This window comes from Pantherophis guttatus, chromosome 5, assembly GCF_059756535.1.
Source record: "Pantherophis guttatus breed Tessera chromosome 5, ASM5975653v1, whole genome shotgun sequence".
NCBI lineage: Eukaryota > Metazoa > Chordata > Lepidosauria > Squamata > Colubridae > Pantherophis > Pantherophis guttatus.
This window is the reverse complement of record NC_142067.1, coordinates 77,509,753-77,568,869: the sequence shown is the minus strand read 5'-3', so window position 1 is coordinate 77,568,869 and position 59,117 is coordinate 77,509,753. Positions and strand designations below refer to the sequence as shown.

Genomic DNA, 59,117 nt, shown 5'->3' with positions numbered 1-59,117 from the left:
AAGCGAGCCGGTGGAGATGTCTCATGATGTGACCAAAAAGGGAGGAATGCTCTCATCGTCTTCTGTGCAGCGGAATAGACATTGATAGCCAGTCAAGATCAACTGTTCTGCCATACCAGATGGATGGGGCCATCTGAAGATGCATCTCACATGACACCATGGGGGGCTGGGGATTGGACATTCAGCCAGGTTCCTTGGGGAGAGGGATTTGGGAATACTTTCAATATGTAATTTTCATGCCTTTAGCCTCAGATCTTGCTTTCTTTCATTGCTATCAGTTCATACTCAGTAAAGGTACCTTTCTCTACAAACATGGAGTTGGGTTTTTTCTTTCTTGAGTTTTGAATGGAGGCATACCTGACACACACTTTTTAGCATAAAAATATTTCTTCACATGCCTCTATTATCCCCATTTTATAACAATTTAATAAAAATTACTCAGTATATTTCTATAATTCCTAGGTCTCTATATTTAAAAACTCCTGCTTAATAAAATTTCATCTGTTATGTATTGATACTTTTCAGCAGGAGATTCAAACCTGCTTAAGTTTCTGATTGGCTGACAGTCCCTCCAGGATTGTATATAAGGAGGGCTGCAGCCTCTGAGTTTTTGCTGAAGTCTCACTGTATATTAAAGAGCTGTTGTCACTAGCCTGCTTGTGCCTCTCATTATTCCCGAACCACTTCATTGGCGATGAAGGTGGGATAGAGGCCACAAGAGGTGAACCAGTGAGACCCCGAGCTTCAGCTAGGCGACGAGGCGAACTACAGGAGGCATACCGAACATGTCTGCCTATGTTCTGCCCAAGCCTTTTGATCTGACCCACGAAAAATGGGTCTCGTACCTAGCGAGGTTTGAGTGCTCGCTGAACATGCAGGGACTCTCCGCTAATCGGAAGAGAGCCCTCTTCCTAAGCCACTGTGGACCGGACGTGTTCGAGATGGCAGAGTCACTTTGTGAGCCAACACTGGTCCAGACCGTCTCCTGGGACACCCTGATGGCAACTCTCCGGGCTCACTACGCTCCCGTGCCCTCCAAGTTCGTGCAACGATACCAACTCAGACAGCGCGTACAGCGAGAGGGAGAACTGGTCAGCGCTTACATGGCGAGCCTGCATAAAGCCGCAACTCATTGCGACTATAGGGACTTGGATGATGCGTTGCTTGAGCAACTAATCTGTGGTGTTCGGGACATTAGGCTACAACGGCGCCTGCTCGCCAAGCCTGACTTAACGCTTGCTGGAGCCCTAGACGAGGCCAGGGCTCATGAAGCTTCCACAAAAGCTGCAGAAACGCTGCAGCATCCGCTGACCAGCAAAGACAGTCCTAAGTCTGCACCAGTGCACAGGGAAGACGCCGGATCCAGCTCGGAGTCCGAGTCAGATGAGGACGTCTTCCGAACAGAGCACCAGAGAAAAGACGCAGGCAGCCCCCGGCGAAACTGCCCCAGCTGTGGCGGACACCATGATAGACTGTCCTGCAAATACAGAGAGGCTATTTGCAGGCGTTGCGAGAAAAAAGGGCACTTGGCGCGAGTCTGTAGAGCCATTCTGCCCAGAAAACATCAACCACATGAGTGCCGCAGCCAACCAGAATCAACGCGACAGAAGCATCCAATGAGAGAAGGAGGCGTGAAGAAACAGTGTGAATTTGAACCACGAGATGGCCGCAGCATACACATAGACCAGGCCAGCACGGCGATTGAGGACAAAGTCAGCGCGGTGGTCGAAATCAATGGCAAGCCATGCTCGATGGAGATCGACACCAGATCAGCTCTCTCCATAATGTCTGGGCGACCCTGAAGACCATCCTGCCGTCATTCCGGAAGGACCAGCTATCCAAGCAAAGACTGCGCATCCTAGACTACCAGGGGAACCGGGTCCCCCTCAAAGGCGTGGGCACGTTCTGAGTCACCTACGGAGACTTCGAAAAAGACCTCCCGCTGACCATTGTCACCAAGCAGCTGCCTAGCCTTCTGGGCATGGGGTGGTTCCGAGCCCTGAGCATGGGCTTCACCGGCGTCCACCGAATGTCCGAGCCGTCACTGAAGGACAGCCTCCTGAACGAGTTCCAAGACGTCTTCAGGGACACGTTGGGCAAGTATGTGGGGACCCCTATCTCCCTAAACCTAGACCCCAATGTAGCCCAAATAAGACTTAAAGCCAGACGGGTGCCCTTCGCATTGAAACCAAAGATCGATGCGGAACTGGACAAATTAATTAAACAAGGGGTGTTGGTCCCCGTTGACCATGCGAAATGGGAGACCCCCATAGTGACCCCAGTTAAATCTGACGGCTCAATCAGAATTTGCGCCGACTACAAGTGCACGATCAACAAGGCTTTGCAGCCGAGCGCCTATCCGGTGCCAATCGTGCATCATCTACTACACTCCCTGGGGCCCGGCAAAATTTTTGCCAAATTAGACCTAGCTCAGGCCTACCAACAATTACCAGTCGACGACGCCACAGCAGAGGCACAGACAATTGTAACTCATAGGGGTGCATTCAAATGCACCAGGCTCCAGTTTGGGGTGAGCGTCGCACCCGGCCTATTTCAAAGTACCATGGAGTGCCTTTTGCAAGGGCTCCCGGGGGTGGTGCCCTACTTTGACGACATTTTAATCAGCGCTCAGGATGAACGCCAGCTGGGGGACAGAGTGAGAAACGTCCTTTCCAGATTTAGGGAAGCGGGACTTAAATTAAAGAAAAATAAGTGCAGTCGAATTTTTAGGGTACAGGGTGGATGGCACAGGCATCCACCCTACCGAAAGCAAAGTGAGAGCTATCAAGAACGCACCAGCCCCCAAGACCAAAGGGGAGCTCCAAGCCTTCCTTGGACTGCTCAATTTCTATTCGATGTTCTTAAAGGACAAGGCTACCGTCGCAGATCCCCTACACAAACTATTGGGGAAGAATGTACCATGGGTTTGGGGGAAACCACAAGCAGCCGCTTTTGAGGCGGTAAAGAGACTTCTATCTGAGGACAGTTTCCTAATCCAATACAACTCAGTGCTACCGCTCATATTGGTTTGTGACGCCTCCCCCGTAGGAGTTGGTGCCATCCTAGGCCATAGACTGCCAAATGGCCTAGAGGCGCCCATTGCGTTTTACTCTCGCACCCTGTCAAGCGCAGAGCAGAACTATAGTCAGTTGGACAGAGAGATTCTGGCTGCAATTGCGGGGGTTAAAAAGTTCCATGAATACCTCTATGGCCGTCAATTTGAACTTGTGACTGACCACCGGCCCCTGCTGGGACTTTTGGCCGGCGACAAACCCACCCCCGCTGCCCTGTCCCCACGGTTGACCAGATGGGCCATTTTCCTATCGGCCTACTCATACCAGCTTGTCCATCGACCCGGATGGACCTTGGGCCACGCGGATGCCCTCAGCCGCTGCCCCCTCCCCGATTTGCTGGTCAACCCCACGCCAGAGACCCCCGTTCTGTTGATCGACGCTATGACTCTGGGACCTATTTCCTCTTGCGAGGTGGCGAAAGCCTCTGCTAGGGACCCTGTAATTCGTACTGTAATGGGTTGGGTTCTTAAAGGGTGGCCGGTCAAGGCAGTCGGTGGGGAGTACCAGGGTTATGTTAACAAACGTAACGAATTATTTATGCAAGGGGGTTGTTTGTTGTGGGGTGATAGGGTGGTAATACCAACGAGACTGAGAACGAGGGTCTTGGAGTTACTGCACGAGGGGCACCCAGGGATTGTCCGAATGAAAAGTTTAGCCCGCAGTTACATCTGGTGGCCCAACATGGACCAGGTCATATCCGAGTGGGTGGGGAAGTGCAGACCCTGTCAGGAGTCCTGGCCCGATCCCCGATAGCGCCCATCCGAGAGTGGGAGAAACCAAAAGGGCCATGGGGGAGGATCCATATTGACTTTGCCAGCCCCTTCCATGGGCAAACATTTTTAATCGTAGTCGATGCCTTTTCAAAATGGCTCGAAATAATACTAATGCCCTCAACTACAGCCGAGGCAGTCATCAAAGTCCTCCGCAAACTATTTGCCACCCATGGCCTACCGGATACTCTGGTATCTGACAACAGCCCTCAATTCACAGCGACTCTGTTTGAGGGCTACCTGGCCGGACTGGGCATCTGCCGTGCCCTATCGGCCCCGTTCCATCCGGCTTCTAATGGTTTGGCTGAACATTTCGTAAGAACGGCCAAAGAAGCATTGTCCAGACTAGATAACGGGGACTGGTAGGCCAGGATAGATCAATTTCTAGCTGTCCAGCATGCCACACCATGCACGGCCACAGGGAGAAGCCCAGCCGAACTCCTCATGGGCAGGAAGCTTCGGTGCGTGTTAGACAGGCTTCACCCCAATTATACACATGAGAATTTCAAGGGAGAGACCACCGGACTAAGACAGTTCCAGGTGGGGTCCCCGGTGTTTGCTCGCAATTATGCTAGCGGACCTCTATGGGTTGCAGGAACCATAGTGGGCATAACAGGCCCAAAATCATACACGGTAGACGTTGGGGTGGACAGACTCTGGAAACGCCACATAGACCAACTTAGAAAAAGAATAGTCGGCGAAGCAAATATCAATTTAGACATCTCCGAACCTAACTACAACAACTTTCCCAAAACAGCTAACTGAAGCCCGGGTTCGAGAGAATACTTAGCTGACAAGCCCTGGTTCCAGCGCTGCTCCAGCGAGTCGCCACTCTCAACCGGGGATAACCACGCCCCGGACAAAATCCAGGAGGTTCCATTGGCGGAGCCAGGAGAGACAGAAAGTCCCTCCGACCAGCTCGACGCCCCACCAAACACTGAACTGCGCAGGTCAACTAGAACGAGAACTCGGCCAGGGCACCTGCGAGATTTTGTGTGTACTTATGTAAATATTTGAGTATTAGTGCCTTCTGGGAAGGGAGGGGTGTTATGTATTGATACTTTTCAGCGGGAGATTCAAACCTGCTTAAGTTTCTGATTGGCTGACAGTCCCTCCAGGATTGTATATAAGGAGGGCTGCAGCCTCTGAGTTTTTGCTGAAGTCTCACTGTATATTAAAGAGCTGTTGTCACTAGCCTGCTTGTGCCTCTCATTATTCCCGAACCACTTCATCATCAATCCCATAATTATATCTTCAAACCCCCTAAATTTATGATCTTTAAAATTCTATAATAATTTACAATCTTATAGTTTTCCAATTATATATCTTCCCAGTTGTTCGAATGTTAAAGTCTTATTTAACTTTCCTTTTCTCTTTTCTTCTGTTGCCTTTCTTCTTTTGTCTCATAGAATGTCCTGTTAAATAACATTAATAGTCCAAATCCAAGTTAACCCACTAGATTCCTCCAATCTTTCAGATCCACAATCCAATAGCCAATTTTAATAAAGTTTAGGTATTTGCAGTTAGTTCCTTTTAAAAATCTTCAGAAGGGAAAAAAACTCATTAAATATTCTCAAATTATCCAAGTCGTCTTCTAACAGTAAAGTCAAGCTCAGGCCATCTTCCAGATGTTATTACTTCTATTCTTTTTTAAAAAACAAGTTTTATTGTTTTTTTCTTTCACATACATATTTTATGAACAGAGTATTGACCGAATCATGTCTTATACAATTTGTCACATCAAAATACAATTTACATATTTCAATTTCTGCCAAAGTATTCTTTTTCTCTATTTTTTAATCTTGTCTTAATACCTTCTATACTTATTATATAAATGGTATCACCATCTGCCCTTCCAATCCTAATTTCTTAACATTATTTCAATTAATTATTTTATCTTATCCATTGTTAATCATACATAATCTCTTTTAACTTTCATATTAGTTTATTCTTCATCCTAATAAGTTTGAGTATACTTGGGATTGCCCTTCTACCATTCCATCTCCCTTAATTTACAACAATCCTTCTTCTCCTTCTCCTCTCTTTCCTTTCTCTCCCTCCTTCTCTCCCTTTCTACTTTCTTCTTTCCTCCTCTCCTCTCCTCTCCTCTCCTCTCCTCTCCTCTCCTCTCCTCTCCTCTCCTCTCCTCTCCTCTCCTCTCCTTCCCCTTTCTTCTTCCCCTTTCTTTCCCCCACTCCCCCTCTCTTCCTCCCTTTCTAACTTTCTCTCCTACACTTATTTCCCCTCCCTTTCTTCCTCTCCTTTTCCCTTTCTTCTATTCCTCTCTCTCCTTACCCTCCTTTCAATCCCTCTAGTCTTCTTTCCATTCTCTCTCCACTGTTGTATTTTTCAATTCAATATTTTCTGAAATGGTATCCAAGCAACCCCGATTTTTCTCCATTTATTAAATATGTTTCTCAAAATCTCCATCATGTTTTGATTATTAACAACGTATTTCATCTTATTCCATTCTTACATTGAAACCTTTTAGTTTAATTAACTTTCCACCTCTTATTTTCCTTAATTCCTAACTTCTTATTCTAACAATTATTTTATTTCATCATTTACATTTTTTCAAAGTCCCATCACGCTTTTTAACATTTCAATTTTATATTTTAATTTCAGTTATTTTCATAGTTAAACCAGATTACATTTCATATTACATCTGCTGATCCATTTTATAATAAACAATATACTTCATCTTGTTTGCTTCTTACATATAATTTCTACTATTAACACAGTTCCCTTAAATCAACTAGTATGTGCTTTATTTCCCTTCCTACTTAACCATTTTCTTTTGGTCTCTCAAAAATTCCACTTTTTCCCATATTTTTCTACCTTTATCCCATTCTCTTTCTTCTTCTTCTTCTTCTTCTTCTTCTTCTTCTTCTTCTTCTTCTTCTTCTTCTTCTTCTTCTTCTTCTTCTTCTTCTTCTTCTTCTTCTTCTTCTTCTTCTTCTTCTTCTTCTTCTTCTTCTTCTTCTTCTTCTTCTCCTCCTCCTCCTCCTCCTCCTCCTCCTCCTCCTCCTCCTCCTCCTCCTCCTCCAACTTTTAAGACTGTTACTCTCATAATCCTCCCCCTGTTTTTACCCAGTCTTTTCCCATTTCCTTCTCTTCTCTTCTTTTTTGGGGGATATTCCCCCTATCCATTCTTTTTTGTCACTGTCAATCCCAGTGTAATTATCTATCTTTTTATCTTCAATTATTTTTCCCTTCCACATTGTATTTTTGCTTCTCATTTATATTCTCATTTTCCTTTTTTGTATGTTCTTACCAGGCTTCTGCTTCTTTATTACCCTTGAATGCTTCATGCACATTTTTAAACATCTCCATTATTTCCTCATACTCCCAATGCTCCATATTGTCAATTCAAATTTTAAAAAATTTTTTAATTTATGTCTAATTAAGATTGAAGTCCATGTAGTCTCTTTTTTTATTTCCAAATAATATCCCGTTCAAATATTTATCTAGTCCACTCCAATTTGAAGCTTTGTCATTTTTCACCTCCTTTCAAAGTCAAGACCCAGCTGTTTAAAAAGAAACAAATACTCCTTAAAGTCCCACGGTAATCAAGGTCATTGCTGTTCCTTCAATTTTCAAAGCAATCATTGTAGTGCTTCTTTCCACCAGCAGATGTCCCTCTCCAATCCACAAATCCCAACAAAGTAACACATTTAAAAATGTTTTAAATCCACATAAAATATACTTTCTCTTCAATTTCTTTTTCTTTTGGTTTTAATTTCTCCAAGTTCCATTTTAAATCCAATTGTAAAATTCCCTTTCTTGTACTTTGATGTTTTAGCTTCCTCTTTGTTCTTCCTTCCAATATCAAAACTATCACAAATAATTCCAATCTTCATTAAAGAGTGCTTTCCCTCAGTTTTCTTTTTCCTGTATTATTTTTAATTTCTCCAAGTCCAATTTAAGTCCAGGTAGAAAGTTCTCTTTTTGGGGCTTCAGTCCTTTAACTTCCTCTTTGTTCTTCTCCCTCCAATTAAAATTCCCAAGTGCCAATTAGCTGCTTATTTCCGTGCTGGGACCTCTTTTAAGATTTTTAAAAATTCCTTTTTTACCTGTAAGTTATTATTTCTATTATGTATATTAGACTTTGTGTGTATCGAGTTGACTTTCACTAAGTATGCTGCGGCTATAGTGCTGTAGTACTTCTCTTCTTTCAGTAAATGGCTCTCTTATTCCCAAATTCAACGTTAAACAGTCTGTCAAAAACAGCTGATTATATGATAAATCCAGGGGGTTTAGAAATACAAATAAACAAGACAGTTTCTCCTGAAAATCACCTTTCAAATTGTTAAGCTTTTTTCAAGCTTTCTGTGTTTTAAAGCTTCCCTTGGGCTTTTTTTGCCTCTTGATTTTCGGGGTTTTTTTTCCCTCCGTGTATTTAGTCACTGCTTTCTTAGGCTTAGGAGATTTTTTTTAAAATTCTTGTACTTAAATCAGGTCTTTAGAGTAAAAGTTGGTATTTATCTCATCCAGTTTCAATGCTCTGCCCACAAACTGCTCCAGCACAAATCTTATGGTCCCGGTTGTCCCAGCTTGCAACTGCCAAAAAAGGCCATTGTCCCTGCTGTCATTTGGGAGAGCAGACCTAACAAGGAAATTGCAAGCTCCTCGTGATCAGCAAAGTGCCTCTCCTTCCTTCACTGCCCCTACAAGGTAGCTATGACCCTGTAGATTCTCCCAACAGTGGTTACTGGCTGGATTTTGTGAGACTTGGCAGAGCCCACTATTTTCCAGCCGTTCTTGCTGTGATGTCAACCGGAAGTCTGGCCACCATGGCTCTTTTTAATATATTCATAAATGTTTCAGTTTCTTTAAACACCAAATCATCTGAAAAAGCTCTTAACTTACTAGTCTCTTTTTTAATAATTACTGCGACAATCATCTTCTTATGTCTCTATTCAGTATTTCAGGAACCAAAATAAACAGAAGATTGGGCAGAATACAGATTTGCAGTGGAAGCAGAGTTTGGTTTATAAATATTTATAAATTTCGTTTATAACTATCTAAGAGTAATTGGATTTAGATCAGCTATATATCTGATGTAGTTCTAGCAAAGCAGCACCAAGACTTTAGAAAGGCCTATTTCAATTAACAATTATGGGGGGGGGGAGGGAAATGAAGTTGTGCTTCATTATTATGTATATTTTTCCTATGGTTTCTTCTTTCTTTGCCTTATAATTATTCTGTTGCATTTGAACATATGATGCTTGCACTGAAAAATATTGTGTGTTTTGAGATAGATACAGGGCCGGATTTAGATGAAAAGAGGCCCTAGGCTATTCCACTTATGAGGCCCTTTCACCAGTGGTGGGATTCAATTTTTTTAACAACAGGTTCTGTGGGCGTGGCTTAGTTGGGGGTGTGGCTTGGCAATCATGTGACTGGGTGGGCGTGGCTAGCTGGTCACGTGACTGTGTAGGCGTGGCTAGCTCATCATGTGACCAGGTGGGCGTGGCTATGTGCATAGGGGCTACTCAGAGGGCTGAAAAAAGTCATTTCTGACTGGGCCTCGCACTTTTGACCGGTCCTCACACTTATGACCATCCTCACATTTATGCCCGTGCAGCTTTCTTAACAACCATGTCACTCATTTCACAACTGCTTCTCTTCACCATGGTGACAAGATAGGGCAAAAACGTAAAATGTGAGGACAGTCGTAAGTTCGAGGACTGGTCAAAAGTGCGAGGACCAGTCAGAAATAGCTTTTTCAGCCCTCTGAGTAGTCCATATGCATAAAAGGATACAGCAATAGAGAGGGATGAAGGAAGGGAAGGGAAATTAGAGTAGGAGGGAGGGTAAGAGAGGGAGGAAGAGAGGAGGAGAAGGAGAAAGGAAGAGGAAGTAGGGAGGAGAAGAAGAGGGGGAGGAAGAGAAAGTAAGAAGGAAAGAAAAGAGAGAGGTGGTAGGTTTGAGGAGAAAGATTGCTGTACAATAAAAAAGATGAAAGGGAAGAAAGCCAACCCCAAACAAATATAAAGATATTAAGATAAAGAATGAATTGTTAAACTTTAAAGAATAAAAGGGAACAAATATGAATAAATAACAATAATTAGAAACACACATACAAACATACAATGTATTTTCTTTGAACAGAGTATTTGGCCGGTTCACAAATTTAAACAGTGTTTAGTCATTTCAATTAAATTTACAATTTCTATATTTCCTTTTTGCCATATTTATTCCTCATCTATTTTTGTAAAAAACCAATATTACCCTTCATCCTCATCTCTAATCTTAATTAAATTCAATTTTCCCTTCTACTCTATATTATACCCCTTCCCATTGTCATCTATTTTTATATCCATCCTCACATTGGTTAATTATGTAATATTAGTTGTTTAATATAAATTCAACATTTTAATATAAATCAATTAGTTATATAACTACCTTTTTTGTATATTAATCAATATGAACATGAATATTCCAATTATTTCCATGCAATCCAATTTCTTACAAATCAATTAATTATATTTACCAATAATAATAAACCAAATAATTTCCCCCATATATTCCTCCAAACCACAACTTAACCATTTCTGCTTTCAGAAATATACAATTAATAGTATCTCAATTATTACAATTCCCTAGTTAAATAGAGCTTTTTTTCTTTTGTGTTTTAAAATCCTGAACTCTCCTCTTTTTCCCTAAATTTCCCATCGTTTTCACCTACCTTTTTTGGTGAGGAAAAAGAAAAGAATTCTGCCTGCCTAATTTTCCAACCTTGCAGCAACAGCAAAGCAGTTTCAGTTTCGTTTCTCAGCAAAGCTAGGGGAAAAAAAATCAGCACTCTTTGCAAGAAAGCAGAAGAGCCCTGAGCAAAACAGCTGAGACAAATCAGCTGAGAGCCGGGAGGCCAATTAGCCTATGCTGAAGCTCCGTGGGCCAATAAAATTACAAAAAAAAGCACCGAAACCTTTGTTAAATTGCTGGCTCCCCCGCCCCTCGCCCACCACTATTTATTGGCAATAAATAGTGGTGCGGAGGGGCGGGGCAAGCCAGCAATTTAACAAAGGGTTCGGCTGCACCATTGGCTCTAGGGCGGCCCTTTGAAGCCCCGCGGCAAGAATTTGAAGTTTTTTTTTCCTCTAGCCATCGAAGGCAGCAATAGATGGGGAGTGGGCGGGGTAAGCGAACGGCTGGCGATCCAACAGAGCAGAAAGTGAGGGTGAGTGAAGGCGTGGAAGCTGCTTTCTCCATCCTGCTCTCTTGCGTCCGGAGCCGGTGGGGAACCACGTGGCAGCCCACGTGGATCCCAGGCAGCGGAACTCAGGCTAGGGAAGGGGTGGGCAATTGTGGCTCTTTTACAACCTGTGGCCTTCAACTCCCAGAATTCCTGAGACAGCCAAGCTGTCTCAGGAATTCTGGAAGTTGAAGTCCACAGGTTGTAAAAGAGTCACAATTGCTACCCCTGGCTACGGTAGGCTGGCGCCGCGCGGGTGGGAGGCGAGGGGCGGGCGAGCCAGCAATTTAACAAAGGGTTCGGCCGAACCCTCTAGAACCCCCAGAATCCCACCACTGTGTAGGCCCCTCTTGATCTTGAGGCCCTAGGCTGAAGCTTAGTTAGCCTATAGGAAAATCCGGCCCTGGATAGATATTTTTTCTTTTTCTTTTGGAGATATGATTGATTATAGACTTTAAGTAAAATTAATTAGCATCAAGGCAATCAAAATTAAACACTAAGAACAAATTCTTGCCCGGGGACTCGCCATTTCCAAACTTCATGTCTGCATGCCCTGTATCTCAGGGTCTTCTGGCAACTGAGATGCCTATGGATAGCCCGTGGGACTCCATTCTTGAAATGGTGTTTTCAACCCTATCCCATCTCAGGACACTGTGTCTCAACTTTGCAACTTTTACCTCAATGTTGCAACTCATCCAAAAAGAGCAAGATGTATCCCTCCTGGTTTCCCATTGCTTCTTCCATCATTTTCTTATACCGAATATCTGTCAAAGAGCTCAAGATGGAATACCAATTAGTACAGAAAAAAAAAAAACTCTAAAATTTCATGCATTGATCTTTTTTAAAAAATAGATAATACTGGGAATCATATTCCCATGATTTTTTTTCTTGACAAGTGGCCTGAAGATTTGCATGAGGTCTGTTCACTGCAAAAAGTTATATGTTAAGAGGAGGAGGAGGAGGAGGATGTTTAATACTATTTATTCAAAACTATTAAAAAAAACTTCTGACATTTCTACATTGAGAAAATGGCAGCAACATATTACCTGGAACTGAGCACTCATATATTTTTGCTTGACACTTGAGAGCCATAGTTTCAAGACAGAATGAAGTTACAGGATGAATCTTATTCTATATTTAGGAAGAACAACTGCAAGCTATGACAGGAATTCTCTATTACACTTGGCTTCTGAAGATTGCTCTATTCCAGTCCCAGAGGTCCTTTCCCTTGAGAGTATCCACTGCACAAAAACTTAATCTATTTCACATGAAAGGTATCAGCTGACCTAAGGTGCCTCAGTCAGCAGCAAAGGGAGGTGTAGCATTCACTCTTCTGACAGGCTGGAACTTTTCTGATATAAATAATCAGGTACTTAATGGGAGTTGAAGAGGGAGGGGGCAGCTTTAAAAAATAAAAGGTTGACTTGGGAAATACATTTATAGCTAGGGAACAAGGACAAGGGCTATGTTGCTGTGAATGTGATTCTCTTTATACCAGGTCATTAATGTTTTTCATTAACTATTACTGCAACTACTGAATACACAGGCAAAAAATTTTAAATTAAAGTATGTTCTGAGATTTTGCAGTTTCCTAAATGTATGTGCTCTTGTATGATTTTCATAAAAGCCTACTGGGCACAGTTGGTGACAACTAACCAAATGCATGTTTATTTTTTCTCTCTGTGGCTTTGTGTAGAGAGTCATGTTCAAATAAGCAAAATTATAATACTCAATGTTTGAACCCATAAATATTAATTTCTTTCTCATTGCTAAAATGCTTATCATTAACTCTGGAGTCACAGTGACCTTTCACGAAATGAATTGCACTTGAGCAATCATTTCAACATAGAGTTGTATTCTCCCTCCTTTCAGAGTAAGCTTGCTATTCAGCATAATTTCTATCTAGGCCTTAAAAAAGAATAATACAGATGCATTTCATAATACCCATGCCAGTTTTATACATGTTATAGATGGGGAGGTCAGCATGAGAACAATGTCATATCCAGCTTCTTTTCAATTGCATCTGGGTTGCAGGAGTAGGAAAGATGGATATTAGAGAAGCACCTCGTGCAGACCTCCACTTTATCCAAGCAAATTGAAATAGTTTGGTGCTGAATAACTGCATGTCCCTCAGCACTCCCCACAGGGCTTATTTTTAGACAAGGCAGAGCAGTTAAGAACTTTTCCCTCCTGTGTTTATTTCTTCCTGTGCCTCATGCTGGATCACAAATCCTAGGGATCTTGGCATGTAAAGTCCAGTACTTACTAAATTACTTAGTCATGAAATCAAAGTCTGTATGCCAGATAGGACTGGTTTTTTCAGTCATTTAGTTAAATTCTGTTCATATTATTTAAATTTGAAATTATTCAATTACTATCAGACTGCACTGTGACCTATAATTTGTGGATTTTCTCAACCTGTTTTTATGTCTTAAAAGATTTAAGAAAAACACTGAAAATTATCCTCTTAATTGTTAATTGTGCCCCAGAGTTCTTCAACAGATGGGAACAACCCAGTAACCCCAACAGTCTCAGCTGACCTAGAGCTCCCAAACATTATGTCATCAAAATCTGGTGGGAATTGCTAATAACAACTTGACAATTTCCTACTGATTTCAATGGAAAGGGTAGAAAATATATAATACTATATACAATGCATTCAGAAAGTATTCAAACCCCCTTCATTTTTGTCAATTTTGTTATGCTACAGCCTGATTCTACAGTTGTTGAAATTCATTTTTTTCTCATTAATCTACATTCAGTACTCCATAATGACAAAATGAAAACAGAATTTTAGAAATGTCTGTAAATTTATTAAAAAGAAAAAACTGAAATATCACATTGACATAACTATTCAGACCCTTTGCAACACCACCTGAAATTTAGCTTTAATGCCCTCCATTTGTCTTGATCATTGCTGACATGTTTCTACACCTTGATTGGAGTTCACCTAAATTGATTGGACATGATTTGGAAGGGCACACACCTCTCTATAGAAGGCCTCACAGCTGACAATGCATACTGTAGCAGAGCAAAAGCCATGAGGTCAAAGGAACTGCCTGCAGAGCTCAGAGATAGGATTATTGCAAGACACAGATCTGGAGAAGGCTACAATAAAATTTCTGCTGCACTGAAGGTTCCTAAGAGCACAGTGGCCTCCATAATTTTCAAACGGAGGACATTTGGAGCAACCAGGACTCTTCCAAGAGCTGGTCACCCAGTCAAACTGACCAATTGGGTGAGAAGGGCCTTAGTAAGAGAAGTGAACAAGAACCCGATGGTCACTCACCCGATGCACTGATCTGGGCTTTATGGAAGAGTGGCTAGATGGAAGCCTCTCCTCAGTACAAAACACATGAAAGTCCACTTGGAGTTTACAAGAAAGCACCCTGAAGGACTCTCAAATTGTGAGGAACAAATTCTAAGCAGGTTTATGTTCAGGACAGCAGAAATTAATTGTTAATGAGGAAAAAAAAAAGAATTTCAACAACTGTAGAATCAAGCTGCAGCCCACAAAATTGACAAAAGTGAACAGGGTCTTGCAGCTATCAGCAACTGAAAAAACTGTTGTTTATACCTGGTTGCAACTGTGGGAAGGAATGAGTATAGCATGTAAAATCACATTGTTTCAGGTAGGCTGCAATCCTATGTACTGTATAAGTACACAGGAGAAGAAGCTCCATTGAATTCAGGATAAATGCAAGTAGTAATATTAGGAAAGAAAAAAATAATTTATCCCATAACAGATCTTTTGGCTGACATTATAAGATGTTATGGCTGGTGCTACAGAATGTAGTCCAAAATGTCTTTAAGGCAACAAGGTAGGATTCTAAGCTCACTTCCTTACACTAATTTGATGGTTTAAAAAAGATGTGTAGAGACAAGGTCTGAACTAAAATTTCCAGCATCTCTTTATCACTGACCATGCCGGGAGGAAAGCAGGGAATTAAAACCCAAAGCAACTTGTGAGCTTCTACCATGTTTTCCCAAAACTAAGACCTCTCTGGACAATAAGCCCAATCGGGCTTTTCAGTGCATGAGTTAAAATACACCCTCCCCCAAATAAGCCCCCCACCAACTACTTATACGCATGTACAGCCGTTCCCGACATTTTCTCTGGTTGCTTGCCATGCAAACAACATGAGGTGAGGAGGCGAGGCCGGGGGGGGGGGGGAAAGGGGTGACATGCCCTCCCCTCCCTGTTCTTCACGCCAGCTGAGCAGTTGGCTGCCGCTGCCCTGCTGTGTCCTGCCGCTACCACTGCCTCATGGAGCAGGACTCTGCAAGGCTTGTTGTGTCATTGCATGCATGAACGGCAGCACTGCTGTGAGCTTCATCATACCGGCACCAGCTTGCATCCTGCCGCTCATGGCTGCGCTGATATGTCGAACCTTGTGACAGTGCTGCTGTTCGTGCGTGCAATGGCACAAGCCCTGCAAAGTCCTGCTCCACGAGGTGGTGGTGCGATGAGTCTCACAAAGACTCATTTCTGACAGGTGGGGTGGGGGAGAAGCGAGACGAGTGGAGTGAGACATGGCTCACCTTGCCATCTTTTCTCGCCACCTCATGGAGCAGGACTTTGCAAGGCTTGTGCTGTTGCACGCACGAACGGCAGCACTGCCGCGAGGTTCAACATACCAGTGCAGCCACAAGTGGCAGGATGCCAGCTGTGCTGGTATGATGAAGCTCGCAGCAGTGCTGCCTCCACCCCCAAAATAATAAGCCCCCCCCGATAATAAGGCCAAGTCCTTATTTCGGGGTTCAAAAGAAAATAAGACCCTGTCTTATTTTCAGGGAAACACGGTAATTGGGAATTTGTTTTGAGGGATAAACAGTATAAAGAGTCAATCTCAAAGTTCCTGTCTACTACACCCCTTATATAATTGTATTGACCAACTGCTGATAGTTGTAATTTGTCAACCTTAAAAGGAGCACAAGTTCTTCATCCCTAGTGCAAAATATTTGGTACCTCAGATAATTCACTTTCTTTCCCAACATTGCAATGCTTGTGCAATATTAATATATTTGGTGAGATTCCAAGAGTGTTTTTGGTGAAAGGGGAAAAATTTCCATGAAAATATAAAAGTACCATCTGTTTCTATTAACTATTAGCCTCTTTCCTGTTCATGCAATCAAATCTAAAGACATAATGCCTTTAATATTTCTATTGTTAAATAAAATTAAGCAAGTAAAACAGAGGATGGGGATTGCAGTCCAAGAAGATAGTCTATTTTCACTCATCAACATTCTGTTGTCCTGATTTCTCAAGCAACAATGAGGTCATTTAAAACTGGCATGGAAGAAAGTTTGCCTCTCCTTGAAGTAATCCTACGCAGTTGTATCATTGAGGAATTTCCATTTTGATTATATTTTATTCTTAGCATTTATTTTTAGTCCCAATTTAAGGTTACATATAAACTGGCTTCTGGAAAACAGTATATATCCAAGCCATGCCATACAAGGCATGGTAAACCTATGATCATAATTGTGCCCAAAATTTATGTTGCTAAGTGGGAAATTTGTTAAGTGAGTTTTGCCCCATTTTATGACTTTTCTTGCCACATTTGTTAAGTGAATCACTACAGTTGTTAAATTAGTAACGGTTGTTAAGTGAATCTGGTTTCCCCATTGACTTTTCTTGTCAAAAGGTTACAAAAGGTGATCACATGACCCCAGGATACTGCAACTGTCATAAATGTCAGTTGTCAAGCATCCAAATGTAAATCATTGGAATGCTGTAGTGATCATAAGTATGAAAAATGTTCATCAGTCACTTTTTTCAGTGCTGTACCTTTGAACGGTCACTAAACAAATTGTTGTAAATTGAAGACTACCTGTACTTCAATAGGCACAGTAAGATGGGAAGTTGTATTGAGCATACAGAATGCCACTGCTCTTGTAATTTCTAGTGGTCTTTATTCTCTGAATTCCCTTCTTATCAGACCTCTGAAGAGTTTGTTTATCATCTTTAGGTACAGTCTACTAAAAGACTTCATCCAGGCTTTTGCAATTCTGTTTTGTGAATTGAAATAAATAGTAAATAAATAATGTAGATAGTTATTAACTTGTGCCTTTGATGGAACATGTGCTCTTTTCCTATTGTGTTGTGAAAGTGATATTACTCATTGGATCTATTAAAAATTCAGTAATGAATTTCAGATGTTCTAAGTTCCTTGCAGTATTCTGTGGGTGTATCTTAGTAACTCTGAAACTTGAGTCTGAAAGATAATCTGAGCTGATGAATTTATAGTTACCAGGAAGTACCATGGTCAAATTATAGGTAATAAAACCTTGCTTACAGAATGCCATTATAACCCATAAAGTTTTTGCTATCATTTTTTTGTTTCCTTAATTGATTTTAGGTTTTTTGCAGTGAAAATTCTATTGCTTAAATATGTCAAATCAACGAGCTTCAAATGTCAGAAGCATTCAGGTAAGGTATTTTGTGTGATTGCTTATAAATAACTATTTTAAATGGAAGACAGATGCATGGGTTGGAACTTTAATTCTAGTTAGGAATTCTCAATTTGCTATAAATGCACCTAAATTATTTTGATGAAACAATTTGTTGCATGTCTCACATATTTTTATTAGAAAAAAAAATGAATCACAATATGCTTTTTTCCCTATGTTTTTCTTTGAAGATGTTTTGCTTCTTCTTTGTTGAAGAAGCTTCTTGGATGAGAAGTGAAACGTCTTCAAAGAAAAACAAGAAAGTCCAGTTGCCTCTTGAAAAAGCACCTTTGGGACTCTCAATTAAATACCGTATTTTTCAGAGTATAAGACGCTCTGGAGTATAAGATGCACTTTAGTTTTGGGGGAGGAAAATAAGAAAAAAACTGCCTACCAGCATCCATCGGTATTCATCTGGCTAGCATCCTTAGCAAATAGCCTGGTCAGCTTCAGCACAATAGCCTGATTCAGCACGAGCAGCTGATTGGCGGGTGGAATACCCCCAATCAGTTGTTCCCAGAGGTGAAGTTTAGCAACAGATTCACTAGTTGTGAGCATGCGTGCGCGCGCTACACTTGCACATGCCTCGTTGGAGTAGATACGCAGCTTCAAAAATGCAGGTGATCGTCGCAGGGCACTCCAGTAAGTACAGCAGGGGAAGTGCGGGACTGGTCCGACAAGGCAGCAGCTGTTCCAGGTTGCCATTTTGGCCTCTGCGTCTTGCTTTTTCACTCTCCGAAAGCTCTGTTTGAGAAGACGTGCAGAGGCAGAAGAGTGGGGGCCGGTGGGTGGTTGGGACTACATTCAGTGTATAAGAGGCACCCAAATTTTCATCCTCTTTTAGGGGGGGAAGTGTGTCTTATACTCCGAAAAATACAGTACCTGTTATTGTTGTTTCTTGGCAGGAAAATGCTGGCTATTTCATTAAACAGAACATTCCATTGTGACTAAGGTGGAAGCCTTGACCTTCCAGATAGTATTCAGCTAAAAAAACCAAATAGCTTGCTTTTTGGTCATGCTTAGGTTGATGGGTATTTCTGTGAACAAAGGAATAAATATCATTGAAATTAGACATTTTTATTTCCTAGTATATCATGTCGGATAGCTCTAATTGATTAATAAATCATCCAGAAAAGTTAGGCCCAGATTAGTTATTTCCCCAAATATACACTCTAAATATTAATAATCATATATGAAGAAACCAATGGCATATGTAGTTTATTTGAAACCCAGAGCAGCTATCTCCTCTCAGTCAATCACTAACAAGGCCTGGAAGCATTGCTAGCTCCACTTGCTTAGCAGCGCTAGGTTGCCAACCACTAAACAGCTAATTGGCATGTCATCAATAGCAATCCAACTCCATGCCATTGACCCTATGAATAAACCCTCTGTCAGGGTTCCAAGTAACACCTCCAACCAAGAAAGACTCCGAGGCAGGCAATTCCTCGAAGTTCCATTTTATTAGAGATGACATATTGGTACATCTGGGAAAACCCGAATCTGAAAGCCCCCGGGTTTTCCCCACCCAAAGGAAAGTCCCCTGCACCCACATTTCCATCACATGATCCAATTAATCCACCATCCCAACTAGAGATGTTTCCCAGTCACGCCTCTCCAGGTGCAGGCTGAACGTCCTTGACTCCCAGAGAAAAGAATGTTGTTATGGCTATCTATCTCTACCCACTCCAATCAACCCCTCCCAATTTCCCACAACAGCCCTATGTACTAGATGTGGCAGCCCTGAAGATCCAAAGAGAAGCTGGCCTCCAGGGCTGACAGGCTTCCCCCCCCCTCAACTGAAAAGCGTGTCCTGAAACAAGAAGAGCATAGGAAGTTAATTCAGTCAGTCTCTAACCACCTCCCCACCACCCTCAGGAGAACCCTTTGGCTTATCAGGGAACTTATCATGGAATTGCTTTACTAGTCTATCTGCTTTCACATCCCAACTCTTAACCCAGGTAACTTGAGACAAAGGTACCCTTTCCAATGGACCAAGTATTGTAATCGACCCCTATGTAATTTAGAGTCTAAAATCCTCTTAACTTCACAATGTGTTTCCCCTACTGGCTTGGGAGCTGGTCTGGTTTGTGGTCTCAACCTTGAACTAGATGCAGGCTTTAGCAAGCTGCTGTGAAAGACTGGATGCACTTTCCCTAATATGTGTGGGAGGTTAAGTTGAACTGTTACGGGGTTAATTACTTTCACGATCAGAAAAGGTCCTAAGAACTTAGGTCCTAGATTTTTGCTGGGCAATTTCAATTTTATATATTTGGTTGACAGGTACACTCAATCCCTCACACGGAAGGGGGGCTGGAGAGATAGGTGTTTGTCGGCTTGTTTTTTGTATGCTTCTACTGCTTCTGCTAGCCCTTTCTTGGTGTTTTTCCAATCCTTTTTTATTTTTATTTTTTTCACTTATTGCAGCATTCCATATCGGTGTCAATATCATCCATAACATTCATATTTACATAAGTTCTATTTCTATTTCTATAATTCACTATCCTATATTATACAGTCACTTAAATTATAATATTTACATGTAACTTCGATACAATCATATTATCATCAATATTATATAATTCTTATAGACTAATTTTACTCCTATTCTCTAGCCATATATACCATCTACTCCAAACTTGGTAATACTCCAATTCTTCTTTCCCTTTCAATTCCATAGTCAACCTATCCATCTTTGTGCACTCATAAACCTTTCTTATTATCATTGCCTTTGAAGGAATATTAGTCTGTTTCCAATTTTAAGTGAAAACGATTCTGGTTGCAGTTAATATATGTAATATTATATATTGAAAGTTTTTAACCATTTTCTCATCTAAGATGCCCAGTAAAACTAGTTCTGGCTTCAGTTCGATCTTTTGTTCAGTAATTTCTTCCAATGGAAGTATTTTATGCCAATACTTTCTGGCTTTGGGGCAGGTCCACCACATGTGGTAGAAAGTTCCCTGTTTATAACTACATCTCCAGCATTCGGGAGAACTGTTTGGAAACATTTTGGCCAATGTTACTGGGGGTAAATGCCAATGATAAAACATCTTGTAGAGGTTTTCCTTATAGGCTGCCAACATCGTTAGTTTATAGTTTTTCTCCCATAATTTGTCCCAATAGTCTAATTCAATACTATATCCAAAATTTCTAGCCCAACTTATCATCGTCTCCTTCACAGTTTCTTCTTCCATTTTGAATTTTAGGAAGAAGTTATAAGATTTGGTAATCATTTTTTCCTCTGTCCCTAGCAATATTTTATCCAATTCCAGTTGTTTTCCATAGATACCATACTGTTCTAAATCTTTTTTATATCTTGTCCTGATTTGGTGATAGGGACACCAATCAATCTTTATTCCTTGATTCCTTAGGTCCTGGTCAGATTTTAATTTTCCTTGTTCATCCAATAATTCTGTATAGCTCACCACCTTATTTAAATCTAATACGTTTGGATAAATCATTGCCTCCATTGTTGATAACCAAATTGGAATTTTCATGTAATGATTTTTCCTAATTTTTTCCCAAATGCTTATCAAGGCATCTCTTACTAAGTGTTTCTGGAAATATGCATGGGCTTTATTCTTCCCCTCCCAGAGGAATGCGTGCCAGCCGAGTTGGAGATTGTGGCCCCCGAATGTTAACACCCTTTTGTTGTTCAATTTAATCCAGTCTTTAAGCCACATCATGGCTGCCACTTGATAATACAATTTATTTATTGGTTCAATTTATATGCCGCCCTTTTCCGGAGACTCAGGGCGGCTTACAATGCATTAAGCAATACTCTTCATACTTTTGTATATACACCTGCTTAGTAGGGCTTTCGCCTCCCCACAAAAGCGGTGTTCTTTTTTTAATACAAAGTCAGTTTATTGCCCCCACAAACCGGGTCCTCATCCGGGAGGCCAAAACCACCCTTATTTCTCAAATCTTGCAAAAGTTTGAGTTTTATTCGGGCTTTTTCCCCCAACCAAATAAATTTTGTTATTATTTTATTTAATTGTTTGGAAAAAAAAATCCCTAGTTTTATTGGTACCATTTGGAAGAGATACAAAAATTTAGGTAATATATTCATTTTTATTGTAGCAGTTCTGCCCATTAATATTTGTAATTTCGCCCAATTATCCAAATCTTTTTGTATTTGTTGTAGTAATTTGTTCTAATTGTCCTCTTTTATCAAAGAACATTTTTCCATTAACCAAATTCCCAGGTATTTCACATTCTTAACAGTTTGGATCCCCAATTTCTCTTCCAGTTCCTCGTTTTGCCTGTTAGTAAGATTCTTAGTTAATATTTTATTTTATTTTATTTCTTTATTTTAAGCTCTACTACCTTGCCAAATTCTTCAATTTCCTGTAATAATATGATTCCCATCTCTAGAGCATCTTCTATGATAAAGGCCAAATTGTCTGCGAATGATTGAACTTTGTATTCTTCCCTTTTAATTCTCAGTCCTTTATTTCCTGCTTTTGCCTAATTTGTATCAATAATATTTCCAAAGATAAAATAAATAGAAGGGGGGATAGGGGACATCCCTGTTTCACCCTTTTAAATATACTAAAATCCTCTATTGTTTCCCCATTTAATATTATTTTTGCCGATTGGTTGGAGTAAATTGCCCTAATCATTCCCATAAATATTTCCCCAAAATTCACAATATTCAATTGATTAGTAAGAAAATTCCAATTTAGATTATCAAAGGCTTTTTGAGCATCTACAAATATCAGTGCTGCTTGCTTTTCCGGATGAGCCTCATAATATTCCAATGTATTCATTATAATCTGTGCGTTATTTCTTAGATGTCTGTTGGGTTCATTCCCTTTTTGGTCAGAATGAATGATTTCATTTAATATGTTTTTGACTCTTTCACCCATTATTGTAACAAATATTTTATAATCGGCATTTAACAGCGAGATTGGCATTTAGTTTTTAATTTGCTGTTTATCCATGCTGTCTTTTGGAATAAGCATTTTATGTGCCTCTGTCCATGACTTTGGTAATTTCGCATGTTCTAATGTTTCGTTATATACATCCAGTAGTAGTATCTCCAATGGCTCTTATATTTCTTTATAAAACTCTGCGGGAATTCTGTCTGGTCCTGGAGTTTTGTTGTTTTGTTGTTTTTGAATTGCCGCCTTCATCTCTGCCATAGTGATTTTATCATTTAACATTTCCTTTATTACATCTGGTAATATGGGGAGGCTCCTTTCATTTAAATACTGTTTAATATCTTCTTCTTCTATCTTCTCCTGACTATACAAAGTTTTAAAGAATTTTTGGGCAATACTCTTTTTCTCTTCCATCTGATAATGCACATTCCCCTCTTCATCCTCTAATTGCTGTATTAATTTTTTTTCCTTCTCCTTCTTCAGTTTGTAGGCCAGTCATCTCCCTGGTTTGTTAGCATGTTCAAAGAAATTCTGTCTTGTTGATTTAAGTTTTTGGGCCATTTCTTCTTGTGAGATTAAATTGATTTTCTGCTTAATCATTTCTTTTTCTCTAATTTTCTCATTTGAGGATTCTTGCATCCTAAATTCCAATTCTTCAAGTTTCACCTTAGAGTTTCAGCTCTAATTGTTGTTTCTTTTTTTCTTTGTTCCTTTGTGCCACATATGCTATTGTTAAGCCCCTAATAGAAGCTTTAGTTGTAAATTTTGTAGGGTTGTATGTTCATTTAAATTTTCCTTCAAAAAGAAGTTTAGCTCTTTTTCTATCCCTTGGACATATTTTTTTTCTTTTAAAACCCTCTGATTCATGGTCCATCTCCCTCTCTTTTTTGTTCTTCCCTTCCATTTCACTATTAGAGGATTATGGTCTGCCCATGTATTTGATATTATTTCTACCTCCACTATATTTTTACCCAATTCCAAATCCATCCACACCATATCTATCCTGGACCATGAATTATGCGGATTGGAAAAGAAAGTGTACTGATTTTTCTGTGGATTTAATTCTCTCCAGATATCCTTTAAATCAGGGGTCCCCAACCTTTTGGACCTCAGGGACCACTAAATTCATAATTTTAAATACCATGGACCACTAATATCTGCCTAATGACCGGCTGGGTGGGCGTGGCTAGGTGGTCATGTGACTGGGTGGACATGGCCAACTCAATGGTCAACTTGATGTCATTCACACCAAGGAGCGCCTCGTCGGCCTCCACTCATCCCTCCCCTGCCAGTCACTCCTCGCCTCACTGCCCGGGCTCCTTAGGGCTCCAACAGGAAGCAGTTGTTGGGAGCTAAGCAGCCACCACGAGAAAGAGTTGGCAAAATAGCTGGCTTAGTTCAAATTGGATCTGACCAAGAAGGAGGCTCAGCAGAAGCACCTCACTGAAGACTACGAGCATAGGCTTTCCAAGCAGAGGGAAGATCTGCAGGAGTGCAAGGCCTGGAGGCTCAGTGGGTTGAGATGGTCAGTCAGTTCCAGGCCATGATGCAGTCCCACTGAAACAAGGCCCTCCGGCTCTTCGCTACCAGTACAACTTCCCTCCAGCCTTTGCCCAAAGTCCCGCACCAGGAGGCTGAATTTCTGCCCCCCTCCAACCCACATAAAAAGACCCCGAAGGGGGAAACTCTCTGCAACAACACAAAAGTTTATTGCATGTATCTGGCCCAGGGCCATAGTTTGAGGACCCCTGATTTAGTGCAATATAAAAGAATGCAAATAATTTTTCTGTGGACCACCAGCAGTCCATGGACCACCAGTTGTGAATTGAGAAAGTGGTAGTTCCGTCTTTGTTCTCTAATTCTTCTGGGTACCTGATTGAGAGTTATAATTTCTCTCCCCTTATAAGTCAACGGAACACCTTGTGTCCTTCTATAGATTTCATCCCTGATTGCTTTTTTTGCAAACCTCACGTGTACTTCCCATGGTAATTTATGTGGTTGGACGTAATTGGTATGTACTCTGTAGATTTCGTCAATGCCATTCTGTATTTCATGTTTATTCATCTGGAACATGTCAGCCAACATTTCTGTCATGAGGTTCACTAGATCTTCCTCTTTATTCTCTGCTATATTTTGAAATCGAACATAGAAAGATGATTTTTCCAATTCTAGATGTATTATTGCCTCCTCCAGGTCTCTGTTCGCTGCCATCAATCTTTCTTCTGTTGCTTCCAGTTTCTTTTCTGTTTGCTCTGTTCTTTATTCTCTGTTCATTTTTAGCAATTGTCTGCTGTATTTTCCCCATTTTGTCATCCAATTTCCACATATCTTCCTTCACTTTTCTCCATATCACTCTTCATTTCCTCATGGTTCTTACCTATTGACTCTCAGTCAATCTATTAATGTTTTCAGCATCACTTCTTGGATCATATTCAACGTCGACTACATATTATGTAGACTCAGTGAGGATCCTGCTTTCTCACCACCCAGCATGTCTCCTATTGATCTCTGTCCTGATGGGGAGGTTGTTATCGGCGTGGTTTTCTTTGCAGTTTTTTTTTAATTGAAAAAGTTTTACAAGTACAAATTTTCCCATTCCCCCCCTTTCCCTCCCTAACCCTCCCTAGCCCTCCCCTCCTCCCATGACTTCCCCAAGGTGAAATCCAAATCATATTATATCATCACACTTTACCGCACATCTATTCTACCCCCTGTGTACTATACATTTCTAGATGACATTGAACTATTCTACCCCCTGTATACTATACATTTCTACACAACATTCAACTAAAACCTATCTGGTACTTCCTAGTTTGATATTTATTCTGCACATAATCTATCCATTTCTTCCACTCCCGTGCATAGGTCTCTTGAGTCCGGTCTTTTAAGTATGCTGATATCTTCGCCATTTCTGCAAAACTGGCCACCTTCAAAGTCCATTCTTCAATAGTAGGCATAACATCCCTTTTCCAATATTGACCAATCAGTAAGCTAGCTGCTGTCACCGTATACAATATCAATTTTGTTTCACCCATTGAAAAGTCCTTAACTATACCCAATAAAAACAATTGAGGAGAAAATTGGAGTTTTTTCTTCAAAACATTTTGCATAACCCACCAAATTTTTATCCAGAAAGCCTTCACTTTCCTGCAAGTCCACCATATATGATAATATGTAGCATCTAAACAATCACATCTCCAGCATTTTGGTTGAACATTAGGATACATACACGACAATTTCTTAGGATCTAGATGCCACCTATAAAACATTTTATAAAAATTTTCCCTCAAATTCTGTGACTGCGTAAATTTAACATTCTGAACCCATATTTTTTCCCACATTTCCATCATAACTGGTTCTGCAAAGTTTTGCGCCCATTTAATCATACAATCTTTAACCAATTCATTTTCTGAATCTCTTTCTAACAAAACGTTATAAACCCTCTTAATATGCATTGGGCCTTTCTCTTTTATCTGTCTTATCAATTCTTCTTCATGCAACATTAAACCAGTTTTTTGATCTTCTCTCCATCTCAATTGAAGTTGATTATACTGTAACCAAGTTAAATTAATCCCTTCTTCCAACAGTGTATTTAGTGTCTTTAGTTGCCATCTGCCCCCATCATTAAAAAGTACCGAGTGACTTTATATTTGTATTCCTTATAATATGACCAAGATCCAACCACAACGGTATTTTATAATCCCATTTGAACTGATGCTTCTTCCATACTCTCATCAAGGAGTTTCTAAATATGTGGCTGTTGAATACTTTATCCACTTTATTTTCGTAGAACAAATATGCATGCCAACCAAGTTCAAGATCATGACTTTCTATATTCAGTATTCCATTCTTTGTCCTTCCAAACCAATCACTTGCTTGTTTCAACGCTGCTGCTTCATAATACAGTCGTAGGTTTGGAAGTTTAAGGCCACCCCTTTCACGAACATCTTGCATAATTTTCAGTTTAACTCTCGGCTTTTTCTCATTCCAAACAAACTTATTCACTCCTTTTTGCCATTCCATCAGCTGTTTATCACTTTTAAGCACTGGAATCATTTGAAACAAAAATAAAAATCTAGGTAGAACATTCATTTTAACTGCTGCTATTCTTCCAAGTAAGGACAGCTGCAGTTTTTTCCAAGTTTCCATATCCTTTTGTACCTTTCACCACAACACCTCATAATTATTTTGAAACAGTTTTATATTTGAATCTGCAACTTGGACTCCTAGATATCTCACCTTTGGTACTATTTCAAAGCCTGCCTTCCTTTCAAGTTCCTTCTTTTGATCTTCTGTCATGTTTTTAACTATCATCTTGGTTTTTTTCTGATTCAGTCTAAATCCTGATACCATGCCATATTCTTCTATAATGTCTTTCATCTGGATTATTGATTCCATCGGCCGTGTTAGGGTAACAACCAGATCGTCTGCAAATGCCCTTGTTCTGTAATCCTCTTGCCTTATAACTATTCCATTCAAAGTACTCGAGTCCCGTATTGTATTCAACAAGACTTCTAGAGTTAAGATAAACAACAACGGGGATAACGGACAACCTTGTCTTGTACCTTTTTCTATACTGAAGTTTGTAGTTAAGCTTCCATTAATAATAATTTGTGCTGTTTGCTCTTGATAGATTGCTGAAACCGCCTGCACAAACTGATCCCCAAAAATCCATCTTTCTTAAAGTCTTTAATAGAAAGTTCTAATTCACTCGATCAAAGGCCTTCTCTGCATCCAAAAACACCAGCACTGCAGAGATCTGCTTATTCTTCTCAAGATATTCCAATAAATCTATAATTTGCTTCACATTATCCTTCATGTATCTGCCTTCTATAAATCCTGCTTGATCATGATGAATCACCTCTTGGATAACTGGCATTAATCTGTTGGCTAATACTTTTGCAAAATCCGTATTAATCTGTAAAAATCTGTATAATCCGTATTCAGGAGAGATATTGGTCTAAAATTTTCCGGTTTTGTAGAACCTGCTTCCTCTTTCGGTATCAATGAAACAAAAGCTGCTTTCCATGAAGGGGGTATTTTGCCCCCTTGTTGTATGCTACAAAATAAGTCTTTAAGATGTTCAATCATTTCTACTTGTAAAAATTTATAATACACTGCAGTTAAACCATCCATCCCTGGAGCTTTAGCTGTTTTCAGTTGTTTAATAGCCACGACAATCTCCTCAGCTGTTATTGGTTAACTCATTCTTTCCTTTTGATCACTAGAAATTTTCGTAACTCTCCTTTCTTCTAGATATTTATTTATAAGTTCATTCTGTATATCATCTTTGGCATATAGTTTGGTATAATAATCTAAGAAAGCTTCTTTGATTAGTCTTTGTTGAAAAACTTCCTTCCCTCCATACTCAATACTGCCAATAGTCCGAGTACTCTGCTGCTTCCTCAGTGTGTAAGCCAACCACCTGCCCGGTTTATTAGCGTTGCAAAATGTATTATGTTTCACAAATTGTAAATTAGTTGCTGCTTGTTCTGCTATGAGCATTTGAAATTGATCTTTCAAAAGTTTTATAATTCCTTGTAGTTTTTCATCTGTTGGATTTTTTATGAGTAACTGTTCTTTTTTCTTTATCTCTCCTTCCAGTTCTAATCTTTTTCTTCGTCGATTTGATTTATGTTTAGAATTCATGTAGATCAGAACCCCCCGTATATACGCCTTACTCGCGTCCCAAACAATTTCAATAGGGGTACCCTTATTCAAATTCATTTCAAAAAATTTCTTCATTTGTTTTTTGAGTTCATTTACATTCTTTTCATATCTAAACAAATTTTCATTTACTCTCCACGATCTTCTCTCATTCTTTCCCATTTCTATTTCTATCCATACCGGGCTATGGTCAATTTAAGTCCTTGGAAATATTTTTGTTTTCTTTGTTTTTAGAAGTAAATCGGCCGTAAGTAGAATAAAATCAATCCTAGAGAAGGATCTATGTGTATCTGAGAAAAAAGTAAAGTCCAGTTCTTTTGGGTTATGCACTCTCCATATCTTTCAATTCCAAATCTTCTTTCATATCAAAAAAGATCTGTGGTAATTTAACACATGACTTTGCCAAACTCTTTTTATCTTTTTTGGGATCTATTACTCCATTCCAATCTCCCATAAGTAAAATAGATCTATAGTCCCATTGTAATATTTTAGAGTACAATATTTTGTAAAAATTTTCTTGTTGCTGATTAGGAGCGTAAATTCCAATCACCAAAATTGGACCATTATATGTATAAAGTTCAATTGCTATATATCTTCCACAATCATCTGCTTCTATAATTTTAGCTGGCAATCTTTTATTTATATAAATCACTACACCATTCTTTTTCTCCGGATTTGAGGCTATAAACTGTGCTCCTAGTCTAGAATTTATCAAATATTTTTGATCTTGTATTCTAATATGAGTTTCTTGTAACATCATTATTAAATTGTCTCAGATAATGAAATATTTTCCTTCTTTTCTGAGGTGAGTTCAATCCATTCACATTCCAAGTTAAAAACTTAATTGTCATTTGTAGTCTTCTGAAGCGTTAAGAGCATTTGCTGAAGTTTCTGTTCCAAACTGGTAGTCTTCGGCTTAGCTCCTCCCATAGCTTCGGATTTTTGTGTTTTACCATTAGCTCCCTTCTTATCTTGTAGTGGCTTAGACCTCTGCTGTTGTTGTTTCTCTAGAATTTGTTTATAAGCTGCTCGAGTTATACGCTGATCTTTCGCTTTATACGACATCAACTCGAGATCCACTGCCACTTCTCTTGTATTTTTGGGTGGTCCACCTATAGCCTCTAAAGGAAGATCCAGCAACGGTTCATCCAAAAAAAACCCTGTTGCTCCTTGAGTTTCCATTGCCTCCACCTCCATCTGTTTCCGCTGCTCTTCAAGCTCTTGTTCAAATTGCTTCTCTTTATCGCCCTGCTCTATGCCTATCACTGAGGATGTACGTGGAGATGTTGCGCCAGTTTTAAAAACATTGAAGTAAAATTCTTCCGCTTTTTCAACAGTATTTAATCGATATCTCTCCCCTTGATACCTCAATATTATGCCAACTGGAGGGTCCCATCTGAATGGAATTTGTTGTTTCTTTAATTCGGTCACCAAAAATCCAAAATCCTTTCTATCTCTTAGCATCTTAGGCGGCAACTCTTTGTAAATCCCAATCTCCCTTCCATCCACTTGAATAGTAGAAACAAAAGACTTTTGCAAAATATCATTTCTTATACTTCTATCTGTAAAGTAGATCACCACATCTCTAGGCAATTGCCTTTCCTTGCCACCCAAGAATTCACTCTGTAAACCTTGTCCATCTTGCACAAAATCTCCTCAGGGTTAGCTTTTAGCATCACAGCCAGGGCATCAGCACAAACCCTTCTCAAGTCTTCTCTGTTTTTTTCTTTTATTCCTCTCAATCTTACAGCAAACTCCATGATTCTAAATTGCATCATTGTCACTTCATTTTCAATCCTTTGCATTTTATTGTCAACATTAGAAATTTTATAATCAGCTTCCTTCATTTTAGATTCTACTTCTGAACTAAGTTCTTCCACTTTTTTATCAATCTGAGCAACTACTTCTGACAAGCCAGTCACAACTGTCAATATGTCATGCTTCATCTTGTCATACTTTTCTTGAACCACCTCCTTAATTTCCTGTTGAGATTTTTCAAATTTCTGGTCCAAAACTTCATTTTGATTCATCAGAGCCGCAGCAATAAATTCCTTCAAATCTTTAAAACCAGTCTCCTGTGCTTGGCTCTGAGTCTGCAAACTTAATAGCTGCTCTTGTGACTTATGAGTGTGGGAGCCCCCCCCCCACAGCTTTAGTGGCTGGCTTTGTCTGCTTTGAAGCCATTCTGCCACACAGTCTGATTATTTCTAAGAAGGAAGTCTTCCCTCCCTTTTCACCACAGAATCCTCTCAGAAATTTCCCCAGTGTTAATCAAGTCTCTAAGGGAGAAGGAACAGATCAAAATCACTTAAAAAAAAAAACTTTTCCCTTTTCTTCTAGCCAGCGCTGTTGCTTTAAATACTTTGTAGCATATTAAAACACTCAGGCAAATCCACTTTCACTTTCAGCTTTTTTCCTATCGCTGAAGTCGGACGCCATTTTAGCAAACTTTCACTTTTTCTCCGTTCTTAAATTCAATCACAGGGCTAATACAAATACTTGCAGTTTTGAGTTTCAAGTCCAGATTCCACCCTGTTTATTTTTAATAATTCTCTTGGATTTTGCTGGTTATATTGGTTGCGTCGTCTGGCTCTGCTGGATGCAGAGTTGTCCCCGGAGTCCGGAGCCTTGGCGAGCTGGATAGGGAGCCTCACCCTGTTTCCTCCCCAGAAGCAAATAAGACAATCTGGGGGCTTCGCAGGGGGCTCTACCTGATCTCGCCGGCTCTCCTCATGTTTCCTCAGGAACACGGAGTTTTTCAAGCCGCCTCTCAGCTGTAGAAGTGGCTCTTTATGGGCGGCAGGGCTGGCGGTCTTAAAGAGACCGTCTAGCAACGACGGCAGCACCAACCGGCAGTTTTGCAGTTTTTGTGATCGTCATTGTGCTTGTCATAGTTAAACTCTTTAAAAACTTCTTCCACAGTACCATAAATTGCCTAGTCTTTATTTTCTCAGAAGTCCTTTTCTCTTGTAGAAATTTTTCCTTCTCTAAACCCTCATTGTAGGTCTGTTATTATTTTTTAAAAAATGAATGTAATACTCTATATTATCCTGTCTTAGACTATATAAGTTACTCCTTAGTATACTACAAATATAATCTAAAATTAATAGTTAATTAAATTGTTAATATTATAATCTAACATTTCTAATTACCACTAGCAGTATCAATTCTAATCTAAATACATTTACAGATGCATAGTCATATAGGATATATATATATTCATGCTGTGTGGACGTTCCACAGCCATCGAGATAGAAAAACGTCCACACAGCATGAATAAACGAGATGATACCTCCCACCTACCAGCCATTTGGAAACCCGCCCTTATTGACAAACGAGTCCCTAACACAAAGAATGACACCAGACCCACACTCACGAGAGCCACACAGGATGTAACCACCACACATCCACGCAGAAAGCAGACTCAAACCCACACTGAGGATGAGGCACGACCGCGGACCAGAAGCCAGACCACAGCTGCATCATTAGCCCCTTTAAACCCCTCCATATATATATATATATTTGTTTTTCTTTCTTTTTTGTAGGTTTTATGTGTATTTCTCTTTAGCCAGGTTCTACCTATGTAAACCAAGATATTATGCAGCCCTAGTTCAGTGAAATCACAATTCACTAGTTTCTGGGCTTTTTTTCTTCTGGCAGCCAGCAGACCAATGGGCAGCAAAGGGTCTGCTGGCTGCCAGAAGAAAAAAAGCCCAGAAACTAGTGAATTGTGATTTCACTGAACTAGGGCTGCATAATATCTTGGTTTACGTAGGTAGAACCTGGCTATATATATATATATATATATATATATATATATATATATATATATATATATGTGTGTGTAGGTCTTTGGTTATTCGGGTCTTCTCCCATGTAAAATTGGAAGTGTCTTGGCGACGTTTCAACGAAGTCTCATTCGTTATCTTCAGGCTGGTGTTCTCGGCTTCGTGCTTCCAGGAGCAATGTGAGAGCAATGTGAGCTGTCTCTTCCTTTTAACTGCTAGTGGGGGTGTGAGCTGATTGGGTGGGAACTTGGCTGTGTTCTGATTGGGTGGAGGTGTGTTCTGATTGGTTAGGGGCTTGGCTGTGCTCTGATTGGATGGGGGGGTTGGTTGTGCTCTGATTGGCTGGGGGTGTGTTCTGTTTGGGTGGGGGCTTGGTTGTGCTCAGTTTAGTCTGAGTTGCAGAGGAATTTGAGCTGATGAGTTGCGTTGTTGTTGTTTGGCTTCGTGTTTGTGGCCGTGCGAGCTCTTCATGGTGGGTGTCAGTCTGCTTCATGTATGGATTGGAGGGGTTTAAAGTGGCTAATGATGCAGCTGCGAAATGTCGCCAAGACACTTCCAATTTTACGTGAGGGAAGACCCGAATAAACAAAGACCTACATAAAACACCCGCGAAAACCTGAGAATATATCTATCTATCTATCTATCATCTATCTATCTATCTATCTATCTATCTATCTATCTATCTATCTATCTATCTATCTATCTATATCTCCAATGGCTCACTAGGACACACCATTTACCAGAAGAAAACACACACAAACCGCTATCTGCACGCATTCTCACACCACCACCCAGCACAGATCAACTCCGTAACCAAGACACTCATCTCCAGAACAAAATGCTTAGCTGACAAACAACACCTAAAAACCGAACTACACACTCTCACTAACGTACTAACATCCAATGGATTCCAAAGAAATAAGATTACCAACCTAATCCAAAAAGAAGCCCCCACTAAAACCCAAGACAGAGAACAAGAAAACAGCAAAGCCCTCCTCCCATACATAAAAGGCACCACAGATAGAATCAGCAAGATCCTCCACAAACACAACATCAAGACAGCATTCTGCACAAACCAAAAAATATCCACCATCCTAAGAAACCCCAAAGACAAAATTGAGTTAGAAAATCAATGAGTATATGAAATCCCATGCACTGCCTGTCCCACCACATACATCGGACAAACCAACAGAAGAATAAGTGCACGCATTGAAGAACACAAGAACTCAGTCAGAAAAGAGGAACCAACATCTTCCCTGGTCCAACACCTCAAAGCCACAGGACATGATATTGACTTTAAAAAGACCAGAACTATTGCCAAAACTGAACACTTTAACAACAGAATAATCAGAGAAGCCATCGAGATAGAAAAACGCCCACACAGCATGAATAAATGAGATGATACCTCCCGCCTACCAGCCATTTGGAAACCAGCCCTCATTGACAAATGAGTCCCTAATACAAAGAATGACACCAGACCCACACACACGAAAACCACACAGGATGTCACCACCACACATCCACACAAAAAGCAAACCCACACCGATGAAGCACAGCCACAAACCAGAAGCCAGACCACAGCTGCATCATTAGCCACTTTAAATCCCTCCAATCCATACATGAAGCAAACTGACACCCACCATGAAGATGTGGCACGACGAAGAACGCGAAGCCAAACAACAGCAATGCAGCTCACCAGCTCAAATCCCCCTGCAACTAACCCCTACCTAAACAGAACACACCCCCATCCAGTCAGAGCACAGCCAACCCCCCCATCCAATCACAGCACAGCCAAACCCCCAACCAATCAGAATACACCTCCACCCAATCAGAACACAGCCAAGCTCCCACCCAATCAGTTCACACCCCCACTAGCAGTTAAAAGGAAGAAAGAGCTGCGATCTCACATTGCTCCTGGAAGCATGAAGCCGAGAACACCAACCTGAAGATGACGAATGAGACTTCGTCGAAACGTCGCCAAGACACTTCCAATTTTACATGGGAGAAGACCCGAATAACCAAAGACCTACATATACATACATACATACATACATACATACATACATACATACATACATATATATATATATATATATATATACATATATATATATATATATATATATATATACATACACACACACACACACACACACACACACACACACACACACACACACACACATATATATATATATATATCTGAAACTTCTATACAAAGATCACAAAAATATTACCTTTGAATCTATTTAAAAATTTATTTATTTATAAATATAGCCAATATATAAATATGTATCAATATAGAAAGTAGATTAAATAATAGCTATGTTAAATATTCACAGTTAATTATGGGTGTATCCAGTCCAAAGTCCTTCACAATTTTCACCAAAGTTCTTTACTCCTAATTCTCACTATTTCATCTGCAATTTCTCCATTCTCCAAATCCAAGATGTCAGCTTCCCTCTATTTTGCACAGTCACTGTCACTTCTCTTCACTCCCAGAGCATTAGCGTCACCGTCTCTATCAGAAGTTCTTTTTTTGGGGGGTAAATATTCCTTTCCTGAATTGCTCACCACACTTCCATCTCTCCAAATAGCAAATCCGTTTCGATATTCAGTCTAATTATGCAATTTTCCAGCACAGCGCCTGTTTGAATCATCAGTCGCACCTTCCTCTCCTTCTGCCATGTGTACTAATTCCGTCTTCTCAAAATTTTGCTCCCACCACTAAGGCGCCGCTTTTCCCACCATAGAGACTCACTTGTCTATCAGCTTGTAGGTTTCACCAGCTTAGAGAAGCAACCTGGTATCTCACTCTGCCTTGTCACTCTCCACCTGTATTCCTCACTGTTTCCCACTCTTTACTTCCTCCACCATTTGATCAGGCCATCACACCTCTGGACCATAACAGCTGGTCTCTTTTCGTGCCAGATTCAAGAGGGGCAACAGGGGATCGCTTTTCTCCCTGTCACCCCCAGAGTATCCCCTCTATGGCACTGACCCCTCCATGGTCTAGATTCGCATCTACCAGCCTCCAGATGCGAAAATTCAGCCAGAAAGAATGGAGCCCCGTTCTCCTGAACTGCACCACTGTGACATCCCCCCCGATGTCCTCCCAGCCCCTTTTTAATGACTCCATCCATTCAGTTAGAGCAGGGGTCTGCAACCTTAAATACTCAAAGAGCCATTTGGACCTGTTTCCCACAAAACACAGGGAGCCACAAAACCTGGGTGGGCATGGCCAACTCGATGTCACTCATTCCCACCCAGTTATATGACCCCCCCAGCCACACCTACCCTGGTTTTGTGGCTTCCAGTGTTTTCTTTTCTATGGAAAACAGGTATATATATCTCTCTCTCCAATCTCTCTTTCTCTTTCTCCCTCTCCTCTCGCTCTCTCTCATCTCTCTCATATTTCTCTCTCCCTCTCCCTCTCTATCTCCCTCTCTCCCTCTGATCTCTCTCCCTCTCCCTCTCTCTTTCTCTCTCTCCCTCTCTTCCATCTCTCTTTTTCTCTCTTTCTCCCTCTCTCCCTCCCTCTCCCTCCCTCCCTCTCTCTCATCTCTCTTTCTCTCTCTCTCTCTCTCTCTCTGTTTCTTTCTTTCTGTCTCTTTCTCTTACTTTTTCTTTCTTTCTTTTCTTTCTTTCTCTCTTTTTCTTTCTCTGTTCCCCTCCCTCCCTCTCCCCCACCCCTACTTCCCAACCCAAACACCCAGGGAATAACTGTAAGGAAATTCGGCCACATTCTCTCTGTCTCTGGAAAGATACAAAAATAAACCTTGCATTGCAGAAGGAGTGACTGTCAGGCTGTTATATCACAGCGCCATGAAGTTTCTGCCTTAGATCACCGCACACACTTCAGAGAAGCATTATTCCAAGCAGCAGCACACTCACAAAGGCACGCATGCACATCCTGCAACTCTGGACTGAGCCGGAAAATATAGTCCCTGGGTACCCCCGATTGCTTGGCAGGCAAAGTGTGGGATGGCATTCCCACCTCCCCATCACCAAGGCAGTGTTCACTGAATTCTTGCAAAACTGGGCAAAGGCAAAGAGAGGTGAGCAGACAGAGCCGAATCGAGCCGAATCTGTCTCTCTTTCTCTGCCCAGCTGCAACAGGAAGCAGCGGGTGGCTACTTCCAGCCTCGGTTGATGCTGGACATATGACCTGCTCTCTGCCCCAAGAGAGAGAGTTGCCAGGGGCAAGTGGGTCAGGGTCGCATCGTGGCTCTGCATTATAATAGGCTCCAGGAGGAAGAGGGAACCCAGTCTCTGCCATTGTGGAGCATGCTTTCACTGTGCTGCACAAGGCACTGCGAGAGCAGTGGGCAGGCCATGGAGGGGGTATTGGGTCTTCCCTCCCTCATGCCAAAAGGAAAGCCAGCTGGGCTTCTCCCCCTAGAAGCCCCCTACCCTTCCCTCTGCTCCCTGCTCCCTTCCCCCATCCCCCACTCAATCCCACTTTAGGACACAAGAGCTCATGTTGGAAATGCGTGTTGGGACGACGGCAGAGCATGTCTTCTGACCCTCTGTGACTCAGACCACAACTCTCCACACTCCTCCAAGGCCCAGCTTCCTCAAAAGCATGGCACATTTCAAACATGGTACATTTCAAAGGTGGCAGCTCATGTTTGGAGGTGCTGAACAGTGTCCCACTGTGGGAGCCGGGCCAGGCCTCTCCACTGTCCGACTCACCAATGGGAGCACTTCTGCCGGGCCAGACACCACCTTCCCGCTGGGCTTTTCCACCATCCAACTTGCCACCATCTTCTGCTGGACCAGCTGCCCCCTTCCTGCTGGCCTGTTGTGCTCATCGCTCAGCTGGGGGAGGGGAGCACTTCCCCATGCTGCCCCCTTCTTTCTCTTGGTCCCACTGATGAGGGAGGAAGGCCAGGTTTAGGAGATGGCTCCCATCCCACAAGATCTGCCCCTACTGTTCTCTCCCAGATTTCTTTGCTGGCGGCAACAGCAAATGTACCATGACGAAGGCGGAATACTGTTGCTGCACAAAGGCAAGTACAGGGGTGCTTGGCTCCTGCACTAAGGCTCTGGCTATCACCACCACTGCAACAGGGTGACAGCTCTTTCATCCCTCTGCTGCGACAGGGCCACAGGGAGCTGCAGCAGAGGGGTGAAAGAGACACTTGTGGCTCTGGAGCCGTGGGTTGCAGGCACCTGGGTTAGAGTCATAAAAGAGGGCGGCTCTCTCGGCACTCAGGCATGGGAATGAAATCAATGCCACTGGTGACCTGAAAGGGGGTCAATCTGGTGTGGCTATGCACGGCATTGTTGTAAGCCACTTCTGCAAAAGGCAGCCAGTCTTCTTGCTGGTAATCCACATAACATCTTATGTACTCTGTTTGTTTATTCTACTGTTCTGTTCATGCTTGGATGAAAAGCCAAGCCAAGCCGCTGCGTTGATCCGACTGATCTCAGGAATTCTCTCCAGAATTTAGAGGTGAATTGGATGCCTCTGTCTAAGATTACCCTGTGGGGCACTCTGTGCAGGTGGTAGATTTGTTTGATGAACATCTTAGCCAACTTCTTGGCTGAGGGTAATCCCAAGCAGGCGGTGAAGTGGCCTTGCTTAGAAAATAAGTCAATCACAGTCCAAATGTATTTCCCCCCATTCTCTGGGACTCAACGATAAAATCCATAGCAATCTCCTCCCAGGGTCAGCTGGGGTTAGCCACTTGTTGAAGAAGTCCAGGGGATTTTACTGGCCTCATTACTTGTGGCACAAGTTTTTACATAATCCTCTACGTCAGCTTTCATCTTTGGCCACCAGAACTGCCTTCGGGCCAGGTGGAGGGTTTTTAGGAATCTGAAGTGACAGTCATGAGTCATGGCTACATTGCAAAACTTGCAGCCTCAAGCAGTTGGGGACATATAGTTTATTTATTTATTGGTTCGATTTATATGCTGCCCTTCTCCTGAGACTCAGGGTGGCTTACAATGCATTAAGCAATAGCCTTCATACTTTTGTATATACCTGCTTAGTAGGGCTTTCGGGGCCCCCAAGCAGTGTTCTTTTTATATACAAAGTCAGCTTATTGCCCCCACAATCTGGGTCCTCATTTTACCTACCTCAGAAGGATAGTTTGGACCCCTTCCAGGCTAGACCCTTTCTCATAGTTAGGGTGTCCTTGTTTTCATTAAACCATTGGTCGGCAGGGAGCACAGTTTTTAGTGCCACTGTCAGTTTCCTCCCCGTGGGATTGCTTTGGCACTTGGCTTGACCCCTGGTGGTGATCTCTGCCACTTGTTCTTGGGGGGGAGGGTGATAGCATGGATGACTTCCTCTCTCCCACTATTGAATTGTGGTTTTCTTGACAGGGCATTAATTAGCAGGTTCCCCCCCCCCACCCCGGATGTAGTTTAGCTCAAAGTTGAACCACTGGAAATACTGTGCCCAGTGGACCTGTCTGGGGGAGAGCTTCCGGAGGCTTTTTAGGGCTTTTGTGATCAGTCCACACCTCAAAAGGCACCTTGTTTCCTTCCAGGAAGTGTCTCCAGAAGAGGAGAGCCCAGCAGACCAAGTAGGCTTCTTTCTCTCATATTGCCCACCGTCTTTCCATGTCAATGAGTTTTTGGGACACATATGCACAGGGCAAGAGATGACCCTGTGGGTCCTTTTGCAGAAGCACTGCTGCCACCACCATGTTATTGGCATTGGCTTGGACAATGAACTGTCATTCAGGGTCGGGGTGCTGGAGGATTGGCTCCTCTGCAAAAAGTCTCTTCAATTTCTCATAGGAGGGAGCCCCATTTTCAATAGTTCCAATAGGGGCAGAGCCACCTCTGCAATAAATTGCCTATAGAAGTTTGCAAACCCCAGGAAGCTCTGGAGTTGCTTGCGGGTCCGAAAGGGTTGCCAATCTAGCACCACTTTAACTTTCCCTGGATCCATCTCAATTCCATCACTTGACACTTGGTAGCCCAGGTAGTCTAGGACGGTCTTATGGAATTCACACTTGTACAGCTTTGCATAGAGCTTCACAGCTAGGAGCTTTTTCAGCACCTGCCGCACTAATTTTACATGAACAATATCTTGTTGAATATAAGAATGTCATTCAGGTAAACTAGGACCCCCTTGTACAGATGCTCATGCAGCACTTCATTGATGAGTTGCATGAAGACAGCAGGAGCTCTCTGGTCAAGCCCAAATGACATGACCTTAAATTAGAAGCTGCCCAGTGGGCAGTTGAATGTGGTCTTCCATTCATCCCCCTCCCTAATCCAGTAATAAGCTTCTCTTAGGTACAGCTTTGTGAACACTTTGTCCTTCACTAAGTGGCTTAGCATGTCACAGCACTGGGGCTGCCACTTTGGATTTTGTGGGCTGAATGAAACCCCTTGCTAAATTGGCATCAATATATTTTCTCACCTCCATCATTTCCTTTGGGGTCATGCAGTACATTTTTGGCTTTGGCATCTTTGCTCCCGGTATGAATTCAATTGTGCAGTCTATAGGGCAGTGGGGAGGGAGGAAGTTGCAGCCTTGCTCATTAAAGGCAGCTGTCAGGTCCCAATATTTCCTGGGCACTTGGGGATGGCTGGGGAGCTCCTCTATGGTGGCTGCAACATTTTTCAGCTGGCTGGGTCTGATGGGGGCTGGTGCTTGTTGGCATTTGTCTGGAGGGACTGGCGGCATGATCCAATGCCTATTCTTAGCTTTCAATCCACCGTTCCAACTGGAGATGTTTCCCAGTCACACCTCTCCAGGTGCAGGCTGAACGTCCTTGACTCCCAGAGAAAAGAATGTTGTTATGGCTATCTATCTCTACCCACTCCAATCAACCTCCCTCCCAGTTTCCCATAGCAGGCCTATGCACTAAATGTGGCAGCTCTGAAGAGCCAAAGAGAAGATGGCCTCCAGGGCTGACACCTTCATTGTTTCTGGCAGCAGTGCCTTATTGCCTGTATTGAGGACATGGCATTCCCATTCTTAATGTACCACTGAAAGAATCTGAGTGGAGAAGGAGAGAAATCCTAATCCAATAAATTAAAAAGCTAGGTTAGGACTAAGGCTAAATTCCATTGACGCAGTGCATGATCTATGGTCATTCCTGTAATATAATTGTTTTCATTGTGTATCTTGTTTGCAGTTTTAACTCTGGACTTAGATTGTGCCATTGGTACATTTGAATATAAAATACCTGAATTAAAATACAGATGTTATATCTATACATGCAATGCATAAATACATGCAAAAAAGGAAGGAAGGAAGGAAGGAAGGAAGGAAGGAAGGAAGGAAGGAAGGAAGGAAGGAGAGAGAGAGAGAGAGAGAGAGAGAGAGAGAGAGAGAAAGAAAGAAAGAAAGAAAGAAAGAAAGAAAGAAAGAAAGAAAGAAACAAAGAAACAAAGAAAACAACAACAAGAAAGTCCAGTTACCTCTTGAAAAAGCACCTTTGGGATAGACATGCAATCTACTAATGAGTTATAAATGATGCCCCTATTATTCTGGGAATGGGATGGCCAAGGCTCTAATGTTATTGTAAGAGTCTGAATTTTTTATAGATACGGTTTTTGAAGACAGAAATATTTTGCTTCCTAGTAATAGTAGTAATCTCAGTAGGATTCATACTTTATTAATTTTCCATCATTAAGAGTCATTTACCGTGGTTAGGCAAAAGAGAGAAATATAAGTAAAAACATACCAAAAAAAATCACAACATAAATTAAGCATTAGGGTTAGGATTAGGGTTTTATTAAAGAAGAAGAAAAACATTGACAGTTTTACTGATACTTGCAGTTAACAAAACAATCAGTAAAACTGTGGGCATTTTTTGTTGTTGTTCCTATAAAGAATGAAATAAAAACTGAACAATTATAGTATATATATTTACATTTTGCTTGATTCCATTCAAAATTTGACAAAAGTGAATTCCAGTACATTAATGCCTAGTCATGAATGATTAAACAATTATGTTAACTATATTTAATTTGTTGAACTCAGTGTTGATTTAATTTATAATGCCTTTATTATTTATAACTGAAATCATCCATCAAGACTTTCTAATTAATAATTCAGGAATTTTGTTGCTGTTTTGACATTGAATTAAACTTATTTGTGGAGGAACCTCAAACCAAAATTGAACTGATGCATGCCCCATTTTAACTTTAGATTTTCTGTTTGTAGAATTGAAGGGATAACATTTTCCTACTATCCATTCACAAACTATTTTTTTTTTAAAATTTGATTTATATGCCGCCCTTCTCCGGAGACTCAGGGCGGCTTACAATGCGCTAAGCAATAGCCTTCATCCTTTTGTATATTTATACAAAGTCAGCTTATTGCCCCCACAACTGGGTCCATGTTTATTATTATACTGTTAATAACACTGGAAAATTGTTTGTTATATATTCTAATTTCAGCAGAACATTTCACAGAGTGAAATGATCCTTGATTAATAAGCTGGATAAGTGTGGGCTGTATGGCATAACAGTTAAATGGATAAGTGAACTTGAAAATTGTACTCAGAAAGTATTCATCAGTGGATTCTCATAACAGAAAAAATTATTGTTCCTTTCTGGGTCCTGTACTATTTAATACTTTGATTGATGATTCAGATGAAAAGCTGCAGAAAATATTTCTCAATTTTAAAGATGACACAAAATTGGCTGGTATATCTAAACAATCCAGAAGACAGAAATAACATTCTGAATGATCTTGAGAGCTTAGAGAAATAAGCTAAAAATAAGAAAATTAAATTGAACAGAGACAAATGCAAAATTATGTGTTTGAAAAACAAAACAAAACAAAAAAAATCACAGTGTTTTTGTAGAAAATCAGAGACCAGGCATTTGCTCTGATCAAAGATGTCTCTCCGTCTCTCGCAAAAAGCTTTATTTTTTTATACAGTTTTACATAGGCAGATAAAAGGCAGGACAGCAACAGCGTTCTAATTGGAAAATCCTCCTCCCTGTTCACCCACTCAGAAGAAGGTCAGATAACACAGACCAGAGCAAGAATGAGATCATCCAGGAAGAAGATACATGACACCAGAAACGGAAGCAGTTTGCTGCATTCGGCCCGATGTTATTCTTCCATCCCTACATTTTTTTCTTTCTTTTTTCTTTTTTAAAACAAACATTACATCGTTAATCAATCAGTGCATCATCTGGGTACAAATGTTTGTGTCATCATATTTAATGCTTACCACCATTTTCTTAATATATATATATATTTGCTTTTTCATTTCAATTTATTATATCTCCTCTTAAAACATTTTCTTTCCAAATTTATTTAATATTATATCACTTTGTGTCCATATTCATTTTCTATCTAATGGTAAAATTGCCCCCATATGTTATAATACTTCGATTCTTCCTTCCCTTTAATTGCCAATGTTTATCTATTCATTTCTGCACATTCTAATATTTTTTTAATTACCTCTCCCTCTGTAGGGATTTTTTCCATTTTCCAATTTTGTGCAAATACAATTCTCGCTGCAGTTATTACATGAATAATCAGATATACATTTTCTTTGGTAAATTTCTTGGGTAAAATACCTAATAAAAGCAGCTCCAGTTTTAAATCGATATGTTGCTGAGTCATTTTCTCTAACCATACTCAAATTTTTGCCCAATAGTTTCTCGCTTCTGCACATGTCCACCACATATGATAATACGAACCTGGTGTCTGATGACATTTCCAACATTTAGTTGATTTATCTTTAAACATTTTAGCCATTTTTGGTGACATATGCCATCTATAAAACATTTTATACAGTATAAATTCTCTTTATATGCTGTTGCCATTGTCAATTTATAGTTTCTTTCCCATTTATCTAGCTCTATTGTATACCCAAAGTTTTTCGCCCATGCTATCATTGTTTCTTTTATTTGTTCTTCTTCTAATTTGATACAAAGTAAGTAGCTACTGTGTTTCTTCGAGAATAAGACCCTGTCTTATATTTTTTTGGACCCTGAAATAAGCGCTTTGCCTTATTGCCATGCGCTCAAAAGCCTGATTGGGCTTATTATCAGGGAATGTCTTATTTTGGGGAAAACAGGGTATACAACTTTTTAATCATTCTCTCATCTGTTCCTGTGAGTATCTCATCCAATTCTGTCATCTCCAAGTAAAAACCATATGTCAGATCCCTAAAAGTGATACTGCCAATCAATTGGGAGAAGGGGGAGACTTGGATTCGATTTACTAGCATTCCCTGTGTCAACAGATATTTTACAACCTATATCCTGTGCCAAAGAGCCCTGAGATCATGGAGCCCTCCTTAACATGGAGGAATGTTTATGATAGCCATGTGGGTTGTTTCACTTTAAAGGATAACAGTGTGAATACATGTTTGTTTGGGTTCTCAAGGAAACTAGTAAAGAAAACATCTTCACACTTGTGTATTGGCTAAAATCTGCATTCTGACTTAAAGGGAGGGGTCTGTACTGCTTTAATCCTACTTGTCTTGCCTAAGGGTATTCAAATCTTGCTTTAACTTGATTGCTATTACTTCTGCTTAATAAAAGGATCTTTTTGAACTACCACGTTTCAAGAGTCTTTACTTTCTTAAGTTGGAAGGAGAGGCAATCCTTACAGAAAGCAAGATCTGAAAAATGGTCAACTCAGAGAATCAATCTTCGCTCTACTAAGGGGACCTTGCAAACCATGTCTGAATGAAGCAGAGAACTGGGAGAAGATGAATGCTGGGGGGAGACATCAACCGCCACCCAGTCGGATGCCTGTTTTCTACATCCCATCAGAGAGGATGAGGTAACCCTGGAGAATCCTGAAAAGCCCCACTGGTCAATTAGCATTGGGAAGAAAGGTAGCTGGGATGAGAGAACCAGAGGAGTCACCCTCAGCCATGGCAACTGAAAACCAGGGTGTAAACTGAAATTAGAAGCCCTTGCTGACCAGGGGGGAATAACCGAAACACCACTGAGGATTGTCTGAAGAGGCATATAATCCAATTGGTGATGGAAACTTTGGAAAATCTCAACATCTGAGGGGAGCCAGGGCAACAACCAAAGAGTGCTGAAAGGGCAACAGTCATGGATGATGCCATGGGAGGCACCCCCACTTCTGGAGCCTGCCTATTGATCAGATGGTGCAGCAGCAGCGGGAGAAGACCCAGCAAACCCTCCCCCCCAGGCAGCACACACATCGGCGCCCATTCCCAACCAGCCCCGAGTCCCACAACTGGAAAGAGAGGCAATCCTTACACCATATAATTTAACATCTTTTTCATATCTTGATTGTATTTGCAATTGTGTATACCAAACCTTATCAATCCCTTGTTCTTCTAATTCTTGTTTCGTTTTCAATTCCCCCTTTTCTGATAAGATATCTTTATATCTAATAATATTTCTCATATTGATAATATTTGGATGTATTAATGCTTCCATTGTTGAAAGCCACGTTGGTATTTTCAAGTAATGGTTTTCTCTAACTTTCTCCCATACTAATAATAAAGCATTGCTTACATAATGTCTTTGAAAATATTCCCATACCATAAAAAAGATTGCCAACCCAGTTGTAAATCATGTCACTCAAATGTCAATAATCTTGTATTTCTCAGTACAATCCATTCTTTCATCCATGATAATTTTGCTGCTTGGTAATATAGTTCCCAGTTTGGTAGTCCAAACTCTCCTCTAAGTCTTGCATCTTGTAACATTTTTATGTTAATTCTCACTTTTTTCCCTTGCCATATAAATTTCATTATTGTTTTATTAAGATTTTCAAAATATTTTTTTCTAATTTTATTGGTATTGTTCGAAATAAAACAACAATCTTGGTAATATATTCATCTTAATTATTGCTATTCTTCCCATTAATGATAATTGTAAATTCTTCCATTTCTCCAACTATATATCAATTTGTCTTTTCAATTTACAGTAATTATCTTCCTTAATTGTTATACATCTTGCTGTTAATTGAATTCCTAAATATCTTATATTTTTAGTAATCTGAATATCTAATTTTTCCATTAATTCCCTTTTCTGCTTCTCTGTGATGTTTTTCACCAATATTTTCATTTTGTCTTTATTAATTTTCAATCCTGCCACTTCTTCATATTCTTCTATTTGTTCTATTAGTTTTGGCCCTACTTCTTGCAGCTCCTCTAAAATAAACACTTAAATTGTCTGCTAATGCCTGTAGTTTATATTCTTCTTTCTTAATTCTCATACCTTTTATCTCTTCATTTTGTCTTATGTTTCTATTTAATACTTCTAATGTCAACACAAATAATAATGGGGATAGAGGGCATCCCTGCCTTGTACCTTTCATAATATTAATCTCCTCTGTCATATCTCCATTTACTATCACCTTTGCTGATTGCTTATAATAAGTTGTTTTAATCATATTTATAAATCTCCCCCCCCAAAGCCAATAGTCTGTAATTGTTTTATCATAAATTGCCAATTCACATTGTCAAATGCCTTCGTGCCTCAAGAAACATCAATGCCATTTGTTTTTCTGGATGAGCTTCATAATATTCCGAAGTATTTAATATTATTGTCATATTGTCTCTAATCTGTCTCTTAGGTAAAAAAACATTTTGGTCTGTGTGTATAAATTCATTTAACAATCTCTTGAGTCTATCAGCCATTATTGATGCAAATATCTTATAATCTATGTTTAACAGGGAAATCGATCTATAATTTTTTATTTGTTGCAGGTCTGTATCCTCTTTCAGTATAAGAGTAATATATACCTCCATCCATGAGTTTGGTATCTTCACTTCTATCAGGAGTTCGTTAAATACCCAGCATTGTATTGCTTATTACATCCTGTAAAGTTTTGTATGGCTCTGTGGGCAATCCATCTGAGCCCGGCGTTTTGCCATTCTTTTGTGTTTTAATCCTGTGTGTTAATTCCATCATCGTTATCCTTTCCTCTAATGCCTTTTTGTATTTTTCTGATATTTTGGGTAGTTCAGATTTTTCTAAGTATTGTTTTATCTTTTCTCCTGAGTTCATCTCTTGTTTATAGAGTTTCTCATAATAGTTCTGTACTATTTTTTTCTTTTCCTCATTTCAATAACATATAGTTCCTTCCTCGTCTACTAGCTGATTAATTAACTTTTTCCTCTCTCCTTTTTCATTTTATATGCCAACCTTCTGAAGGTGCAGACTGTTTTCCCAAAATAAAAAGAATGTGTTGGATTGATGGATGATGGACAATGGGTGGCCTGAATGGGGAAAAGAGAAGATTAACTATGCTGTTTTTCATGCGAAAACCTCACAGCTAGCTTTGCTTCTTCTATGCTCGTATTGATCTATCAGTAAAGTCATACTCTTGGTAAAATAATGTCCCAGGAGTTTCTTTTGCTGCATATGCCAATGGGACAGATGACAGCTAGGGAAAATCTTCCAATTTCTTTCCTCAAGAGGCCTTGCTCACACTTCCTAAAGATAGCTTCATTTTACAGTATTGTGGCCAAACTGATAGTAGATAGTTATCAGCAATTAGAAGACAAATTTTACACCAGCATACCTTTCTGTTAGCTTGGATATGGGTGATTACTATTTAAAATGAGTGTGTGCCAAACGTGCGCTTCACGTGGAAAAAGGATGCTTAACAAGGTAAGTAGAACAGCGAGGGGGAAACAGCTGTACCGCGCTATTTAGATTCACTAGAAAACAGGATTTCCTGCTCTCCAGCAAATATAAATTGTGTGGCACACCTGATCATTGGAAATACTGGTTCGGACCAATCAGAGGTTTTTTTTACTACTGATTCGCCCAACCAGTAGCTTTTATCACTACCAGTTCGCCCAAACCGGTGCAAACCAGTAGGATTTCACCACTGGATGGAAGGATCAATTAACCTTGAGCCAGTCAGGATCGAACTCCTGGCTGTGGGCAGAGTTAGCCTGCAATACAACATTCTAACCACTGCTCCACCACAGCTCTTGACAGAGGGCTCTGATTTTACAATGACCATAACCTTAGACAAAAAAAGTTGTCCTTTATAGGAAAATGTGAAAAACATAGGGTTTAAATATAAACCTCTGTTTCCCTTATACATTAATATAGTAGCACCAGATTATATTAAGCACTAATATAATAAAGCACTACCATAATTTATATGTTCCATATAAACAAGGCTCGGGATGCTGCCACTGATATGGAAATTTAATGTAAGATTTTGCTGTCCGAATTAATCTTATTTTGAATTTGCCTAAATTTAAAATAATAAAAGAAGAAATTTAATAAAAGAGACGAGAAACAAATATAATTTGCCTGGACAATCAAGAAAACTCCATCCATCTCTTAATTTTTGTAGATCTACTACAATATAACTTCATGCACTTATATGTTATCCAATTTCCAGGCAAATATCAACATCCCAATGGGAGCACTTTTGCCTGGTGCTGGTCAACCTCCTAAAAGAAAAGAATCTACTGAACCCAAAGAGGTAAGAACAGTATGTACTTATCTGATTAGAACACCAAACATTAAATACGTATTCTATTCTATTCACCAGTGAAATTTCATTCTGTAATATCTCAGAAAAACATTCATTTCATTCATATCACTAGAAAAGATAAGTAAACAGTCAGTACAAACATAATCTTCCCACTCTAATGTAATTAGCTAATATATGTAAAGGACAGTAGTATTCTAGAGTGCTAATATATGGAAGCAATATAAAATCAGAATTAAAATATTGGCAGCCTTGTTTCTGAAGGGTTTTTCTGTGCATCCTTCCTATCATATTCTAACTAGAGTATGACATATATTGCAATTTCTGAAGCTATATAAATATCTTTTTTTTTTTTTTATTGCAAAAGTTTTACAATTACATTTTCACCCCTTTTTTCACCCCCCCACCTCCCTCCCCAAACTTCCCGTCCTCCCTAACCCTCCCTAACCCTCCCCCCCCCAGACTTCCCTATTATGTACTCATAACTAATAACACTGATATATATACCTGAACCCATCCCTCCCCCTATATAATTTTCCCTCTTTGTCTCTTTATATTAAAATATTTCTAATACATTGTTTTCAAATAAAAGCTATTTGATACTTTCTAATTTGGTATTTGTTCTGAACATATTCTATCCACCTTTTCCATTCCCATTCATAAGTCTCTTGTGAACAATCTTTTAAATATGCTGAAATCTTCGCCATCTCTGCAAAACTGGCCATCTTCGAAGTCCATTCCTCGATAGTAGGCAAAGCTTCATTCTTCCAATATTTACCTATCAACAATCTTGCTGCTGTTATCATATACAATATTAATTTTGTTTCATCCCGTGTAAAACCCTTAACTATGCCCAATAAAAACAATTGTGGAGAAAATTGAATTTTTTTCTTCAAAACATTCTGCATGACCCACCATATTTTTATCCAAAAAGCCTTAACTTTCCTACAGGTCCACCAAACATGATAATACGTAGCATCCAAACATTCACATCTCCAACATTTTGGCTGAACATTAGGGTACATACATGACAACTTTTTAGGATCTAAATGCCATCTATAAAACATTTTATAAAAATTGAGCTATCACTATCCTTCCCTTAGGGCTAAAAAAAACATTCGGATTTTGTGATATAATTGTACTCTAAAAACAATTATAGAGATTCCCAGTATGGATCAGAGTGATATTGCCTTGGGCGACACATCTAATAATTATTTCTTCCACCTCCCCACTCTTCCATACCTCACCTCCAAGCAGGACCTTCCTGTGTACATTTAAATATGTAGTTAATAGTATCTGGAAGGGGGAAATGCATTGATTTTACTTTATGTATCAGAGAAATTAATGACTACATCTGGTACCCAAAGCATTTCTATTAGGTAGAAGTATGAAAATTAATTGTATCATGCTAAAAGCAGGATGAATGTAGACAGCAGAGACAGTTATTTACATTCCTGTGATGCTCTTGTATTTAATCTTTTGTCCAATAACCATAGCCCATAAGGATCTGCATAGAAGTGAATAAAGGGCTGCCATATAATGAGTAGAGTACTTAGTTTCCCTCCAAATTCAGTAGAAAAAACAGCCTGACCGTCAGAGGAATGAGGCTCCACCCATCCCTTGCCAAGTATAGAAAAGCAATTAACTGCTGTTTCTTCTGACAGTTCTCAATAAGATAGCATTTTTCACCTGAGGATTTTTGTGGATTTATTTGCAAGAATGTATGATGTCTTTGCTGACTTGATTAAATGTTGGATCTGCTGACTTCTTTAAAATGCTAGGTCGTGTGCACAAACTTCTCATTGTCTGGGTTCTCACTGTCTTCTAACCCTGAGAAGTTTAGGTTTCCTAGGATAGCCAAATGTCCTACCTTGACTAAACAAGTTCCCCCCAAACTGGTGTTCTCCAGATGTGTTGAGATTATGATTCCAAAGTTCTAAGTCACCATTGTCAAATTTTGGCAGATGTGGTCCCAGCACATGAGGAGAATGTCAAGTTGCGGTAGATTGATATAAACAACAGAGACAGTATAACGATAGTAAGAAACAATTAAAACAACAGGATATATAATCATATCTTAAATATATCTTTATACATTTGCCTTAGAGATTTTTGGGGCTGCATTATGTTATTCACCACTTAGAACAAGGATGGGCAACTATGGCAACTTTATGACCTGTGAACTTCAACCATGCTGGCTGACGAATTCTGGGAGTTGAATTCCACGGATCGTAAAGTTGCCATAGTTGCCCACCCCTAACATAGGCCCTTCTTGCAACTTAAATTAAAATCTGGACTAAGCATCACTATAATTTAGCATTTTCACAATACAGAAACTGTTCCTTAAATATGGCTTGCACTATCATGAAATAACATGGCCCTATGAGGAACCCTACCCACATCTGTATTAGCAACTACTAACCTCCCCATCTTGGAATTCTCTATCTTTTGAAATGTTATAATTTTGTTTTATAATTTTAATAATTTTTAATCTTGATAGTACAGTGGTTTAAGTACCCTGTTATTAACACAGCTGCCTGCAATTTACTGCTGGTTCGAATCTCTCCAAGGCTCAAGGTTGACTCAGCCTTCCATCCTTTCTAAGGTAGGTGAAATGAGGACCCAGTTTGTGGGGGCAATAAGCTGACTTTGTATAAATATACAAAAGTATGAAGGCTATTGCTTAACGCATTGTAAGCCGCCCTGAGTCTCCGGAGAAGGGCGGCATATAAATCAAATTAAAAAAAAATAAATCTTAAATTATTTTGTTTTAATGGTTAATTTTGTTATTAAATTCTACACTTCCCAGAGCCCCTTTCTGAAGGATAAGGGCAGTTAAGAAGTATGAAATATAAATAAATATAAATACATAAGAAGTATCTGCCTCAAGCTACAGAGTTTACTGTTGGTATCATGAAAGGTGAAGAAACAATTAATCTAATACAGTAATCAAGTAACTTAATTATATATATTATCTATCTATCTATCTCATCTATCTATCTATCTATCTATCATCTATCTATCTAATGTATCCATATCTGCAAAGCATCCAGCTTACATTTCTCTTGTAATTACTCATATAACCTTTGCTTTCATACAACAAATAAGGCAAAAACATATTCTTATATACAGCCATTGTTGATTCTTTCCACAAATATTCATCCCTCATGACAGATTTCATACAACTACTCCCCACTTTTTTCATCATTTACATATCTGTTTTAAAAATCCATCAATTTCTCCATCTTTTAAACATTCTAAAAGGTTGTACAAATTGATATATCTACTCTGTTTTTTGCAATTTTCATGTAACTTCAAATTGCTCTTTCAACTTTCTCAAACCCAGTTACTTTGTTCTTTGATACACCAATGTTGTTGTTTTTTTTTAATTTGATTTATATGCCGCCCTTCTCCAAAGACTCAGGGTGGCTTACAATGTGTTAAGCAATAGCCTTCATACTTTTGTATATTTATACAAAGTCAGCTTATTGCCCCCACAAACTGGGTCCTCAATTTATCTACCTTAGAAAGGATGGAAGGCTGAGTCAATCTTGAGCCTGGTAAGATTCAAGCTTACAGTAATTGCAGACAGCTGGTATTAATCACAATGCTATCAGTCTGCTGAGCCACCAGGCCCTGTTGTTCATTTGTTCATTTGTCTGTTAAATTCATTTTAGGGGACTATTCTAGGAGGCTTACATTAATGAAAAGGAAGAAAATGAAAGAAGTATAAACAGAACAGAAATAGAAGTAAAATAATATAACAATATAATAAACAATGAAAAAGAACACAATGAGAATACATCAATATGATAACCAAAAAGATGGTAAAGAGCAGAGTGTAAGGAGTGGGAAGGTAGTCCCCAGGCCAATTGGCAGAGCCATGTCTTTGGGCTCTTGCAGAAGGATAAGCGGGTGGGGACAGATTTCACCTTAGAGGGTAAGATGTTCCAAAGGGTGGGCACTGTAGCTTCTGGATTCCGATAGTTGGAGTTCTTTGACCAATGGGATCCAAAGTAAGTCTTCTCTACTGGCACGAGTAGGATGGGCTTGTCCTAACGGGACAAGATTTTAGGTCCATATTTCTCACTGTGTTGTACAGTCCATCTATCTTTAGCTACAAATCATTCATATTCTCAGTCCACAGTGAAGCCTCAAAAAACTATTATTTTTCCAACCAGTTCATTTATAACATCACCATGGGCACTCCTTATTCGTTTATTTAGAAATATTCTAAACAACCAAAAGGACATTAGACAGTTCTTTTAGTCCCTGACAATCATTTACTAAGCATCCTATTTATTCTCATGCACACTTTACCTCTATCAAATATTCCTTTTACCATATTCAACACCCAACCTAAGACTTCATAGTTATGCAAAATATCCATAATTCAAGCCTATTTACTTTAGCAAATGCTTTCACTAAATCAACAATCATAGATAAACATGCTTTCTCATTTAAAACATTTACAACTACATTCTTTCAATATTTCAACATAAATATATGACTTTGTTTTCAATTTTTTTTTAAGACACTAGGTTTATAATAGTGGATCCACTTTCAATATCATTCTGACTTACTATTGTCCTTTTTAACTATTCCTTAGTTACCGTGTTTCCCCGAAAATAAGACCCTGTCTTATGTTTTTTTGAACCCTGAAATAAGCACTTGGCCTTATTGCCATGCGCTCAAAAGCCCGATTGGGGATGTCTTATTTTGGAGGAAACAGGGTACATGTATACGGAGGAATACATTTACCCTTAAAACATATTTTAGAAATTTATTTATTGTTAAGCAGATACCAATAGTCAGCATTTTTAGTCTTTCTTATATCTCCATTGGTCCAATCATATTTCATATTCCCACTCATTCTTTCACGTTCATGGACAGTATGTTACATAATTTTTCTTAAAACTCACTTCTGATTCCTCCATTATCTCCATTCATAGTATAATATGCAGCTACCTCAAGTTACAGATTTCTACTTTCATATACATCCACAACAATTTAGATGTCAGTATTTCATATTTTCTGACATAATTTTAGTCCCTTTTATTCACGAATAAACTCTACACTTTCACTTCCCTGCATATATTTATCAATTTCATTCTATAAGATCAGGCTGCTTTCATTCAAAATTATTACATGTTTCCTTTAAAAAAATTATAGGCATGCATTGTTCATTTGTTAATACATGCCTCATAGTCGAAATTGCAATATTATCTATACAGTAGCCAAAATAATAATTGCCCAATATTGGAATACTCTAGATAACATAATAGCTGAGATGTGAATTAACAAGGCCTCTTCAAATGACACACTATAATATGGTATAATTTACATATATGGTAAATTTGTAAATGTATAGTGCCTGTCTATTTTAGTGGGATGTTTGTTTTTTGTATTTTCTATATCTCACCCCCCCTGCATCTTGGATTTATGTTAATGTAGTTATCTGATATTGTTTTTTAAACATAATTCAATAAAAATATTTTTAAAAACATTCCAAATTGCAATTCCATATATTGTGATCATCAACAGATGGACCTTCACCACTTATCTTGATAGTGGTCAATCAAGGCATTCACATAAAGAAAAAGTAGATAAGATTACTACCATGTTTCCTTGAAAACAAGACCCAGTTTTATTTTCTTTTTGGCCCCCAAATAAGCACCAGGTCTTATTTTCAGGGGATGACTTACCTCGGACCACCACACCCACGCCTCCCATGCCCCAACACCTGTCGCGCCACTGCCTGATATATTCTGCAGCTGCTCACAGCCGCTTGCAGCCAGATGCTGCATGGCTCGTCATCATGATGCAGCTGCTCATGGCAGGATGCCGCATGGCTTGTTGTACTAGTGCCACCATTTGCGGCAGGAGGCTGTGCCATTTCACATGCGAGCAGTGGCATTGGCGCGATGAGCCTTGCAGTGTTCTGCTGTGAGCAGCGGCATCGGCATGACGAGGCTTGTGGTGTTCAGCTGCAAGCAGTGGCACAGGCATGATGCACCATGTGGCGTCCGGCTGTAAGTGGCCGTAAGTGGCTGCAGAAGTTGTGCAGTGGCACAACAGTTGTTGGGGTATGGGAGGCCTGGCTGCAGTGGTCTTAAAGTAAGCAGGTGTGGGGTATGTGGGGCAGATCCATCCCCAGGCCCACCCTCACTTGATTTTTATGCCTGCGACTCGCCCCACCTTGTACAACCAGATGATGGGTGGGGCTTAACTAGGGCTTATTTTTGGGGTAGGGTTTATATTAGGCACAGGCATGAAAATCGGGCTAGGTTTTGTTTTTGGGATAGGTCGTATTTTCAGGGAAACATGGTAGTCTTAGTCATACCTATGCCTTATGCACCATTACTGATAATGGTTAGGATGCTATTTTTGGTATATTTTGACCAGGATGTTACAAGCAGAACCACAGTCCAGGTTTTTTTTCCTCAACATGCTTGCCTAATTTATACAGGGAGGACCTCTAATCTGGAGACTACTTTACAAGCCAGCAACAACTGCCCATATTTCAAAAACTCAGAGATTATGCACTATGCTGATATATTCTCAGGATGCCAGCTGTATAGAAAAATGGGAGTTTACACCAGAATTGCTGGCTTAGCAAAGAGTGCTTCGATGTAGATATGGTTAATACACCTTTGTTTCTCATAATACTATAATCAAGGATCATCTAGTGAAACACTGTTGACCTCGAAATGCTGAGAACAGCATAACGCTATCAGTTCTTCCTTTGAGTTATCCAAAAGGACAAATAAAGACTCTTAGCTAATGCCCTGTATCCCATGCACATTTTTATTTCACATTGTGTCATTTACCTCATGTTTTCTGAAAACAAAGAAGTCTTGCTATTTATGCCAAGGCAGTACAGCAAATGTACCTTTGTGGTAGGAAGGGAGGCTGGGTTAAACCCAGAAACTGGTAAACAGAGACGATTCCCTCTGATGGAAAAAGTATCCCTCCCACAAATTCTGCAGAGCTTTGGCATTGCAAATAGAAGTTTTTTCTTTCTCTCTGTGTGTGTGCGCGCGCATGGGCACACATTTATGTCTTTGAGAGAGAGGCACAGAGAGAAACTGACTGAACTTTGGATATATCTATTTTCAAACCTTTATTGTCAGAGTACAACATGTGTACTATGAGATTGGCTGAGCCTCCCTTCGTGCAGCCCCCCAACACAATACAACTCACAGTGAAAGACAAAAAAAATCCCTATCCCAGTGAATCCTACTAACAAACACCCAATCCTATTGCACCATGTGAATTTATTGCACATTGCATCGGCCCCACAAGTCAATCGTACTATGTTGTAGTTATTTTTCATTCAGACAGCCCACGGATAAAAACTGTTGTTCAGCCTGTTTGTGCAGCTGCCTGTGCTTCTATATTTTCTTCCCGATGGAAGGAGAATAAAGAAGTGCTGACCAGGGTGTGAGTTATCCCTGAGGATTTTCCTCACTCTTCTAAGGCAGTGAGCCCTAGTGATGTCGTCTAGTAGTATCAGGGGACAGCCTTATCATAGCTGATTTAGAAATAAAAACAGATGATTTAGATCAAAGCCATGGGAGATCTACACTGAGGTTTTAAAATTAAAATTGGGGAAGGGACTACATTTTAGAGTTAGGGTTAGGGTGAAAATCCCAAGACATAGTATATAAATGAAAGTTCTTGGATTATCAACAAAGTTTTCAGTTGGCTGAAATTTGGGGGGTAGATCTTTGGGTATAGATGGAAACTGAGTGAAAGGGCACAAAGCAAGAAAATGTAGGAGGTATGAATATTTCTGATAAAAATACACTCTGTTCAGTTAGAGACTGTCAAATAAACTAATTTACTATCAAGAGACATATAATTGACTTTTGACATGTCAAATCAAATTCTAATTTTAGATGCATGTCAGCATTCCTGAGAGGGGGAATTTAATGTGAGCAAGGATGAGTGAAAGGCAAAGACAGTGCCTTCATATTAGGAGCCCCTTAGATAAAGAACAGGCAATGCAACAAAGAGGGGATATAGTGAGTAAATGCTCAACTGTTTATTTACATCCTACTACCCCGCTGTGGCCAGCAGATCATGATGTGCAGAAGAACCAATATTTCTGGATTTGGACTTCCAACACATGAGTGGTTGAAAAAAAAAATTGTGATTTTAAATGAAACTTCTGGAGTTAAATCTTTCTAGTCATAACAAAACCCCACATACTTCTTATTTCTTATTGCAAAATGGAATCAGCTTTCAGTAAAGAATTTTCCATGCCTTCATTATTCACTGATCCAGTGGGCAAAACAATGTTAATTTGCAAAAGGATAAATAGATATAAGGAAATGGTCTTTCTTTCTCTGTAAATAAAGATATGCTATCATTTAGTCAATCTGCCTTATGTACTGAGTGCACTGACATAGTGTGTATTTTGCAATTTTAAGGACTCCCTGAACAAACGAGTATAAATTTTAGGTTTGTGACTTCACACCATTATCTCTTTTTAATATTTGATAGTATCCTTGTCATATTTTGTTTTCAGTCATTTCAACTTAAGAAAATACATACTGTATTTGTGTTGTAATACAGTTTCAAATGCAGCCAGAATTTATTATTGACCATTTGCAGTTCTTTGTTATTGTTTCCGCAGTACTGTAGTCCAAAGGAAAGCTGTCATATGAAATAATTTTGTTAGTTTTACACTTGCTTTTGAATGATGGCATGAGGGGATTGATCTCTTCTCTTTTTCAGTAAAGTGGCATTAGGGATTTTTTTAAATTACTCCCAATTCCAACTACTTTATATATTTTGTTTCTCATAGTTTCATGAAACCATACTTGTTACAATGTACAATACCTCTCCCTCATCTTAGCACCAGCCATTGCACCGAAAGTGAAGAAGATGCCTCATTGAGAAATGAACCAAATGCCACTTTTTCACAATCACAGCTAGCTGCAGGGTTTTAAATGCATCAGACAAGACAAATGCATGCAACATATTTTATCAATAGGAAAAGGGGAGGGGCCCTGTTCCTTTATTCATTTTTTTTCACATGGATTGGATTCGTATGAAATATTCTTGCACACTCATCTCTATGTGTGTATGTCTATGTGTATGCACAGCAAAGCTATATATTGTGTACCATAAACAAATAAGTGATGAAGCAACTTGAGCAATACATTTATGATAATTCTAGATTAATTCTGAAATATGTTTTGTATTTGTTAGATAAACATGTATTCAGGATTGAGAAACATATACAAAATCAAAATGGTATAACACCTTGCCAGGTGGAGAAATATTGGAATCATGGAGAAATTATTTCAGGAGTTGAAGAGAATTGGCTAGTTACTTTGAAAATAATTCAGAAGTGCCCTAGACCTCACATAATACAACATTCATCTATTATTCATTAAAACAGATTGACTTTCTTCAGGCTTCCACTTACTTAAATCTGAAACAGTACATTGCTGTTTTAACAGCTCCATTATCTTTAACTAGTTGATTTTTTAAAGCATCTTCAACATTTTTCAGATTCCCATGTAATCCTGAAAAAAGGCAGACAATTTTAGTTCATACCAGATGGGAAGCGGGGTTACCTGAGAGCTAAAGATTTTTTCCCCAAAATTATTTCTTAAATATACAGTTGTAGAAAAGAGTCTTGAACAAGAGTTGAACTTGTCAATAATATCATGTCATGTAGAAATGAGGGATAATCCTCATTCAGATGAATTCCACCCATCAGTGGTATAGCTATGGCATATTACTAGGTGTACACTTTCAAAATTGGGTACCCCTAAATTTTAAATAACCAATAACACTTTAAGCCCCACAGCAAACTGTGGTAATGCCAAAATGGTGACATGTGCAACATAATCACATCAATGCCACACTGATGTATTTGGGCTGGACATAAGTCATGGCACTTAACGGATTATGTCATTATGAATGCATTGTCCTTTGACCTCTTTGCTATTCCCCTTTGAAGTCCTTGTGTGAGTGTCAGATACTATAATGAATTATTTGTTGAAGCTCTCAAAAATTACCTGGTTACTGCTAAACAGAAATAGGCATGTGACAGGTGTTTTGAATGTCAGCCCCCCTCCCCCACCTTCCCACCAGCATCAGCAACATGGCCAATGAAAACAACTATGAGAATTGTAGTCCAAATCATCAGGATGATATCAAATTGTTACTTGTTCTGTAAAGAAGAGAATTCCAATTTTGATAATATGGAAAATTTACTTTATGCTAGTATGTTATTAAATATATTCTTTTATTTTAACTTTAACTGTGTAATTTTCTCTATTTCCTGGTTCCTTGTTACAATCAATTGAAGAATTAAGTTTATTATTTTTATAGAGTCTTCCAACTCCACCTGAAGAAGAAAAGAAAAAGACTCTCACAGGAGCCAAGAAGTTACCAGGCCCAGCAGTTAATCTCTCAGAAATCCAGAATGTAAAGAATGAACTGAAATTTGTTCCAAGATTTGAATAATAAAAGAAATGAAATTGTATGTAGAAGATATGATTCATACCACTATTTGTGTGCTGAACCAAAGGAAAATTACTTACATGCATAGGATTGCTTCTGAAGATGAATGAGAAATTGAAACCCCACATTAGAAATGGTTTATTCCTGTACAATATAAATAATATGTCTGTGTGGATTAACTAAAGCTGCCTCAGGAGCAGGGGTGGGTTCTACTTACCTTTACTACTGGTTCGCAATGGGAGTGCTTTTTTCGCTCACTAGCGTGCACTTCTGCACAAATCATACCTTATGATGTCCAGGTGGGTGGGTAGAACCTCCTGCCGCTTTTACTACTGGTTCTCAAGAACCGGACAGAACCAGGAGCAACCCACCACTGCTCAGGAGGATAAATACTTCATTAAAATCAATATTTTCATTTTCAAAATAAACTTTGACATAAGCAGTATGACTTGCAAAGAAATGGTATGTGAGAGGTGAGTCTTTTTTCTAGGTTCAGTTCTGACAACGTGAATGTGGTGTACTTGCCGATATGCTCCTGCTTGTAACTTTTCAAATTAAAATAGCCTGTTCTCTTCCTCCCACTTCTAGTTAGACATTTGTTTAGTCAAGTAATGATAACAATAATATGATCACACTTTAAAAACAAGAATAGTGTGTTTTTGGCTAGGATCAGCATGTGATTGTCTAGGGCTAGGTGATGCAAACTTAAATTCACAAACCTTAGTGATCTTGGGATAGTAACTGTATCTTAAGTTGTAAGGATCACCTCTCCTTCCAACTTAAGAAAGTACGAACTCTTGAAACGTAGTTGTTCAAAAGGATTCTTTTATTAAGCAGAAGTGAAAATCATCCAGCTAAAACACAATCTGAATACCCTTAGGCAAAGCAGTAGGATTAAAGTGGTAGAGACCCCTCCCTTTAAGTCAGAATGCAGATTTCAGCCAATACACAAGCGTGAAGATGTGTTCTTTACTATTTCCTTTGAGAACCCGAACAAACATGCATTCCCACCACTACCCTTTAAAGTGAGACAACCCACATGGCTATCATAAAAATTCCTGCAGGTAAAGGGAATCTCAGGCTTCCTTGGCGCCAGGATATAGGTTATAAAATATCTGATGACACAGGCCATGCTAGTAAATCGAATCCAAGTCCCCCTTTCCTCCACTTGAATGGCAGTATCACTTTTAGGGATCTGACATAAGGAACTTCTTAAAGGACTAGCTTGATATCTATAAGTCAAACAGTACAAGATCTCTGTGTTTTTTAAAATAAGTAAACTGTTAACACTGCATTTTGACTTATAATATTTTTGATCCTAACCGGGTGGCTTATAATTCTTATTAGGAGGACACTACGGTTGTCTTTTTGCTCAATCACTGAGTCTCTTTTTTAAAAA

General features: G+C 39.7%; 1 protein-coding gene across 1 annotated transcript; it reads left to right on the top strand.

The window, feature by feature from the left end:
• Window positions 1–12,259: 12,259 nt before the first annotated feature.
• SMPX (small muscle protein X-linked) lies at window positions 12,260–58,181 on the top strand. Its single transcript, XM_034433870.2, has 4 exons — window positions 12,260–12,414; window positions 17,408–17,478; window positions 47,141–47,224; window positions 57,587–58,181. The coding sequence occupies exons 2-4, from the start codon at window positions 17,440–17,442 to the stop codon at window positions 57,719–57,721; spliced, it is 258 nt and encodes an 85-aa protein (XP_034289761.1). The 5' UTR covers window positions 12,260–12,414; window positions 17,408–17,439; the 3' UTR covers window positions 57,722–58,181.
• The last annotated feature ends 936 nt before the right edge of the window (window positions 58,182–59,117 follow it).

Bases quoted from the DNA above. Each gene is read 5' to 3' on its own strand.
- SMPX (XM_034433870.2), top strand. From the start codon at position 17,440: ATGTCAAATCAACGAGCTTCAAATGTCAGAAGCATTCAG. The intron at 17,479-47,140 runs GTAAGGTATTTT...TCCAATTTCCAG, and splicing joins CAAATGTCAGAAGCATTCAG to GCAAATATCAACATCCCAAT. The intron at 47,225-57,586 runs GTAAGAACAGTA...TTATTTTTATAG, and splicing joins AATCTACTGAACCCAAAGAG to AGTCTTCCAACTCCACCTGA.